Genomic DNA, 72089 nt, shown 5'->3' on the forward strand with positions numbered 1-72089 from the left:
CTTAAAAAGTTAAAGATAGAGCTACCATATGATCCTGCAATCCCACTCCTGGGCATATATCCAGAGAAAAACTTGGCCTGAAAATATACATGCACCTCAATGCTCATTGAAGCACTGTTTACAGTAGCCAGACATGGCAACAAACTACATGTTGTTTAAGGAATGCTTGATAACATTCCTTATATACTGCAACTTCTTTTATATACATACATACAATACAGTATTACTCAGCCATTAAAAATAATGAAATAAAGCCATTTGCAGTGACATGAATGGACTTAGAGGGTGTCATGCTGAGTGAGGTAATAAAGATGATGATGATAACAACATCACCACTAACATTTACTGAGTTCTCACCATGTGCTGGGCACCATGGGAAGACTTTCCAAGGATCATTTCATTTCATCCTCACATCAACCATGTGAAGAAGGCTCTAGTACTTCCCTCATGTTACAAAGAGGGAAAGCGATTACTCAGAGATAGGTCATTAATCAAAGATAACCAAAGAAAGCACCAAGAGCTGAGCCCAAGCATTTTGTCACAGTTGCGATATATAATATTAACAATAGCAGCTATATATAACACTAAGAATAACAGCTATGTATAACATTAACAATAACAGCTATACCTGCATATACATTGTGTGGGTTCTGGACTGGATTCTCTCCTTCCCTGGGTCTTGAGCCTGAGCACAAAGAGAGGAGTGAGACAAGCAATTTCAGAAAAGTAAGTCAGACTGCCAACATTGCCAACAGAACTCACTAAACCCAAGTCACAATTCTCAGCCCTAACCTCTGTGTTCTAAAGATGACTTAGGTAAACTGCAGGCAGACACTGGGGCAGATGATGGAGTTATTGAGATGAAACCTCACCTGTTCTGGAGGTCAGGATATCCAGGGAGGCATTTACCTGTGTCAGGAAGTCCTTCTTATCCCATCTGATGGTGAGTCAACTGAAGGGGACATGTGGGTACCTGGCCCAACTTTTGAAGGTTCAGAACCCTGTCACTGAGATATGAGAAGGACCCTTTGGTTCTGACAACCCTTCTGGAAGATAACCAGTGATATGCCCTTTGCAGTCTTGGGAGTTGTCACCTTGCCCCACAAGAGCAGTGGAAACTCCTTGCAGAATGTTTGAGTCAGAGTCATTTCTGGCACGACATGGAGGGAAATCGAAGGAATGGCAGATTGAAGGTTAGTTTTATATCCAGCTATTAAGATACTAACAGAAGCAGGGCTGCTTTGTGTGGGTGCACTATTTGTAATACATTTCCCTTTCCCTCCTCATTAAAAAGAGACAACTTTTAAACATTATTATAGAAACAGAAACAGTTTAACAAAGAAAATATTCACATTCTGTTTTGGTTCTTTATGATCCTTGCTACTCTTTGCTCATATACTGTCCATTTTTATGTGGCTGCAATCACAGACTAGAAAAGTGAAAGGTGAAAGTGAAAGGGAAGGCTGCTCAGTCATGTCTGAATCTTTGATACCTCATGGACTATACAGTATGGGATTCTCCAGGTCAGAATACTGGAGTGGGTGGCCATTTCCTTCTCCAGGGGATCTTCCCAACCCAGGGATCAAACTAGGGTCCCCTGCATTGCAAGTGGACTCTTTATCAACTGAGCTATCAGGAAAGCCCCAAAGGGGAAACTGGCTGCATCGGCTGGGAATCAAACCAGCGTGATAGGCAAGAATTCTACCACCGAACCACCCGTGTACTGCATAGACTGAGTCAGTGGGAATGGCAAGCCACTCCAGTATCCTTGCCTGGAGAATTCCATGGACATAGGAAACTGGTGGAGCTACAGTCCATGGGGTAGCAGAGAGTCAGACACGACCCAGTGACTAACACATGTGTTACTGGAGTAGCTTGCCATTCCCTTTTTTAGGGAATCTTCCCAACCCAGGAATCAAACCCAGGTCTCCTGCATTGAAGGCAATTTCTTTACTGTCTGAGCCACTCTTTTTTCCATCTTTTTTTCATCGGCCTCTCTGATGTTTGCATCTCCAGGCTTGAGTGTAAGCTTATTCATATCCACCCCAGGGAGTGCAGAGCAAGAAAATCCAAGAAAGAGTAAAATTTTCTATTCTGTCATGTAGTCATGACTCCAGTGGAGAATAAGACAGCTGTTAGTAAGAAGATGGAAGAAGGAAAAGAAGGGGGAAAACTGGTTTTTAAAAGGAGTCTTCATTCTAGTTATTTTCAAGTTAGGAAAACTGATGGTGAGGACACTCACCAACAAGCTGACAAGCAGCTCTGCACTCGGCAGGCTTGGCAGTGCCCAGCAGCTACACCCAGAGGAGGGCATCTCTGTCTGTGACAGCAGCCTTTCCAAGACTGGGTGAGGGGAGGGAAAAATGCTTTACATTCCTCTGTCTGCTCAGTCACTGACTCAGGAAATTGGTCTGTGTTACTCAGCTGGTAGCTTCACTACATTTTTCCTGGGAGGCCAAGGGTTCAAATTCCACCCCAGAAGCTTGGCAGCTCCCCAAAGGCAATGCTTGCCTTGTCATGGAAGGCAGATAGCTGCATGCAGTGGAAAAGAGACTTTTTCTCTTTGGTTCTCCCAGGGAAATGAGGAGCAGAGCAGCAGGAACGGCACCATACGACTCATCTTAATTTGATCCAGAAACTCCAAAGAACCCCAATATGAAACTGGCACAACTGTCACCCAATTGCAGGCACTTCTAAGAAAGGAAAAATTGAGCTCCCTGCTCCCGTGCTCCACCATCTCCTTAAATCAGCACTCAGCTCAGACTTTGCTTCCACCACAAGAATGCAGGCAAGAATGGCACAAAATGGTGGTAGGTCTGCATTGCCAGAGTGAGGAAGCAGAGATCCACAGGGATCCACACTAAACCTGGAACTCAGGGTCACACTTGTGCAGAATATTCTCTTGATGAAATTTTTCTCCAAAATGCTTATACACAACACTTCTTGATTGTCTAATATTACATATAAAAGCAATTTATCACTTGTATACTTATAAGTTTGGAAAGTATGATCATATTAGAAGTTATTTGGAATCATTTGTGTTAAATACACCTGTTAAGTTTGCTTTTGCTTTAATATTGGAAATTGGAGAACTAACAAAATGGTGGCAGAGAGGGGGTTTGGAGAGAGTGAAGATGATGATGAATCTTTCAAATAAAATAAGTCCCCCTGAATAAAAAATAAATCCTTTAGGAATGTGATGTAATTTATTGTTCTGTCTGAACAATTTCTATGGCAGCCTGCCTGGCCTGAAAAAAAAAATTGTGTTGTTTGTGTATTGGGCAATATTTAGGTTTATAAATAGCTTCAAGGGTAGCCCTTGTTTATTTATTTTGTGAACAGCCCTGACTTCAGAGCCCTTTGCCCCAGGATCATGGGGGACTGTGTGTTGGGGGTGAGGGGAATGGTTCTTTTCTGGAGAAACTGTCTTTAGACTGGAGAAGCTAAGGTGACGGGAGAAACACCTCAGCTGATGGACCATCACTCTCCCTCCTCCCCCCTTTGAAAAAGACACGGCTTGTGACAGCGTTCAGGAGGCAGGACCAGCACCGGGACCCCACTGAGAGGCTCAGGTCTGGTGCTTTTGCTCTCAGGACGCCTTTCACCAACTCCCCGTGGGTTTCATCTCTAGTCAGTTATTAGATTCTCTCTTCCCGCTACTCTAAGTCCCTCTCTCCCACGCTCCCAGACCTAAACAAGTCTTACGAGAAAAGATGACTGCTTCAGAGGAAAGGAAAGCCGAAAGCCAGAAGGGAGCTGAGCTGTGTGGATCTCCCTCAGCCCCGTGGAGCCTAAATTTAGTTCTCATGTTTGCACCAGAAAGTATTAACATCTTTTATCTGTTTGCAAGAGCAAGTTTTTTGTGTTTTTTAAAAAAGTTTTATTGAAAATAATTCACATACCATACAATTTGTCCACCTAAAGTGTTCAGTTCAGGGCTTTACTATATATACAGAGCTGTGCAATCCTCACCACAATTAACTTAAGAACATTTTATTACCCTCCCCAGAGAAACTCCACATCCTTTAAGCCAGTCCTTCTCCAGTTACCCCAACCTCTCAGATCTAGAAAACCACTAATCTAATTTTTGTCTCTATGGATTTGCCTATCTTGGATATTTCATAGAAATGGAATGAATGAGCTTCTAAAGCATCCCTCTATTCTCCCAGAGTTTGGCAAAAGACCTTGAATTTAGTAGTGTTTGAGTAAGGTTAAATTAGATTACTTGGTTTTAGAATTAATATAACCCACGAAGTGGGAAACTAGATAGTCTTATATGAAAAGTCTCAAATACCATTACTCAGAGTGGGCTCATGGCCTGGATATTATTAGAATGGAAAGACAACCTATGATCACAGCTTCCCCTAAAGTCAGCTCCCCAGATATGGCATCCTGTTCTGACAGCCCCTTCAACTTTACAACAGGTACACCATAAGCTCAACAATTCAGAAATCTATCAATCCCTTAGAATATGGGTATTCTCTCATGAGCTGGCACACCACTCTGCCTGTTAACAGGTAATAACACTAAAATTCACTAAAAACCATGTAATTCATTCCCAACATGCTGCTATTCTTTCCAAAACATTTGCTAAGTGAACATTTGTAGAATATTTGCTGTATGTTGCCTTTATGTCCAAGGATTGAGGTAAAGATCACATGCAACCAATAGTTGAGAGATAATTGGATAAGGATCCAATTATCTATTTACAGTTTCAACCTCAGATGAACTCCTCTGCCTGAGTAAATTTTCTCGTAAGAATTTCCTTTTAATAAAATGTGAAAGTTTTAAGAAAAATGGAGCTTACAGATCACAGTATGGTCTGTTAGATAAATGACCAGGAGTACTATTTTTTAAAACCACATTTTATAAACAAAGTTATCAGAAAATCCAGAAAGAAAAAAAAAAAACCCACAGTGGTTCAGCATTCATGCTTAAATGAAGATAACACATATGCCTGAAGCCCAAGATGTGCCAGGGCTTGGAAGGAAATTGGGAAGGACTAATACCAAGAGCCTTTCAGGGGCTGTTAGGCACTGTCATCCTAGGTCTGACCTCAAAGCCTTCTCTTTGAGGAGAAAGCAAAATGAGACTGACTGGATTAAGGTTTAGCTCTTAGAGCTGTGACAAAGGATCCAGATATACGCTCTCATGCATCTGGCTTCTTTTCACTGAGATGGCACTGAGTCATAAGTGAAATGATCATTTTGTTTAATAACTGAAGACAAGAGTGACTTTTCAACCTAAAGATGGTCTCTGGCAATGACTCTGACCCCCTGGATGTTGAGAAGTATCTAAGAAGCCTAGGGCGCTCTTGCCTTGGGTTTAAAGTGAGGCCTTTGGATTCTTCCTTTGCATCATCACTTTTCCTAAGGTCTGCCTCATGGTGACCTGGTGACTGTGAATAGTGCTTTTCAGAGTGAAAAGGTGGTTTTACTGCTTTAAATTCAGGTTTCATACACTTGAGCCCCTTGCATTAGACACAGAATCTTCACAATTAAAGGAAACATGAAACTGTCCCAATCATTTCTCTCTTTGGGTAGGGATGTGGTTTATACCTTCTCCCAGGAAGGGCATCTGTCCATAAGAGCTCATCCTAAAGATTAAATCAGTCATTTAGAAAGCACTGGGCTAGGAATTTCTTGAGTCCAGGATGATAGAGTAGAACTAACCATGGAGAAGATCTTCAAGACACTCATGTTTTATTGGTGGTTTGTTGTGGGGGGAAAGGGGGAGAACGTGAATGTGGTGAGCCTTGTGATGTAAGTGGCATGGCATTTGATGCAGCACAGCCTGCTGTAGGTTAGAAAGACTTCCCAGGGGAACTGATTTCTTTATTGGACCTTGAAGCAGGAATAGGAATTGACCAGGCATCTACAAGTTAGCAGTTGAGGAGAAGAGACAGGCAGAGTTATAAGCCTATGAAAAGGCACAGGAGTAGAGATAGATTGATGTGGTCTGGTTGCCTTGCATGGTGGATATGTGTATTTCAGAAAATGAGGCTATACAAGTCAGAAAAAGCCAGGGAAATAGAAGCCTTGCATTGAAATGAGACATAGCTTTTTTTCCTAGCTCTTTCTCATTCTTCCAACATGCAAATGATGCCCTGAGTTTTATCTTACTGATTACTACTGAATGTATGTACCTCTCTTTTGCTCTAAATGGACAAAACTGTACTCCAATTTTGGTTCTGCCACTTACTGTGTAATCTCAGACAAATTAGCCACATAGAGCTTTTGTTTTGTCCTTTGAAAAATAGGACGAAACTAGGAACAAAATCATGAGACTATTGTGAGTGTTATCAGTATCAAACAAGCACAATGATGGGCATTAAGAATGTTTCATAAAATATTTGTGGAATCATACTGGTACATGAGTGAAAAGGAAACTTTGCCATCTGGAAAATAGTTTTAGCTGCCCAGACACCAGTAGCTGCCAAAGTGGTCTAGGAGACCCGGGAAGAGACAGAAATGGGATCTGAACTCTGAAGGAGAGTGACAGGAAGCCAGGGGCCCCAGAGCCAGGGGACAGTGGGCCAGAGGAGTGGATCAAAGTGGAGGGATGCAGCTTGTGCCAGACAACAAGGGCATCACAGGTCAGGAGTGCAGACAGGAGGGAGGGGCGGCGGATGCTGCTCATGGCACTTCAGGGAGTGGATGTACAGCAGTCCATGGCTTCCTCTTTCCTTTCGTAGTCCTGGTGTCCTACCAGACTCTGGAAAGAAATCAAAAAAGGGAATATAGAGAGAGGTAGAGAAAAGGGAAAACAGAACAGCTGTGTTTTTGTATAGTAACAGTATAATTTTGTCATGATAAATACTCTCAGTGGTAAGGAATTAACCTGTGAAAGACCATCCATGAACAGCCAGCAGCTAATCTTATTCTTAATGATGAAGGATTCTTTCTCCTTAAGATCAGAAGCAAGAAAAGATTGTCTGCTCTTCCCATTTCTATTAAAAATTGTGCTAGAGGATGTGACCAGGGCAATTAGTCAAGAAAATGAAAGAAAAGACATTTAGATAGGAAAGAAAGACATAAAACTATCTGTATTTGCAGATGACTTGTAATTAGAAAAAAGCTTGAAAGAAGAAAAAGGTTGAAAGATTCACAGTTTCTGATTTAAAAAGTTAATACAAATCAACAGTAATCAGGACAGTGTTGTATTAGCATGAAGATAAACAAAGATCCACTCCAGTGTTCTTGCCTGGAGAATCCCAGGGACAGGGGAGCCTGGTGGGCTGCCGTCTGTGGGGTCGCACAGAGTTGGACACGACTGAAGTGACTTAGCAGCAAACAAAGATCAATGGGTGAAAATTGAGAGTCAAAAGTAAACCTTCTCAGTTAAAATCAGTTGATTTTCTAGGTGAAGTGAAAGTCACTCAGTCATGTCCAACTCTTTGGACTGTGTAGTCGTGTCAACTATACAGTCCATGGAATTCTCCAGGCCAGAATACTGGAGAGGGTAGCCTTTCCATTCTCCAGAGGATCTTCCAACCCAGTTCTCCTGCATTGCAGGCGGACTCTTTACCACAGTCTCAAGGGAGTGGCAAAAGATTCAGTGAAGAAAAAAGGTCAAACTTTTTCAACAAATAATGCTAGGAAAGCTGGTTAAACACATATGAAAGAATGAACTTGGACTCCTACCTCACACATATACAAAAGTTACCTCAAAATAGATCAAATTCCTAAATACTAGGACTAAAACTATAAAAAGCTTAGAAGAAAACTTGGGGGAAAATCTTCATGACACTGAATTTCACAACGATTTCTTAGATATGGCAGTAAAAGCACAAGGAACAACAACAAAAAAAGTAGGTAAGTTGGATTTCCTCAAAACTGATAAATTTTCTCCTTCAAAATATATCAAAAAAATGAAAACCACCTAAAGAATGAGAGAAAATGCTTTTACATTATATTTATTTATATAACATCATAATATAAGATGAGCCTTGAGAATATCATATCAATTGAAAGAAGTCAACCACAAAGGACCATATATTGGATCATTCCATTTATATGAAATGTCCAGAACAGGCAAATCTACAGAGACAAAGTGTAAGTTAGTGGTCACCCAGGATTGGGAGTTAACAGATATGAAGTTTCTTTTGGGGTGATAAGATGCCTTAAAATTGAATGTGCTAATGATTGCACAACTCTGTGAATATACCCAGTCACTGAAGTATAAACTTTAAGTGCATTAATTGTACAATATATGAATGATATTTAAATAATGCTGTTATTTAAAAAAACCCAATAATGACACACATTAACTGACTGCTATGCTAATGCCAGGCACTGCGGTAAGCTCTAAATTCTAACCCTAGGGTCAGGAGGGTTTTATTGTATTTATTTAGAGCAAAAACCCATCTAAGTTCAGAGACCACGATCTTGCCCATGGTCACAAAATCAGTAAGTACCATAATAGTCAGGAATTAGGACTAACCCATTTTTGTCTCACTTTGAGTGTTAGGGTCTTATTAAAACGTCATAGTTTGGATCTTGTCAGTCTACTTGTGCTCCAAGTCCTGTGTTTACAATATAACTAACCACTAAACTGCAGGAGTTAGTGAAAAGTCTGCTTCCAACTTTCTTAGCAGGGTTCTGTGGTGAGGTGTTGGGTCCCAAGTGCTGCTGGATAAGAGGTGGAGAGGATTCTGTCCCCCCATTAGCTCTGTTCTCTGGCTTTCTAAGGACGTTTGTTCTAGAGACACCCTCAACTCCTTCCTCAGATGTGTCATAGCTATAATTCTAGAAGTGGGACTGTTGACCCTCCCCCTTTGGCATCTGATTTTACAGATTCATTCTTGTGTGTGAAATGGATTCCTGTTACTTTTACCTTTGTCCACTTCTTATTTCCAAGAAATAAGATGTGAGAAGGAAGGTGTTAGGCTCATGAAGAAAAATGTGTCAGATAATTTTATGAAGGAAAAATTGGATGAGTTTTGTAGATATAACTATGAAACACATGGATTCTATGTTCTTTTGGGGCTCAGCAATTAAGAAGAAAATGGGAACCCAAACCAATTGTGCTTAGGATCGTTTCAAATCCCCATTACTGGAAATCTTGGAAAACATTCCAGGATATTTGATCAATACCTTGACTGTGCCTCTTCCAGACAAAGGTGATTGTGAATAGCTTAAAATGATTCAAGTACATCAGAAGCCACAGGCATGATCACTTTTTTGTGGGAGGTGGTACAATGGCACCCACCATCAATGGAAATTTTGTTGCAGGTATTAACTAAAAACATGGTTACAATAAGAGTTTATTAGAGAGTGAAAATCAATTTAAGTAACAGAATGCAAATTCTAAAGGGAAGAAATGTATTCTTCCATTACACTATCTGTGATAAAGAGCAGAGGCTGGAAAGGAAATTGTCTTTCAATGACTGTCCTCTCTGCTTTCTGTGCATTCTAAAATATTCCCGGGAATTTCTGTGGCCTCACTTCATCCTGTGGTCTTTCCATTGGGTTCTTAGGAATCAGAGCAGACCATACTGCAGTGCTCAGGATCAGAGAGCCACCCCCTACCTGTCAGTAAATCCAAACCCTTTTTGATAGATTGGGTAGGTAACAAGAGGGCAAGAATAATGCCAGGGGAGAAGCTGAGTCCTTGTTGAAACAGTGAAATTGTTTGAGGCTGTTCATAAGCAGATATAATGATTTCAAAATGGTTTCTCTCATTATTTCACAGTATTTAGTGAGTGCTAGCTACATTCTATGCATTAGGAAAAACAAAACAAAGTACTGAGTGGCTCAGTCCATTGTAACTCCATGAACTGCAGCTCACCGGGCTTCCCTGTCCAGCACCAACTCCCAGAGCTTGCTCAAACAAATGTCAATCCAGTTGGTAATGCCATCCAACCATCTTATCCTCCGTTGTCCCCTTCTCTTCCTGCCTTCAATCTTTCCCAGAATCAGGGTCTTTTCCAAGGAGTCAGTTCTTCGCATCAGGTGGCCAAAGTATTGGAGTTTCAGGTTCAACATCAGTCCTTCCAATGAATATTCAGGACTGATTTCTTTTAGGATTTACTGGTTGGATCTCCTTGCAGTCCAAGGGGCTCTCAAGAGTCTTCTCCAATATCAAAGTTCAAAAGCATCAATTCTGCAGCAGTCAAGTTTCTTTAGAGTCCAACTCTCACATCCATATATATCTTTGATCAGATGTACCTTTGTCAGCAAAGTAATGCCTCTGCTTTTTAATATGCTGTCTAGGTCGGGCATAGCTTTTCTTCCAAGGAGCCAGCATATTTTAATTGCATGGCTGCAGCCACCATCTACAGTGATTTTGGAGCCCAAGAAAATAAAGTCTCTCACTACGTCCATTGTTTCCCCATCTGTTTGCCATGAAGTGATGGCACCGGATGCCATGATCTTTGTTTTCTGAATGTTGAGTTTTAAGCCAACTTTTACACTCTTCTCTTTCACGTTCATCAAGAGGTTCTTTAGTTCTTTTTCACATTCTGCCATAAGGGTGGTGTCATCTGCATATTTGAGGTTATTGATATTTCTCCCAGCAATCTTGATTCCAGCTTGTGCTTCATCTGGCCCAGCACTTCTCATGATGTACTCTGCATAGAAGTTAAATAAGCAGGGTGACAACATACAGCCTTGATATGCTCCTTTCCCGATTTGGAACCAGTCTGTTTTTCCATGTCTGGTTCTAACTTTGGCTTCTTGGCCTGCATGCTTATTTCTTAGGAGGCAGGTCAGGTGGTCTGGTATTCCCATCTCGAATAATTTTCCACAGTTTGTTGTGGTCCACACAGTCAAAGGCTTTGGTATAATCAGTAAAGCAGAAGTAGATTTTTTTCTGGAATTCTCTTGCTTTTACTATGATCCAACAGATATTGGCAAGTTGGTCTCTGGTTCCTCTGCCGTTTCTAACCCAGGTTGAACATCTGGAAGGTCACAGTTCAAGTACTGTTGAGGCCTGGCTGGGAGAACTTTGAGCATTAATTCAATAGCGTGTAAGATAGGTGCAATTGTGGGGTAGTTTGAACATTCCTTGGCATGTCCTTCTTAGGCGTTGAAATGAAAACTAACCTTTTCCAGTCCTGTGGCCACTGCTGAGTTTTCCAAATTTTCTGGTATATTGAGTGCAGCACTTTAACAGCACCATCTTTTAGGATTTGAAATAGCTCAGCTAGAATTCCATCACCTCCATTAGCTTTGTTCGTAGTGATACTTCCTACGGCTGACTTGACTTCACATTCCAGGATGTCTGGCTTTAGGTGAGTGATCACACCATCATGATTATCTGGGTGATGTAGATCTTTTTTGTATAGCTCTTCTGTGTATTCTTGCCACCTCATCTGTATATCTTCTGCTTCTGTTAGGTCCATACTATTTTTGTCCTTTATTGTGCCCATCTTTCCATGAAATGTTCCCTGGTATCTCTAATTTTCTTGAAGAGATCTCTAGTCTTCCCCATTCTCTTGTTTTCCTCTTTTTATTTGCACTGGTCACTGAGGATGGCTTTCTTATCTCTCCTTGCTGTTCTTTGGAGATGTTCATCAAATGGGTATATCTTTCATTTTCTCCTTTGACTTTAACTTCTCTTCTTTTCTCAGCTATTTGTAAGTCTTCCTCAGACAACCAGTTTTACTTTTCCTATTTGTTTCTCTAGGGAATGGTCTTGATCACTGGCAAGTGGTTAACTGGCAAGATGGTGGAATAGAAGGATGTGTGTTCATCTTCTCCTGCGAGAACTCCAAAATTACAACTTGCTGCTTTAACAACCATCAAAAGGAGAATGTTGGATCCCACCAAAAGAAGATACCCCATGTCCAAGGGCAAAGGGGAAGCCCCAGCAAGATGGTAGGAGGGGTGAAATTGCATTTAGAACCAAAGCCTATACCTGCCAGAAATGCTCAGAGGGCTAAAACAAAACCTTATTTGCACCAGGACCCAGAGACCCCACAGAGACTGAGACAGACCTGTGTTTGAGTGTCCTGTGGAGGCATGGGTCATCAGTGGCCTGCCACAGGGGCAAGGGCTCTGAGTGAAGCTACCTGGGCCACACAGCTTGTGGCATAAGCCATTTTGGGAGGAGTCCACCGTTAACCCCACCACAGAACCACCAAGCAGATGACCCACAAGCCTCAGAACAATTATACCAAAGAAATTCTTGGACTGTTAAGAAAGTTCTAGGGCCCTCAGCAGATTTCCCAACCTGGAGATCTGGCAAAGAGTCTGAGAATCCCTAGAGAATTTGACTTTGGAGGCCAGTGGGATTTGATTACAGAACTTACACAGGACTGGGGAAACAGACTCTTGGAGGACACAAACAAAACTTTGTGCACACCAGGACCCGGGAGAAAGGAGCAGTGACCCCACAGGAGACTGACCCAGACTTGCTTGTGAGTGTCCGGGAGTCTCTGGCAGAGGTGTGGGTCAGGATGGCCTGCTGCAGGGTCAGGGACACTGAGTGTTGGTCTCAGGTCAAACAACAGTGAGAGAACACAGCCCCACCCATCAACAGAAAATTGGATTAAAGATTTACTAGCATGGCTCCCTCTGTCAGAACAAGACCCAGTTTCACCCACAGTCAGTCTCTCCCACCAGGAAGCTTCCATAAGCCTTTTATCCTTATTCATCAGAGGGCAGACAGACTGAAAACCGCAATCACAGAAAACTAATCAAACTGATCACATAGACTACAGCCTTGTCTAACTTAATGAAACTATGAGCCATGCTGTGTAGGGCCACTCAAGACAGACAGGTAATGGTAGAGAGTTCTGGCAAAAAATGGACCACTGGAGAAGGGAATGGCAAACCACTTCAGTATTCTTGCCTTGAGAACCCCATGAACAGTACGAAAAGGCAAAAATGTATGATACTGAAAGATGAACTCCCCAGTTTGGTAGATGCCCAATATTCTACTGGAGGAGAGTGGAGTAATAACTCCAGAAAGAATGAAGAGAGAGAGCCAGAGTGGAAATAATGCCCAGATGTGGATGTGACTGGTGATGGAAGTAGAGTCTGATGCTATAAAGAACAGTATTGCATAGGAACCTGGGATGTTAGGTCCATGAATCATTGTAAATTGGAAATGGTCAAACAGGAGATGGCAAGAGTGAACACTGACATTTTAGGAATCAGTGAACTAAAATGGACTGGAATGGGGGAATTTAACTCAGATGACCACTATATCTACTCCTATGGGCAAGAATCCCTTAGAAGAAATGGAGTAGCCCTCTCTCAAAATCAACAAAAGAGTCCGAAATGCAGTTTGGGTGCAGTATCAAAAATGACAAAATCATCTCTGTTCTTTTCCAAGGCAAACCATTCAATACTGAAGTAATCCAAGTCTATGCCCCAATCAGTAATGCTGAAGAAGCTGAAATTGAATGGTTCTATGAAGACCTATGAGACCTTCTAGAACTAATACCCACAAAAGATGTTCTTTTCATCATATGGGACTGGAATGCCAAAGTAGGAAATCAAGATACCTGGAGTGACAGGCAAATTTGGCCTTGGAGTACAGAATGAAACAGGGCAAAGCCTAACAGAGTTTTGCCAATAGAATGCCCTGGTCATGGCAAACTCCCTCTTCCAACAAGAGAAGACTCTACACATGTACATCACCAGATGGCCAATACTGAAATCAGATTGATTATATGATGGAATAGCTCTATAGAGTCAGCAACAACAAGACTGGGAGCTGACTGTGGCTCCAGTCATGAGCTGCTTATTGGCAAATTCAGTTTTAAATTGAAGAAAGTAGGGAAAAACACTAGACCATTCAGATATGACCTAAATCAAGTCCCTTATGATTATACAGTGGAGGTGAGAAATAGATACAAGGGGTTAGATCTGATAGACAGAGTGCCTGAAGAGCTATGGATGGAAGTTCATGACATTGTACAGGAGGCAGTGATCAAGGCCATCCCCAAGAAAAAGACATGCATTAGAAAGACTACAGTAAATAAAATAGACAAAATCCCTTGCCTTACTGGGGCTCACATTCCAGTGGTTAAAAATAATTATAATTATCATTTGGAAGATATTAAATTGTTGTTGTTTCAGTCACTAAGTCATGTCCAGCTCTTTGGTGAGCCAAGGACTGATGCCCACCAAGCTCCTCTGTCCATGGGATTTCCCAGGCAAGAGTACTGGAGTGGCTTTCCATTTCATTCTCTAGGGGGCCTTCCCAATCCAGGGATTGAACCTGCATTTCCTGCATTTGCAGGTGAATTCTTTACCACTAAACCACTTGGGAAACCCATAATATTAAATAGCTAGTTTTTAAAAGAAAGTTGATGAGTTGGTCAAAGAAGGTTAGAATTCATTTTTGTCTCCCACCTACAACTGTAACCCCCTGTTAGACTTTTTGCCCTAGTACTACAAATATTTATTCTATTTTGCTGAAAAATTTTAACACTGGCCTCCATTGAATAAAATACATTGTCTTTACCATTAACATAGCATCTTATGCACAAAGCTAAATTTTTGAGTGAAAAAGCACGTAGATGCATCCTTTAAAAATTTTTCCCCAAAATAACTAAAAAATGGAGATTGGGAAATGCATGAGAAAGTAAAATTTGAACGTAAAGATATTAAAGAAAATCTTAACAAAAAAGTAACCATCAGCTTTGCATTTTGCTTTAAGGTGACAGGATGGTTCCCAGTCTCCCCTTCCATTTCTGCATATTAATGTCATACAATTCTTGCAGGAAATGTTTTTAGCGGATTCCAGTCTAGGCAATAATCAACAGAGCTCCTGTATGGTACCTGTTGTGAACATGTTAACAGCTACAACTTTTTCAGTGCTGCATGAGCCCCGCCTTGCTTTCACTGCTTCTGAGCCTCCAGCTGGTCATAGCTGCTTTTGCTGATGTTGTCTAGCTAGAGGCTGAGCTCCCTTCCCTGTTCTTGATAGAGATGAATAATGCAACAATACTCCGCCTCCAGGTTTGTATTGTTATTTGAGATCATAGATTCAAGGACCCTGGATAACTGAAGAGTTCCCATACTGCTTGCCCCTAATCAGACCTGAGATGTACTGGCAGGATTGGTTACCAGGAGAGATTGGGTACATTTGGGTTGCAGTTCACTTCTTCTGCCTTCTTCCCCTGCATTTACCAAGTCCACAATTTAGAGCTGCAGCCTTGATGTCCTCTCCTTTAGCTAATCTGTTTACACCTCTTGTTTACTAGTTCAGATTCTAGCTCTGGTGATCTAATTACTGATCTGGATATTCTTGCTTTGAAAAAGACCTTAGAGACTGTCCATCTGGCTTGTTAGATTGGTCAGTTTCCACCAGTCTAATTCTTATTTCCCTGACTGGGTGCAATTTATTGGAAAAGCCTCTTCAAAAAGTGAAGATGAAGACAGGTACAGTCCCAGAGACACTGTGCATAATCTGACTTCTAGCACCTCTGGAACTGTCCTTTGTCTCACCTCAGTATTCATGTTCAAGCTAATTCCTGCTCCCTTGTCAGCTCACCTGATAATACTGTAGGCATCAGTGAAAAAAGCCTAAGGCCCAAATCTCAGGCAAGAATAATTTGTAACTGGAGCTACCTCATGGTAGTGAGGGATACTTTTGGTGTTGACATATGTTAGCTGTTAGACATTCCCCCTGGTCACAGATCTGGGTTTTACATTTATCCCAGTTTCCTGAAGAAGGCCAAGGCTTTTGTAAGCAGAAGTGGCCTTCACTGTGCTAATTCAAGACCCCTTTAAGTCTTCCTTTGGGAACTTCCTGGGATCCACAGCTCGAGAATTTTGGGGGCACCCAGAATGTGGGATGGATTTCATATCATCATCTGTCCCTTTTAATGTTTCCAGCTTTTTCTTTTATCCCTATTAAAAAAAACAACAACAACACAACAATAGCAACTTTTGGTGTACAAATGAATTTGAGCATGGGAGGAAGGAATCTTGGAGAAAAGTGAAAGTGAAATTAAAAAGAGAACCAGATGGCTCTTAACAAGAAAGTGGGCTATATTGCCACTAAGTACATTGATAAGTCCTGCCTTCTACCCTATCTCTTTTTGGATTCCTGCCAATCACCCTGGGCCACACTCTTGCCCTAATCTTTAACACATACTAAGCCTGTGTGTGGCCTTCCTTGCAGGCAGAAGAGCTGTGGCTGTGGAAGAATGGCCTCTGCCAGCAGGTTCTCTGAAGAGGAGTTCCAGGAGGCCTGTGCAGAACTCCAGCGTCCCCGGGTATCAGGCTGGGAGATACCTGTGGTCACCTCAGTCGTTAAGGTCTACCAGCGGCCACTGAAAAAGGTAAGGTAGCAGCATGCAGGGGACCCCTGGGAGGCTGCAGCCTGTCCGGAACCCAGGAGTCTTCCAGAACCAGGAGGAACAAGTGCTCCTGGGGTGGTGCCTCCAGCTAACTTTGCCACTGTGGAAGCAGGAGGTGAAGAAGTAAACTGAAATTATTCTCAGAGACGTCTGAAGTCTACCCAATGGGGAATGTGGTTTGTTAGAAGTTAGTGACAGTGTTATAATGTGGGTCTGCCTGACTATTAGCCCCATGCACTTGCCTGCAAAGGACATGGAGTCTCCCTCCTTGGGTGATGCCAGTGGTATTTGTGTGGCAGGGCGTATCTTAGGTTTAAATATAGGTAAAGAAGAGACTGGAGTTTCCAGAGAGTGGGTGTTCAGGGTAATGTGTGTGAAGAAATCCAATGAGCTCCTAACTAGCTTCTTGGCCTTGAGCCACCCTCTACCCCTTCCATCTTACACACTATAGCTCAGTCAAGTACCTGAGAGGCTGTGATCTATCAGTTCCCTCCAGTGGCACTGTTGATTGCCAAGTTAATAATAATAGCTACAGTAATAGTGAATGCATCACATGTTGTCTTATGGTCTGGGCACTGTTTAAATGCTTTGCAGGCATTGCCTTATTCAGTCCTCATGTCAGCCCTAACATAAGGTTCTAGGATTGCAGACAATTGATTAAGAAACCACAGTGAGCTGTGACTATGATTTAAATGATGCTATAACAAAGCTATTATTATATGTTTGGAAAAGATTTAAATGTAGAAACACTTGAGAGAGTTTACAATGTAACAAATAAATTGTATTTATCTATTTATTTATTTAAAATTTTTATTTTTACTTTATTTTACTTTACAGTTCTGTATTGGTTTTGCCATACATTGACATGAATCAGCCACAGGTGTACATGCGTTCCCAAACATGAACCCCGCTCCCACCACCCTCCCCATAACATCTCTCTGGGTCATCACCGTGCACCAGCCCTAAGCATGCTGTACCCTGCATCAGACATAGACTGGCGATTCGATTCTTACATGATAGTATACATGTTTCAATGCCATTCTCCCAAATCATCCCACCCTCTCCCTCTCCCTCTGAGTCCAAAAGTCCGTCATACACATCTGTGCCTCTTTGCTGTCCTGCATACAGGGTCATCATTGCCATCTTTCTAAATTCCATATATATGTGTTAGTATACTGTATTTTGTTTTTCTTTCTGGCTTACTTCACTTGCACAATCGGCTCTAGTTTCATCCATCTCATCAGAACTGATTCAAATGTATTCTTTTTAATGGCTGAGTAATACTGCATTGTGTATATGTACCACAGCTTTCTTATCCATTCATCTGCTGATGGACATTTAGGTTATTTCCATGTCCTGGCTATTAGAAACAGTTCTGCGATGAACATAGGGGTACATGTGTCTCTTTCAATTCTGGTTTCCTCGGTGTGTATGCCCAGCAGTGGGATTGCTGGGTCATAAGGCAGTACTATTTGCAGTTTTTTAAGGAATCTCCACTGTTCTCCATTGTGGCTGCACTAGTTTGCATCCCCACCAACAGTGTAAGAGGGTTCCCTTTTCTCCACACTCTCTCCAGCATTTATTGCTTGCAGACTTTTGGATCGCAGACATTCTGACTGGTGTGAAGTGGTACCTCATTGGGGTTTTGATTTGCATTTCTCTGATAATGAGTGATGTTGAGCATCTTTTCATGTGTTTGTTAGCCATTCGTATGTCTTCTTTGGAGAAATGTCTATTTAGTTCTTTGGCCCATTTTTTGATTGGGTCGGCCCACTTTCACCACTACTATTCAACATAGTTCTGGAAGTTTTGGCCACAGCAATCAGAGCAGAAAAAGAAATAAAAGGAATCCAAATTGGAAAAGAAGAAGTAAAACTTTCACTGTTTGCAGATGACATGATCCTCTACATAGAAAACCCTAAAGACTCCACCAGAAAATTACTAGAGCTAATCAATGAATATAGTAAAGTTGCAGGATATAAAATCAACACTCAGAAATCCCTTGCATTCCTATACGCTAATAATGAGAAAGTAGAAAAAGAAATTAAGGAAACAATTCCATTCACCATTGCAACGAAAAGAATAAAATACTTAGGAATATATCTACCTAAAGAAACTAAAGACCTATATATAGAAAACTATAAAACACTGATGAAAGAAATCAAAGAGGACACTAATAGATGGAGAAATATACCATGTTCATGGATCAGAAGAATCAATATAGTGAAAATGAGTATACTACCCAAAGCAATTTACAAATTCAATGCAATCCCTATCAGGCTACCAGCGATATTTTTCACAGAACTAGAACAAATAATTGCATAATTTGTATGGAAATACAAAAAAAACTCGAATAGCCAAAGCAATCTTGAGAAAGAAGAATGGAACTGGAGGAATCAATCTGCCTGACTTCAGGCTCTACTACAAAGCCACAGTCATCAAGACAGTATGGTACTGGCACAAAGACAGAAATATAGATCAATGGAACAAAATAGAAAGCCCAGGGATAAATCCACACACCTATGGACACCTTATCTTTGACAAAGGAGGCAAGAATATACAATGGAGCAAAGACAATCTCTTTAACAAGTGGTGCTGGGAAAACTGGTCAACCACTTGTAAAAGAATGAAACTAGATCACTTTCAACACCACACACAAAAATAAACTCAAAATGGATTAAAGATCTAAATGTAAGACCAGAAACTATAAAACTCCTAGAGGAGAACATAGGCAAAAGAGGAGAACATAGGCAAAACACTCTCCGACATAAATCACAGCAGGATCCTCTATGATCCACCTCCCAGAATTCTGGAAATAAAAGCAAAAATAAACAAATGGGATCTAATTAAAATTAAAAGCTTCTGCACAACAAAGGAAAATATAAGCAAGGTGAAAAGACAGCCTTCTGAATGGGAGAAAATAATAGCAAATGAAGCAACTGACAAACAACTAATCTCAAAAATATAAATTGTATTTAAAATAAAACAGATTGTGATTTTAGTAGACACAAATAATTCTGAAACTTGGACAAATTGCTGCTTTTGATAGATTTTAAATTTCTCTTTTCTGATTTAATCACAGAATTTTAAACTTAGAAATTCTCTTCCAAAATCTTTCTGTCCTACACAGTCACATTTTCCTTTCAATTTTTAAAAAAATTTCTTTTCCTTTTATCAGTTTCCCTGTTCTTACCTTCTCTTTTTTTACCCAGGTAATAATGGTAGTAACTTATCTTTACATGGTGCTTTAATATACAAAATGCTTCTACATAATAGTTTTTATTTATACTTCTCAAGAATTAGAAGATAGATACAGGCTTATTTTCTGATTTTACGGGTGGCATAAGACCCAGAGTTGTTAGGTGAGCCATACAAGGCCACATAACTAGTAACCAGATATGAACCTGTTGACTTTGATGAACTCAGTACCAAAATATGCAGCTTGCTTCAATTCAGAAGTAACTTCTCTTTCCCCAAGCTAAGCAAAACTAGTGCAAAGCTGCTGTGTGTTATTCCATGTGCTACTTCAGGAATAACATGGATTTTGGAGGCAGATAGTATTGGGTTAAAATCTCTGCTCCTCCCCACTCTCATTCATTGACTTAGGAGATATCCATCAAATGCCTACCATGTGGTACTGCTTTGCAGGCACTGCAGATATGCAGGGACTGGGAATTTGGAGCTGCTGGTTCAATAAATGAGCTTCTTGAACAATAAACCATATTCACTGATGATAATAAACTCATAGTATATAATGAAATGGCAGCTGATGATCTCTACAAAGAAAGTAAAGTAGGATGAAGGAATACAAAGATGTTATGGTGGAGGGCATCCAGGGGTGATGTGATGTACTTTAGATAAATAGAATATGGAAAGTCTCTCTTCCAGAAGTAACAATCAAGTGGAAATAGAAATAAAATGAGAGATTGTGTCCTGAAAATATCTGGAGGAGAAATGGACCAAAGAGTGTTTCTCAAAGCTCAAGCACATTAAAATTGTTTGGGGAGCTCTAAGGATATTAGCTGCGATTCATGGGGTCATAAAGAGTCGGACACGACTGAGCGACTGAACTGAACTGAAGGACATTAGCAAGATTTAATTAGAGCCCAAATCTAATTGAGTTGTGGTGGAACTTGAAGGGATGGTCCTTTGGAAAAACTCCCCTCTCACATAGAGGTTGATTATTCTGTCCTCCCTACTTTTGTGTATGTTGAAATGCTAGTGCACCAGAATCACCTGCAGGGCCTGTTAAAATTCACATTAAGGACCCAAATCCCAATTTTGATTCAGTGTGTCTGGATTCAAAGTTTGCTTTTAACTTCTTTTTTCTTTCCACTTCCCCCTTTCTCTCTTTCTCCTCCTTCTTCCCTTCCTCCTCTTCCTCCTTCCTCTTTTCCATTTTCTTTTTAACCAGTTCTCTGGTTACATAGAAATTCCTGGTCCAGGGACCAGACTTTGATAACCATTGATGTATGAAGAGCATCTTGCATGGTGCTCAAGGAGGTTCTGACTTTGGAGTCAGGAGAGGGCCCTAGAGATGAGAAATGGTGGGAAGTGAAAGGCAAGAGTGAAAGTAAAAGAGTATCTTAAGATGAAAGCAACATCTACTTTAAGACTCACTTTCCCTGATTTTTAAATTAGTGGCCACTTGGGAGTGAATGTGGTTCCCTGAACAGTGCTGAGAAGTTCTTCTGGCAGGATAGGGTCATAGATCACTTGCAGAAGTTTTCCAGGGAACTACAGTCAGGTCTAGATGAAGCTTTAGGCTGGTTCCTATGTCGGTAGACACAGTGACATGACTGTCGGTTTGCAGAGGCTCACATCATTGACTCTGACCAAGAAAATGTTGGTATAAAAAAAGATCTGGGGGGAAGAAAGATCTGGGAATTCCCTGGAAGTCCAGGGGCTAGGAGTCTGTACTTTCACTGTTGAAGTCATGGATTTGATCCCTGGGCAGGGAACTAAGACCCCACAAGCCACACAACGTGGCAAAATACCAAGATCTGGTTGATGGTTGACTTCTTATGTTTTTTAAGCCCACTGTCTGGCACTGTGAGAGGGGCCTGTGTTTGTCCTTTCATAGGTCTTCTAATCAGTGAGTTTGCTGAGGGGCAGACCATTTTTTCCCAGGGACTGTTTGTTCTTTCCTATCCTATGCTGGCAATCTACTAAACTGTTGAAAGCCTGGTCTCTTAAGTAAAACTCTGTGGCTCGCCAGGCTGGGCTGAGAGAAAGTTTGACCTTTCAGAGGGAAGCAGATATTTAATTGCCATGAGAACACACTTACCTCCATGAAAGAGAAGTTTCCACTCCCGTTCTCAAGGTGGGGTCACAATCTGAGAGCATCATGGGATTTTTTACTTCTGGATGACAGGACTATTCTACTTTCTCCCACCCTTCTATGTACCAGCATGATTGTTGGAACAGTTACTGTACCCAGGACACTTAATAGAGCCTATTTATTCATGGGTAAAATCACCACAGCTTAAAGCTGAGCACCTGGTGTGGCCTCCTTCTATTTCCTGCCACTGATCAAGGCCACCTTTCTCTCTCTCTCTTGCCCCTATTCCTTCATCCTGGAGATCCCTGAACATACAACTGGATAGACAGACATGTCAGAGCCTCAGTTCTCTTTCAGGAGGAGGGTGTGGTATCAGGCAGTATGAAGATGCTGGTTTCAAGACGTAGCTTTGAGGGAATGAGGGGAGAGGGATGAGGAAGATTCCCTACTTCTGTCTGCAGATAAAAGTATAACTTTTGCCTCACTCAGCCTTGCCCATCAGAGGAAAAACAAATAAACAACAACAACAACAACAACAAACTCAGCATAAGTCTCACCCTATACCAAGCTCACACAAACTACTCGACCAACCTTAGGAGGACAGAAATCAAAAGGAAGAAAGAATTCAACCTTCTTCAAGGAAAGAATTCAACCTTCTTTGAAGCCTGGGAAAAGGAAACCTCAAACACAATAACTTAAAAAAATGAAAAGACAGAGAAATACTGCACAAATGAAGGAACAAACAAGACACACAGAAGTCCAAATAAATGAAGAAAAAAATAGGAAAATTACCTGAAAATGAATTCAGAATAATGATAGTAAAGATGATAAAAAACCTTGAAAACAAACTGGAGAAAATGTAGGCATCAATTAACAAAGGCTTAGAAGAATTAAAGAATAAACATACAGAGATGAACAACACAATTACTGAAATTAAGAATACTCTAGAAGGAATCACTAGCAAAATATCTGAAGCAAAAGAAAGAATCAGTGAGCTGGAAGATAAAATGGTGGAAATAACTTCTGAAGAGGAGAATAAAGTAAAAGGAATGAAAAGAGCTGAGGACAGTCTCAGAGGTCTCTGAGACCATTTCAAACATTTATAGGAGTCCCAGAAGAAGAAGAGAAAAAGAAAGGATATGAGAAAATTTTTGAAGAGATTATAGTTGAAAATGTCCTCAGTGTGGAAAAGGAAATAATCAAGTCCAAGAGGCAGAAAGAGTCCCATACAGGATAAACCCAAAGAGAAACATACTAATCAAATTAACAAATATTAAACAGAAACAGAAAATATTAAAAGCAGCAAGGGAGAGGCCACATGTAACATACAATGGAAACCCCATACTCTTAACAACTGAACTTTCAGCAGAAGCTCTGTAGGCCAGAAGGGAATGGCAGGATATATTTAAAGTACTGAAAAGGAAAAATATACAACCAATATTATTGTATTCAGCAAGGATCTCATTCAAAACTGAGGGAGAAATAAAAAGCTTTTCAGACAAGCAGAAGTTAAGAGAATAGAGTACACAAAACCAGCTTTACAAAAAATGTTAAACAGACTTATATGGTCAAGAAATACAATAGAAGAAAAAAGATTACAAAATCAACCCTGAACAATAAGAAAATGGCAAAAGGAGCGTATATATCAATAATTACTTTAAATGTAAATGGATTAAATGGTCCAACCAAAAGACAGACTGGCTGAATGGATACAAAAACAAGACCCATATATATGTTGTCTACAAGAAACCCACTTCAGACCTCAAGACACATATAGATTGAAAGTGAGAGGATGGAAAACTATATTCCATGCAAATGGGAAGCAAAACAAAGCTGAAGTAGCAATCCTTATATCAGACAAAATAGACCTTAAAATAAAGAAGATTACAAGAGATAAGGAAGGACACTACATAATATCAAAGCAGCAATCCAAGAGGAAGACATAAAAATTGTAAATATCTATGCATCCAAGACAGGTGGGTCATGGTGGAGAAGTCTGACAGAATGTGGTCCACTGGAGAAGGGAATGGAAACTACTTCAGTATTCTTGCCTTGAGAACCCCATGAATAGTATGAAAAGGCAAAATGATAGGATACTGAGAGAGGAACTCCTCAGGTCAGTAGGTGCCCAATATGCTACTGGAGATCAGTGGAGAAATAACTCCAGAAAGAATGAAGGGATGGAGCCAAGCAAAAACAAGACCTAGTTGTGGATGTGACTAGTGATAGAAGCAAGGTCTGATGCTGTAAACAGCAATATTGCGTAGGAACCTGGAATGTCAGGTCCATGAATCAAGGCAAATTGGTCAAACAAGAGATGGCAAGAGTGAACGTCGACATTCTAGGAATCAGCGAACTAAAATGGACTGGAATGGGTGAATTTAACTCAGATGACCATTATATCTACTACTGTGGGCAGGAATCCCTCAGAAGAAATGGAGTAGCCATTATGGTCAACAAAAGAGTCTGAGATGCAGTACTTGGATGCAATCTCAAAAATGACGGAATGATCTCTGTTCATTTCCAAGGCAAACCATTCAATATCACCATAATTCAAGTCTATGCCCCAACCAGTAATGCTGAAGAAGCTGAAGTTGAATGGTTCTATGAAGACCTACAAGACCTTTTAGGACTAACACCCAAACAAGATGTCCTTTTCATTATAGGGGACTGGAATGCAAAAGTAGGAAGTCAAGAAACACCTGGAGTAACAGGCAAATTTAGCCTTGGAATACAGAATGAACAGGGCAAAGACTAATAGAGTTTTGCCAAGAAAATGCACTGGTTGTAGCAAACATCCTCTTCCAACAACACAAGAGAAGACTCTACACATGGACATCACCAGATGGTCAACATTGAAATCAGATTGATTATATTCTTTGCAGCCAAAGATGGAGAAGCTCTATACAGTCAACAAAAACAAGACCAGGAGCTGACTGTGGCTCAGATCATGAACTTCTTATAACCAAATTCAGACATAAATTGAAGAAAGTAGGGAAAACCACTAGACCGATCAGTTCAGTTCAGTTCAGTTCAGTCATTCAGTCATGTCCGACTCTTTGCGACCCCATGAATCGCAGCACGCCAGGCCTCCCTGTCCATCACCAACTCCCGGAGTTCACTCAGACTCACGTCCATCGAATCCATGATGCCATACAGCCATCTCATCCTTTGTCGTTCCCTTCTCCTCCTGCCCCCAATCCCTCCCAGCATCAGAGTCTTTTCCAATGAGTCAACTCTTCCCATGAGGTGGCCAAAGTACTGGAGCTTCAGCTTTAGCATCATTCCTTCCAAAGAAATCCCAGGGTTGATCTCCTTCAAAATGGACTGGTTGGATCTCCTTGCAGTCCAAGGGACTCTGAAGAGTCTTCTCCAACACCACAGTTCAAAAGCATCAATTTTTCAGCACTCAGCCTTCTTCACAGTCCAACTCTCACATCCATACTCAGGTATGACCTAAATCAAATCCCTCATGATTATACAGAGGAAGTGAGAAATAGATTTAAGGGCCTAGATCTGATACATAGAGTGCCTGATGAACTATGGACTGAGGATTGTGCCATTGTACAGGAGACAGGAATCAAGACCATCCCCATGAAACAGAAATGCAAAAAAACAAAATGGCTGTCTGGGGAGGCCTTACAAATAACTGTAAAAAGAAGAGAAGTGAAAAGCAAAGGAGAAAAGGAAAGATATAAGCATCTGAATGCAGAGTTCCAAAGAATAGCAAGAAGAGATAAGACAGCTTTCCTAGTGATCAATGCAAAGAAATAGAAGAAAAGAACAGAATGGGAAAGACTAGAGATCTCTTTAAGAAAATTAGAGATACTAAGGGAACATTTCATGCAAAGATGGGCTCGATAAAGGACAGGAATGGTATGGACCTAACAGAAGCAGAAGATGTTAAGAAGAGGTGGCAGGAATACACAGAAGAACTGTACAACAAAGATCTTCAAGACCAAGACAATCACGATGGTGCGATCACTCACCTAGAGCCAGACATCCTGGAATGTGAAGTCAAGTGGGCCTTGGAAAGCATCACTATGAACAAAGCTAGTGGAGGTGATGGAATTCCAGCTGAGCTATTTCAAATCCTGAAAGATGATGCTGTGAAAGTGCTGCACTCAATATGCCAGCAAATTTGGAAAACTCAGCAGTGGCCACTGGAAAGGGTCAGTTTTCATTCCAATCCCAAAGAAAGGCAATACCAAAGAATGTTCAAACTACCAAACAAATGCACTCATCTCACACGCTAGTAAAGTAATGCTCAAAATTCTCTAAGCCAGGCCTTAGCAATATCCGAACTGTGAACTTCCAGAAGTTCAAGCTGGTTTTAGAAAAGACAGAGGAACCAGAGATCAAATTGCCAACATCCGCTGGATCATGGAAAAGCAAGAGAGTTCCAGAAAAAACATTTTATTGACTATGCCAAAGCCTTTGACTGTGCGGATCACAATAAACTGTGGAAAATTCTGAAAGAGATGGGAATACTAGACCACCTGACCTACCTCTTGAGAAACCTATATGCAGGTCAGGAAGCAACAGTTAGAACTGGACATGGAACAACAGACTGGTTCCAGATAGGAAGAGGAGTACATTAAGGCTGTATATTGTCACCCTGCTTATTTAACTTCCATGCAGAGTACATCATGAGAAAAGCTGGACTGGAAGAAGCACAAGCTGGAATCAAGATTTCCGGGAGAAATATCAATAACCTCAGATATGCAGATGACACCATCCTTATGGCAGAAAGTGAAGAGGAGCTAAAAAGCCTCTTGATGAAAGTGAAAGAAGAGAGTGAAAAAGTTGGCTTAAAGCTCGATATTCAGAAAACGAAGATCATGGCATCTGGTCCTATCACTTCATGAGAAATAGATGGGGAAACAGTGGAAACAGTGTCAGACTTTATTTTGGGGGCTCCAAAATCACTGCAGATAGTGACTACAGCCATGAAATTATAAGACACTTACTCCTTGGAAGAAAAGTTATGACCAACATAAATACCCTATTGAAAGCAGAGACATTACTTTGCCAACAAAGGTCTATCTAGTGAAGGCTATGGTTTTTCCAGTGGTCATGTATGGATGTGAGAGTTGGACTGTGAAGAAGGCTGAGCACCGAAAAATTGATGCTTTTGAACTGTGGTGTTGGAGAAGACTCTTGAGAGTCCCTTGGACTGCAAGGAGATCCAATCAGCCCATTCTGAAGGAGATCAGCCCTGGGATTTCTTTGGAAGGAATGATGTTAAAGATGAAGCTCCAGTACTTTGGCCACCTCATGGGAAGAGTTGACTCATTGGCAAAGACTCTGATGCTGGGAGGGATTGGGGGCAGGAGGAGAAGGGGACACTAGAGGATGAGATGGCTGGATGCCATCACTGACTCGATGGACTTGAATCTGAGTGAACTCTGGGAGATGGTGATGGACAGGGAGGCCTGGTGTGCTGCAATTCATGGGATTGCAAAGAGTCGGACACAACTGAAAGACTGAACTGAACTGAACTGATGCATCCAACATATGCCCGCCTGAATACATAAGACAAGGAGTAATAGACATATAAAGATAAACTGACAATAACCCAAAATTAGTAGGGGACTTTAGCACCCCACTCACACCAATGGACAGATCATCAAAACAGAAAATTAATTAGGAAATACAAGTCTTAAATGATACTTTAGATGAGATGGATCTCATTGATATCTTCAGGACATTTCATACAAATGTAGAAGAGTACACCTTCTTCCCAAGTACACGTGGAACATTCTCCAGGATAGACCACGTCTTTGGTCACAAATCAAACCTCAGTAAATTTAAGAAAATTAAAATTATATCAAGCATCTTCTCCAACCACAATGCTATGAGACTAGATATCAATTAGAGGAAAAAAACTGTAAGAAATACAAACACATGGAGATTAAACAACATGTTTCTGAATAACCAACAGGTTACTGAAGAAATGAAAATGGAAATTAAAAAATTTCTTGTAACAAATGACAATGAAAACACAACTCAAAATCTATGGGATGCAGCAAAAGCAGTCCTAAGAGGGAAGTTTATAGCAATACAATCCTACCTCAAGAAACAAGAAAAACATCAAATAGACAACCTAACATTACACCTAAAGCAACTGGAAAAAGAAGAAGGAAAAAAAAATTAGTAGAAGAAAGGAATCATAAAGATCCAAGCAGAAATAAATGAAAAAGAAATTAAAGAAACAACAGTAAAGATTAATAAAATAAACACTGGTTCTTTGAAAAGAAACAAAATTGACAAAACCTTAGCCAGACTCATCAAGAGAAAAAGAGAAGAATCAAATCAACAAAATTAGAAATGAAAAAGGAGAGGTTCAGCAGACAGTGAAGCAATACAAAGGATTATAAGAGACTATCATGAACAACTATATGGCAATAAAATAGATAACCTGGAAGAAATGGACAAATTCTTAGAAAAATTCAATCTTCCAAGACTGAACCAGGAAGAAATAGAAATTATGAACAGCCCAATTACAAGCACTGACATTGAAGATGTGATCAAAAATCTCCCCCAAAACAAAAGCCCAGGACCAGATGGTTTCAAAGGAGAATTCTATCAAACATTTAGAGAAGAGCTAGTGCCTATCTTTCTAAAACTCTTTGACAAAATTGCAGAGAAAGAATGCTTCCAAATTCATTCTACAAGGCCTCCATCACCCTGATATCAAAACCAGACAAAGACAACACAGAAAAAGAGAACTACAAGCCAGTATCACTAATGAACATAGATGCAAAAATCCTCTACAAAATTTTAGCAGAATTCAGCAATACATCAAAAAGTTCATACAGCATGATCAAGTTGGGTTTATTCCAAAAATGCAAGGATTCTTCAATATATGCAAATCAATCAATGTGATACACCATGTTAACAAATTGAAAGATAAAAACCATATGATCATCTCAAGAGATGCAGAAAAAGCCTTTGACAAAATTCAGCACCCATTTATGATTAAAACTCTTCAAAAAATGGGCATAGAAGGAAACTACCTCAACTTAGTAAAGACCCTAAAACAAACATTATTCTCGGTGATGAAAAACAGAAAGCATTCCCCCTAAGATCAGGAACAAAACAAGGGTGTCCACTTTCACCACTGTTATTCAACATAGTTCTGGAAGTCCTAGCTACAGCAATCAGAGGAGAAAAAGAAGTAAAAGGAATCTAGACTGGAAAAGAAGAAGTAAAGGTCTCACTGTTTACAGAAGACATGACACTGTGCATAGAAAACTCTAAAGAGAATATCAGAAAATTACTAGAGCTAATCAATGAATTTCACAATGTGGCAGGATCCAACATCAGTACACAGAAATCACTCGCATTTCTATATACTAACAATGAAATATCAGAAAGAGAAATTAAGGAATCAATCCCATTCACCATTGCAACAAAAATAATTAAATATCTAGGAATAAACTTACCTAAGGAGATAAAAGAACTATACACAGAAAACTATAAGACACTAAAGAAATCAAAGACAAAATAAACATATGGAGTGATATTCCATGTTCCTTGGTAGGAAGAATCAATATTGTGAAAATGGCAATACTATCCAATGCAATCTACAGATTTAATGTGATGTCTATCAAATTACCAAGAGCATCTTTCACAGAACTAGAACAAAAAAATTCACAATTCTTATGGAAACACAAAAGATCCTGAATAGCCAAAGCAGTCTTGAGAAAGAAGAATGGAGCTGGAGCAATCAACTTTCCTGACTTCAGATTATCCTGCAAATGTACAGTCATCAAGATAGTATGGTACTGGCACAAAAACAGAAATATAGACCCATGGAACTAGATAGAAGACCGGAAATAAACCCATGCACCTATGGGTACCTTATTCTTGGCAAAGGAGGCAAGAATATACAATGGGGCAAAGACAGCCTCTTCAATAAATGATATTGAAAAAACTGGACAGCTGCATGTAAAAGAATAAAATTAGAACACTTCCTAACACCATACACAAAGATAAACTCAAAATGGATTAAAGACCTAAATGTAAGATAGAACTGTAAACCCTTAGAGGAAAACAGGCTGAACACTCAATGACATAAATGAAAGCAAGATCCTCTATGACCTACTTCCCACAGTAATGGAAATAAGAACAAAAGTAAACAAGTGGGACTTGATTAAGCTTAAAAGCTTTTGCACAGCAAAGGAAACTATAAGCAAGGTGAAAAGACAGCCCTCAGGATGGGAGAAAATAACAGTAAATGAAACAACTGACAAAAGATTAATTTCCAAAATATATAAGGAGCTCATACAACTCAATGCCTGAAAAAAAAACAATCCAATCAAAAAGTGGGAAAAAGACCTAAACAGACGTTTATCCAAAGAAGACATACAGATGGCTAACAAACACATGAAAAGATGCTCAACATCACTCATTATTAGAGAAATGCAAATCAAAACTACAATGAAATATCATCTCATACCGGTCAGAATGGCCCTCATCAAAATGTCTACAAATAATAAATTCTGGAAAGGGTGTGGAGAAAAGGGAATGCTCTTTCACTGTTGGTGGGAATGTAAATTGATACAGCCACTATGGAAGATGGTATGGAGATTCCTTAAAAAGCTGGGATTAAAACCACCATATGACCCAACAATCCCACTCTTAGGCATATACCCTGAGGAAACCAAAACTGAAAGAGGCACATGTATCCCATTGTTCATTGCAACACTATTTACAATAGCTAGAACATGGAAGCAACCTAGATGCCCATCAACAGATGAATGGATAAAGAAGTTGTGGTACATATACACAATGGAATACTACTCAGCCATAAAAAGGAACACATTTGAATTAGTTCTAATGACGTGGATGAACCTAAAACCTGTTATACAGAGTGAAGTGAGTCAGAAAACAAAAGATAAATACCATATTCTAACACATATATACAGAATCGAGAAAAATGGTTCTGAAAAAATTTATTCACAGGGCAACAATGGAGAAACAGACATAGAGAACAGACTTATGGACCTGGGGAGGGAGGGGATGAGATGTATGGAGAGAGTAACATGGAAACTTACATTACCATATGTAAACTAGACAGCCAATGGGAATTTGCTGTATGGCTCAGGAAACTCAAACAGGGGCTCTGTATCAACCTAGAGGGGTGGGGTGGGGAGGGAGATGGAAAGGAGTTTCAAAAAGGAGGGAATATATGTATAGCTATGGCTGATTCATGTTGAGATTTGACAGAAAACAGCAAAATTCTGTAAAGCAATTATTCTTCAATAAAAAATAAATTAATTAAAAAATATATATGTATCTTTGTGCTGCCACCCTGTCTTTAACCCCATCCTTGCATGAAGATCACACCAGGTGGCTATTAATCAACCAAAGCTTTTATTATCATTGGGCCTTGGAAAACCGTGACAGGTTTTTATTTTTTAATATAAATTACTCTTGCTATAACTTTGTGTATTTCAATGGATTATTATTCAGTTGGCACAAACATAATTGTGGTTTCAGATCATGTATTTTAAATCTTTATAACTAGGTTCAAACACATCTTTATTAATCAAAGTAAGAATCATTACAATCAACGCATTTTTGCCAACAAGAAATGTTTGTTTATTCCTATAGCATAAAAATCCAAGCTTCAGGTTTTAGAGAACTCTAGAAAGCATTTTCTGCCTCTTGCTGGTTGTGAAAGCATTTTCCCTGCAAAAAGTTGTTGAGATGCTTGAAGAAGTGGTAGTTGGTTGGCAAGAGGTCAGATGAATATTGCAGATGAGGAAAAACTTCATAGACGACTTCATTCAACTTTTGAAGCATTGGTTGTGTGACATACAGTCAGGAGTTGTCATGGAGAAGAATTAGACCCTTTCTGTAGACCAATGCCAGCTGCAGGCATTGAAGTTTTGGATGCATCTCATCTATTTGCTGATCATACTTCTCAGATGCAGTGTTTTTCCCAGAATTCAGAAAGCTACAGTGAATCAGATCGGCAGCAGACCTCCAAACAATGACCATGACCTTTTTTTTCATGCAAGTTTGGCTTTGGAAAATGCTTTGGAGCTTGTTCTCATTTCAACCACTGAGCTAGTTGTCACTGGTTGCCCTATAAAGCCCACTTTTCATTGTATGTCACAATCTGATTGAGAAATGGTTCATTGTTGCTGCATAGAATTAGAGAAAATGACTCTAAAATGACAATTTTTCCATGATTAGCTCCTGAAGCACCAAGCTTTCTCCTCTTCCAATTTGTGTCAAATGCTGAATGATCATAAGCTGTCAACACTGAGTTCTTGGGCAACCTCTTGTTCAGTTGTAGGAGGATCAGCTTCATTGATTCTCCCAATTGGTCACTGTCAACTTCTGATGGCCAGTCATTGCACTCCTCATCTTCAAGGCTCTTGTCTCCTGTTCAAAACTTCTTGAAACACCACTGCACTGTACATTCATTAGTAGTTCCTAGGCCAAATTCTTTGTTAATGATGTGAGTTGTCTCCAATGCTTTATGACCCATTTTGAACTTGAATAAGAAAATCACTCTAATTTGTTTGTGGTCTAACATCATTTTGCTAGTCTAAAATAAATATAAAATAAACAGCAAGTAATAAGTCATTATCAAACAACATAAAGCAAGAAATGCACATTAAAATGATGTATAATATAACCACATTTATATAAGAATGTATTCCAATATCAAAGGGAAAATTTCAACAATGCAAAACAGCAGTTACTTTTGTCCCAACCTAATATTTATCTAATAATATTTTGGGAGAAGTCAGTGACTTTTGGAGGCAGGATAATAAACTGAACTCTACTGTCATATCACTGGCTTCAGGTCCAAGATCTGTTGTAACTAATGAACTTCAAGTCAAGTGTGTTATGACTTGGGTAATTTTCATAACATATATATATATATATATATATATATATATAGTTAAAAGCTTTGAAGATTTATTAACTACCATAAAATACATTAAAGTCTGTGATTCAATGTTTTTAGTAAATTTATCGAGTTATGCAACATTCACCACAGTCTAATTTTTGAACATTTGTGTGACCTCCAAATAAATGTCTTGCTCATTTGTAATCTCTTTTTGTTCCCATTCCCAGTCTCAGCAAGCTACTTCCTGTATCTACAGAGTTAACTTTTCTGGGAATTTCTCAGAACTTCCTTAAACCTCAATTTTGTTGTCTTTAAATGGGTTTACTAATGGTCCACATCTCATGTTTTCATTGTGCAGATTAAGTAGGGTAACCCCTGTAAAGCACTCAGCCCAGGCCCTGGTATTTAGTAAGTACTCAATAAGCATTTGCTATTGGTGTTATCTTGGCCAGCTTTCTACAGTCCTTCAGTGTTAAACTTGTTGTGTGTTTTTGAAAAGATATCAAATACTGAATCAGATTTAGTCACCTGTCTCTCTTCTTACGGTCATGGTATACACTTTCCAGTTGCAGCTACAGCTTTGATACCTGCAATTAAGAGTGATTCTCCTTGATGAAAAAATGTTTGCTTTTCATACATTCTGAGTCTGTTACTCTTGCCTCAGAGGGCTAGTGTTGGAAATCTTCGAAAGTAGTGGATTGAGGAGACTTCCTGGGACCTGAGGAATGGAAATGAACTCCTCTATTAAAGGCAAAGAAAATTCAGTGCACACTTGATGTGTACTGACAGGATTAGAAAGATGTGATTCATCAGGGCTGTCTTATAATTAGTGACATAAATGCAGATAAATACCAAAATTGAAGCAAATGAGAGATGACTTTCTCCAGGTCAAGTGGCAGAGTATAGGGGCAGTAGGGGTTACTCCTCTGTAGGAATTACTGTCATGTGGGAATTGCAAATGTCATATGCAAACGCTATGATATTTGGATATTTGTCATATGTAAATTCATTGGCTCTTATAGAGTTTATCTGCTTTAGGACAAGTAACTGTACAATTGTCAGTAGTGTTTCACTAAGTATGTTAATATTTAGAGTATTTATATATAAAGTTTTTAACAGTACTTTAGTGTAATATCAAATAAAAAACAAACCTGGACTTAATAAGGAAAGACTTTCATTCAAAGGATTATTACCAAGGGTTGAGGGGGTTACAATAGTAAGTAAAATTATTGTTGCTGTTCAGTCGCTCAGTCATGTCCGACTCTTTGTGACCCCATGGACTGCAGCATGCCAGGCTTCCCTGTCCTTCACCATCTCCTGGAACTTGCTCAAACTCATGTCCATTGAGGCAAAATACTTTGACCATAAAATCTGTGGGTGTCTCAGGAGTGAGGCAGAAAGGTATTTTTTACAGGACAAGAGTCAACAAAACTGAAGTCATGTGTGGGGAAGTGATATGAAGGCGGCCTGACTGGAGAATATAAAAGATATTTTTGTTGCCTGAAACCAGTTTATTTTTAGAAGCATCTAGATGCTGCTCAAGCTGAGGCTCAATCAAGTTTAGAGACCTGAAGGAAGAAAATATGTTTAACCAGTTTGGTTATCAAGCATTTTGTTCTGATTGATCATTGGAGTAAACTGTTTAAGTAATAATTTATGGGACAATGAAAGGAAATTTAGAGGTGCTGTGTCTGGCCTTGTGATAGGTGAATAAGATGTGTGTGTGTGTGTGTCATCTAAATCATGGGGAGAAAGGTGGCTTTTTTGTGGTAAGCTGTTTTCTGGAACACAAAGAGAGTGAGTGTTTCATACATCTGCTCTTTTCCAGGATCACAGAACTGAAGTAAAATTCATTGTCAGTAAGGACTACTCAAAATAATTAGGATTGCTTTTTAGTTACAAGTAAAATAAAACTGGATTAACAATGACTTTATAAAATGAGGTTTATTTTTCTCACCTAATAAATAGTTAGAGGTCACCAGTTGCTGGCATTGGATCACCTGATCAATATGGCTAGTAAAATGCTGAATCTTTTTAGTCCACATCCTCTTTGCTGTGTCTTGGCCACGGAATAGCTGCTGTAGTTGTTAAGATCCTGTGTGTATTCAAAACAGGAAGGAGGTGTCATATGGGCTTCCCTGGTGGCTCAGCTGGTGAAGAATCCATCTGCAATGCGGGAGACCTGGGATTGATCCCTGGGTTGGAAAGATCCTCTGGAGAAGGGAACAGCTACCCACTCCAGTATTTTGGCCTGGAGAATTCCATGGACTGTATAGTCCATGGGGTCGCAAAGAGTCGAACACGACTGAATAACTCTTGAGAGAATTAGTATGATTCTCTACTATTGAATAATTCATTAACTATTAGAAGTGTAGGGAATTAAATACCCTATAAATGGAGTATTAGAAAACCATGCAATGTGTTTTACTTTTGATAAAGAAATTGAGCCATTCTTAGAACTGGTCTTTTGGAGGAGCCTTAGGAAAAGCCAAGAACCCCTTGAGTAAGCTTGTTTGGAGTCATTGAAATGTTAGTATGCTTGGACAAGTATCTTCAACAGGTTTTGCAGAGCTTACATATCAATACTTTGCAAGAGACTTACACATCAATACTAAAAACATTGACCAAATAAAACTAAGATTTATGTTCTTTTCCTATTAAATGTTTTTGTAGAAACAGTGGTACCCAAAACTGATAAGATGCCCCTGTGCTACTGGTGAGAATACAAAAATGGAAAACAATTTCTGTAAACATTTATAAAAACTATAAACAGACAAAATATTAGTATCATTTACCCTAAAAATATATCTTTACTAAAACTTCCTGCTTTCTGAAGGAAAAATTGTCATTATTGTCCATGTTTATATAGAATAGTTGTTTCAAAAATATTTCACATCTGTAGAAGTGTATGGAAACAGAAATAATTCATGGTAATAAATTAGGTGCTATCTCTCCAAGCTTCAAAGTAATATTCTTTAAAACAGCATAACCTGTTTATATTATATTACTTCTATTTTGTAACATGTAGAACTATCTATTTACTTAAAAGAAATATATCTACTTTCCCCAAAAGCAAAACACTTATTATTTTTCAAGTGCACTTGGAAAATTCTCTATGATTGATGACATACTATGTCACAAGACAAGCCTCAATAAATTTAAGAGTATAGAAATCATAAAAAATTTGCTATGATGAAATGAAAGAATACACTAAAAATACCTTGAGACAAATGATAATGAAACACCAGTGATATGAAATCTATGAGATGCAGGTAAACCAGTTCTTAGAAAAAGTTCATAGTGATACAGGTTTTCTTTAAGAAATAAGAAATCTCAGTTAAACAATCTAACATTAACCTAGAAGAATCAGAAAAGAAAAAGAACAAACAAAACTTAAAGGCAGCAGAAGGAAGGAGATAATAAAGATCAGAAAGGAAACAATAAAATAGAGATTATGAAACAGGAAAAATCAATATAGCCAGGACCTGGTGCTTTGAAAGGGTAAAAAAAATGACAAGCCTCTGGCCATACCCACCAAGAAGGTAAGATGGAAAACGAGACCAAAAACAAAATAAGAACTGAAAGAGGAGAGATAACAATCAATAACATAGATTGCTAGAAATAGCAATCAATACCATAGAAATTTGGATTTCTTGTGCTCCAAAATCACTGTGGACAGTGACTGCAGCCATGAAATTAAAAGACACTTTCTCCTTGGAAGAAAAAGCAATGACAAACCTAGACATCGTATTGAAAATCAGAGACATTACTTTGTCAACAAAGGTCCATCTAGTCAAAGCTGTGGTTTTCCCAGTAGTCATGTACAGATGGGAAAGCTGGACAGTAAAAATGGCTGAGCACCAAAGAATTGATCCCTTCGAACTGTGGTGCTGGAGAAGACCCTTGAGAATCCCTTGGACAGCAAGAGATCAAACCAGTCAATCCTAAAGGTAATCAACCCTGAAAACTCACTGGAAGGACTGATGTGGAAACTGAAGCTCCAATACTTTGGCTACCTGATGCAAAAAGCTGACTCACTGGAAAAGACCCTGATATTGGGAAAGGTTGAAGACAGGGGGAGAAGAAGATGATAGAGGATTAGGTGGTTTAAAGGTATCACTGAATCAATGGGCATGAGTTTAAGCAAGTTCTGGGAGATGGTGAAGGATAGGGAAGCCTGATGTGCTGCAGTCCATGCGGTTGCATGCAGACATAACTGAACAACAACAATAACAACCATTATACATATATATATATATATATATATATATATATATATATATATATATATACTATGAGCCATTATATACCAACAAATTTAACAAGCTAGAAAAAAGAGACAACTTTCTAGAAACATACACCCCATCAAAATTGAATCAAGAAGAAATAGATCGCATGATCAGACCAATCACTAAAAGTGAAATAGGATTTATAATTTGAAAAATCCCTACAAACAAAAGTCCAGAACAAGATGGCTTCACAGTTAAATTGTACCAAACACACAGAGAAGAACTTATACCAATCTCCTCAAACTGTTCCAAAAGTTTGAAGAAGAATGAACATGCCCAAAGACATTCTATTAAGCCATCACTCTGATACCAAAACCAGAAAAAGATATTACAGAAAAAGAAAATTACAGGCAAATATTTTTGGTAAATATAGATACAAAAATTCTCAACAAAATATTAATAAATCAATTACAACAGCAATAAAAATGTCATACACCACAACCAAGTTGAAATTGTCTCAGGCCACTGTGATGTTTCAACATGCAAATCAATCAGTATGGTACATCATATCAGCAAAAGTGACAAAACCCACAAGATCATCTCAATAGATGCAAGAAAACAATTTGGTAAAATTTCATATCCATTTATGTAAAACTCTTGTGAAAGTCAGTATAGAGGGAACATATCTCAGTATAATAAAAGTTATTTATGACAAACTCACAGCCAGTATAATAACCAAGGGTGAGAAGTTGGAAGTTTTTCCATTAAAATCTGGAACAACACAAGGATAACCACTCTCACCATTTCTCTTCAACATAGTACTGGAAGTCTTAGACATACAAACCAGACAATAAAAAGAAATAAAACCTATTCAAAATGATAGGGAGGAGGTAAAATTGTCATTATATATGATATATGTTCATATATAATGATACGATATGATATGATACTGCATGTAGAAAACCATAAAGACTCACTTCACAAACTGTTAGTACTGATAAATGAATTCAGCAAGGTAGCAGAATACAAGATTAACATACATACATCTGTTACATTTCTTTATGCTAACTTGAACTATCAGAAAGAGAATGCAAAAATCGCAGCAAAAAAGCAAAGTCTCTAGGAGGTAAAACCTGACCAAGGAGGTGAAAGACATACACTGTGAACTGTAACACATTAATAAAGAAAATTAAAGACAATTCCAAGAAATAGAAAGATATCCCATGCTCTTGGATTGTAAGAATTAATATTGTTAAAATGGCCATACTATCCAAAGCAATATAAACATTTAATACAATACCCATCAACATATTCATGACATTTTTCACAGAACTATAGAAAATGATCCTTAAATTCATATGTTACCATAAAAGACCCAGAATTGCCAAAACAATCTTGAGGACAAAGAGCAAAGCAGGAAGCATAACCATCCCAGACTTTAGACAATACTACAAAGCCACAGTAGTCAAATCCATATGGTATTGGCACAAAAACAGACATATGAATCAATGGCACAGAATAGAGAGTCCAACAATGCACCAACATACTTATGGACAATTAATCTTTGATAATTGAAGCAATTGGTAAAGAACAAGTGGTGCTGGGAAAGTTGGACAGCCATATGTAAATCAATGAAGTAGGTACATACCCTTGCACCATACAAAAAAATAAACTCAAAATGGCTTAAAAATTTAAATATGAGATAAGATACCGTATGACTCCTAGAAGAGGCAAAAAATTTCTGACATGTCATACCAATGTGTTCTTAGGTCAGTTTCCCAAGGCAATGGAAATATCAGTAAAAATAAACAAATGGGACCTAATTAGACATGAGTTTTGCACAGCAAAGGAAACCATAAACAAAACAAAAAGACAGCCTATGGACTATGAGAAAATATTTGTAAATGATATGACTAACAAGTCTTAATTTAACATGTCCTACAATTCAATAACAAGAAAATACAACCTAATAGAAAAATGAGCAGAAGACCTTCTTCAAAGAAGATACACAGATGGCCAACAGGCATTTGAAAAGATGGTCATCATCACTAATTATTCAGTTCAGTTCAGTTCAGTTGCTCAGTCGTGTCCGACTCTTTGTAACCCCATGAATCGCAGCATGCCAGGCCTCCCTGTGCATCACCAACTCCCGGAGTTCACCCAAACTCGGGTGCCTTGAGTCGGTGATGCCATCCAGCCATCTCATCCTCTGTCGTCCGCTTCTCCTTCTGCCCCTCATCCCTCCTAGCAACAGGGTCTTTTCCAATGAGTCAACTCTTCTCATGAAGTGGCCAAAGTATTGGAGTTTCAGCCTCAGCATCAGTCCTTCCAATGATACTAATTATTAGAGACATGCAAATCCAAACACGGTCCCACCTCACACTAGTCAGAAAGGCTATCATTTAAAATCTACAAATAATGACTGATGGAGAGGGTGTGGATAAGAAGGAACCTCTTACACTGTTGCTGGCAATGAAATAATGCCATTTTCAGCAATTTGAATGGACCTAGAAATTACCCTACTAAGTGAAAATGTCAGAAAGAGAAAGACAAATGCCATATGATATCACTTATATGTTAAATCCATAGTATGAAACAAATGAACGTATTTATGAACAAAAACAGACTAAAAGAAATGTAGAACAGACTTGTGGTTGCCAAGAGGGAGAGGAAGGATTCGGGAGTGAAGGATTGGGATTTTAGGATTAGCAGATGCAGTCTATTGTATACATGATGGATAAACAACAAAGTTCTACTGTAAAGCTCAGGGAACTATATTCAATGTCTTGTGATAAATCACAGTGGAAAAGAATATATGTATATATTATAACTGAGTCACTTTGTTGTACAGCAAATATTAGCACAACACTGTAAATCAACTGTTTCAATAAAATATTTTGAAAAAAGGAGAAATATGTCAAATATTGCAATTAGGTGTTTGTGAACTATAGAGTTGCATGCCATTTTAATTTTGTTATTTTGGGCATTTTATAATTTTTCTTAATGATTATGAATTATTTTATAATTATAAAAATTCACTTTATTTTTTCAATGACAAAATGAAAATATTATTGTGTTTGCTGAATTTCTCTTTTAAAAGAAATGATGGTTTAAAAAAGTGCATTGATTCAAATTTGAGTGAGGCTGCTAAGTGCCTGATAAAAACATTTTGCTGATAGACTAGGAAAGGAGTCATTAAGCATTTGGTTTCTTCAGTGTTCTGGCATTTTTCAGTCCTACCATGAAGGGAATGTTTACAGGAAGTTGTCATAATAGTTCATTCTTGGGTATTGACATAAATCACAACATTCTATTTTTCTCTTATTAGAGGGCTTTCTGTTTCCTTTTCTGTGATATTACAGGACTGAAGTCACTAAGAGCTAAAATTATCAACACATTTAGGAGGAAAGGGAAACACTCCTAAAGGAATCAGTTTGCCTTAATTCACTCAAATAATCAAAGCTAACTCATGTGAAGTTGGGAAGATCATAATCTCTATACATAATTATCCCCTTTGCTCACTGTGTGTAGAAAATGGGGCCACACTATTCCTGAAGAGCAGCTAATTGTCTCTCTCTCAAAGCTGATTAAAGTGTGTGTCAGTGTAGATGTGTGTTGTCTATAAACTCTCACTGTCTTCCCATCCTTGAGAGGGAGGGGAGAGGGAGGAGGAGAAGGAGATATTTTTACCTTGACCTGCCCTTACTGCCAACAAAGGTCTTCTAGTCAAGGCTATGGTTTTTCCTGTGGTCATGTATGGATGTGAGAGTTGGACTATGAAGAATGCTGAGTGCCGAAGAATTGATGCTTTTGAACTGTGGTGTTGGAGAAGACTCTTGAGAGTCCCTTGGACTGCAAGGAGATCCAACCAGTCCATTCTGAAGGAGATCAGTCCTGGGTGTTCTTTGTAAGGACTGATGTTAAAGCTGAAACTCCAGTACTTTGGCCACCTCATGTGAAGAGTTGACTCATTGGAAGAGACTCTGATGCTGGGAGGGATTGGGGGCAGGAGGAGAAGGGGACCCCGGAGGATGAGATGGCTGGATGGCATCACCGACTCAATGGACATGAGTTTGAGTGAACTCCGGGAGTTGGTGATGGACAGGGAGGCCTGGCATTCTGTGATTCACGGGGTCGCAAAAAGTCAGACACTACTGAGCAACTGAACTGAACTGAACTGCCCTTCTTTGGGGCATCCATGGCACAGCATGTAAGGGGGTCAGACCTACCAGATTGTCATTTGATGGTTGGAAATACTTGGTATAAAGCCATTTACTTTTAAAGCTGACACTTCCTTATGAATTCAGTTTCAGGTTTACTTTCCATTTTCTGCCAGGTACTTTCACATACGTCTGAGATTCCTAAACTGGGAATTATTGTTATGCCACCTGAGTCAGGAGACCCTTGAAGCCTCAGAATCTCTAGAGAGATTTCCATGTTTACCCCTTGACTTCACAGAAGTCCCTGGGACAGTGTTTGAGAACATGGGTTCATTCATGTTCGATTAGCCAGTAACATTGCATTAGCAACTGGAAGTATGAGTCCATCTAAAAGGTTCACTTTGTTTGTTTAGTTTATTAGCTTTTGCACTGAAATTAATTAAATCATTGCTGCTGCTGCTGCTAAGTTGCTTCAGTCGTGTCTGACTCTGTGCGACCCCATAGACGGCAGCCACCAGGCTCCCCGTCCCTGGGATTCTCCAGGCAAGAACACTGGAGTGGGTTGCCATTTCCTTCTCCAATGAATGAAAGTGAAAGTGAGGTTGCTCAGTCGTGTCCGACTCTTTGCGACCCCATGAACTGCAGCCCACCATGGGCTCCTCCGCCCAGGGACTTTTCCAGACAGGAGTACTGGAGTGGGTTGCCATTGCCTTCTGCAAATTAAGTCATTAGTTTAACCTTAACAATACAGTCTTTAGTCCAGCTGAAGGTCAGGAATTCTTAGCTGCCATTGTACAGAGACTGGAATGTATCCACTCCAGCCCACATCCTCACAGAACATGGCTTAACATGAAAACAAAGAATATCTTTTGTACTAAGGAATCTAGAAATGGCCCTTTTCTGATTAAAAGGGACTAGTATGGTTTGAAGTTGGTATTTCTTCCCGCCTTTCATTCTTTTCTACAAATGTGTTGCTTATAGAAAAAAGGAAGCAGTTGGTTAAAAATTCTGTGCTGGAATTGGTAAAATATTTTGAATTTCATTATTCTCTGTGGTTATCTAAAGTAGTTTGAAGCCTGGATGCTAGCTGTCTATATGATACCTCCACGTGGATATTTAGTAAGCATTTCAAGCTCAACATTCTCACAGTAAAGGTCTTGGTTACCCCACAGCCATCAGATCACCACCTCCACAAGTTGTAGCTATCTCAGAAAAGGGATCTCCTGTCTACCTGGTTGTTTAAGCAAATGTTATAAGATTTTTTTTAAAAATTCTTGCTCTTTCTGTCCCCACAGCCAGTCTGTCAGCAATTCCTGTTGACATTACTTCAAAATGGATCCCTAAATCACTAACTTCTCCCCATCATTTCTGCTACCTCTTTTTCCAATCACCAACATCTCTTCTCTGGATCATTGCCCTGGTCTTCTAATCCATCTTTTTGCCCCCTTATGATCTATTTTAAGGCAGCAAGAACCATGTTTTAAAAAATTATTTCCTTGTTTTAATTAATTCTTTGTTTTCCATAGCAATTTGAATAATATCTCTTACCTTTTTACCTGGTTCACAAAGCCCTTTGGACCCAGCCCCCACTGCTTCTCTGACTGTCTCCCATCACAGTTCTCGGGACCCCGTGACTTTTTGTTCTTTGAGCAAGACAATCAATCAACCTGAGGGCCCTTTCCTAACCAGGAATGCACTTTCCTAATCTTCCCATAGCTGGTTCCTTCTACTATTTAGAAAAATTCTTCTGATTAGTCCAACATAGAGACATTTCCCGGACACCAGACAGTATAAGATGAACCACCAGCCCACCAAAACTAGACACCATTTATCACATAGCTCTCTTTTATCCTATTTACATTACCCAGGTAGCTGTTACCACCAGTGGCAAAGGCGATGAGAGCAGAATCCTAACATGCTTTTTCAGCATTGCATCACCGAGTCTACAGAGGAGGTGCTCAGGAATGACGTTGCATGAACAACAATTTTTAATGTGCTGTGTAATAGCAACTCGAGAGTCAATAGGCTATTTCTGTCTGCTCTCATTTTATAGCCGACTGGACTTCATGAGTACAAGGTCTCTGGTATTGTGAGATCTCCACCGGATCTACTTGCAGATGTCTATATGGACTTAGACTATAGAAAAGAGTGGGACCAGTATGTCCAAGGTGAGTCACACCTGATCTAAAAAAAACTATTAGAAAGCAGAATCTATTCCTATTTACTCTAGCCAGTAGAATGCAATAGGTTTAGTTATATTATGTTATATATGCAATAAGTTTAGTTATATTATGTTTCATTTAAAATTTTGGCTTAAATATCTGAAGCGCTGGGCTTAAACGTGATATTTTACCCTTACTGCAAGATTGTTGTCATCTCGTACATATACACCTGAATATCCAGGTATACGTACCTGGTAATATATACCTGGATATTCATGAAAGGTATTTTGGAAGAGGTCATGTTTGAACTTTGCTTTAGAAGTGGAATCAAAGTTTTATAAATGGCAAGAATATATGTGTATGGGGAAGAGAGAGGTGAGGGGTGAGTGGAATAAGGACATTTGGCCCAAATAACAGCATTAGTAAAATGAGAAAGACCTGAAACAACATGAAATGTTAAAAAAGGAAGACAACTATGAGCAATTTTGTGTTCTTGCATAGCTGTGGTAGCAGAATTGGAATTAGCCCCAAGGGCCTAGGCTGGCCACCTGGCTACACTTCTTAGATTTTTCCTATAAGTGATGGAGAGTTATAGAGGGAATAGATAAGGTATCTTTCTCCCACTTAGAGTGAGCAATGGCCTCTGCCATCTCAATCACTGTGAAATCGATACACAGCTAGCTGAGGGGCACAGAATCCTGACAGACCCTTGCTGTGGTCAAGAATTTTGTTTGAAAGTAAGAAAAGCTAACAAATGGCAGTGTAAGGAAAGGAAAGAGTTTATTGTTTCATGGCATTGAAAATCCATGAGTATCTGGCCTCCAGGACAGCTGTATTCAGTACTTCATTTCTCCAGTTTGACTATTTTCTTTCGTGTTGACCACAATCTCAGGCAGATTCTTGTGTCTTGGCAGAAATACCACCAGAAGATGTAGGCTTGTATTCTAACCACGTACACAACCACAGGAGGACCGGAACATTCCTGCTTATGGCATCCAGATTCCCAGGATTGGCTTCTATTGCCTCAGCATGGATCATGTACTTATTTCCTGGGGATGTTTGCCATGGTTTGGGGTCATTTAATGTTACCAAATACCCTTACTATTTAGGGTTCATTGTGATGCCCACTAGTTCAAGGGAGAAGTCACACATTCTCTGTTCATCTTCCTAGCAGTTGTGGTTCAGTCATGTGCTGTAGATGCTGGCAGAGCCTCTGATGTGTGGTACTTAGCATTAAGAGTCTGTGCTATGGAGTAGGGTCCAGAGGTTGCAGTAGCTTGACTTCTCTGGAGCAATCCTGAGGTTCCTAACCTAACTCTATTCCTCCTAGATCGTCTCTGAGCTTCCTGAGAGCCTTTACAAAACCACTTTTGGGCCTAAACTTGCTAGAGTGGCAAGCCAAGACTATCCACACATGCCTTCCCTAAACTAATTGCTGTGATCATGTTTGACTCATTTTCCCAGCCCTGAAATTAACACTGAGTCAGTCTTGCTTAAACCACATTGAGGAGAAGGAGGGGAAGGGCAATGATCTGAAGGAGAAAGAGATTCTGGTGCTAGAAGGGGAGAGTCATAGCAGAGCAGGCAAAAGCAATGGATGTCCCCTCCTTCCCTTCCTTTCAAGGGCATTTTCAGCCTCTTGTAGTAATGGACTGATAAGTTCTTTACTCCATAGTCTGCTTATAATAGGTTTTATTTCTTTCAGAAGCTGAATTAAAACACATTTCTGCTGTCAGCACCTCCTCAAGGGGCTCTCTTGGCTCTTTCAGCAGTCTTAGCTTGACTCCTCTATGCCGTTAGTTAGAAGCTTCCCACATAGCTTGAGGGCAGAGGATGTGCACTTCATAGTATCCCTTTGCTATCCTCCTCCTTGAGCTGATGTTATTTGCACACAATAGCATGGTGGACGTTATGCAGATTTGCTTCCTGTCCCTGTAGTATAAAGCAAAACGGGAGCGAGGCAAGTAGTATAGTTAAGCTCCTTCCTGCTTAGGAAGAACACTAACCTCTCCAAAACCTTCATTAAACAACTGTAAACACTAAACTGCACTGCTCAGTCCCAGGATACTTGTAATATGTCAATAAATTTAAGGTGAGGAGTCAGGTCACAACAGCAGAACTATTGGTATTGCAGTGCCGTCCAATGGTTACCATGATTTAATAACTTGAAATTTTATTTTTTGGAAGCCTATTTTTATTATCACATTCTACCTTAGAATGTGTGTAGCTTCCAATGAATGAATTTTGTTGGATTCATTTATTTCAAATGTGTTTTTAAGTCTCATAAACACTATTCCTGGGCAATAAGCTTTCAGTGATAATGACTTTTCCTGGAAGTCAGTGCCTTCTGAGTTAGTGGTTTATCATCCTCTACAAGACTGTCATATCAACACTTTTTGTTAATTGAAGCCAAAGAGACTTCCAGATTGAATAACGTCATTTGATTTTTGTTGTTGTTAGAACTCTGTGAAATAAAAGTCGATGGAGAAGAAGCAGTCTATTGGCAAATGAAGTACCCTTTTCCCATGTCTAACAGAGATGTATCCTTTGCAAAAGTGAAATGTTAGTCCCTCAGTCACGTCCAACTCTTTGCAACCCCATGAACTGTAGCCTGCCATTCTCTTCTGTCTGTGGAATTCTCCAAGCAAGAATAGTGGAGTAAGTAGCCATTCTCTTTTCCAGGGGATCTTCTGGTTCTAGGGATTGGACTACAATTGCAGGCAGATTCTTTATCATCTGCACTACCAGGGAAGCCCATCCTGGTGTAACATTGATCAGCTTTCTTAGTGTTTCTGTGCCTTGTGGCTATCACCCAATGGTGGCATGGCCAGGAGTTGTGGACAACACTGTCTTTTACTCTTGTGCAAGCAGCTACTAGAGCTGTTGCTTCTTGTGTAGCTTTCAGAGACCTCAGGGTGTGACTTCTGGGCCTGACTATATGTAGCATCAGTAATTGTGGGCGGCAGCTCACACTTTCCTGAGAATGTTTCTAGGAAATGTTTTTGTGTCAGAATTGAGGACCTGAAAAAACTTCTCATAAAGAGTATTCAATACACTCCCTCAGGCTACAGAGGAGGAAGTGGGGACCCAGAGAGTTAAGGTGACAGAGGCGCACAGACAGGTGGTGAGCCACTGACTTGGGGCTGCAATCAGTTCAGCTCAGCTCGGTCGCTCAGTCATGTCTGACTCTTTGTGACCCCACGGACTGCAGCACCAGGCCTCCCTGTCCATCACCAACTCCCGGAGTCCAGCCAAACCCATGTCCATCGAGTCGGTGATGCCATCCAACCATCTCATTCTCTGTCGTCCCCTTCTCCTCTTGCCCCCAATCCCTCTCAGCATCAGGGTCTTTTCAAATGAGTCAGCTCTTCGCATCAGGTGGCCAAAGTACTGGAGTTTCAGCTTCAACATCAGTCCTTCCAATGAACACCCAGAACTGATCTCCTTTAAGATGGACTGTCTCCTTGCAGTCCAAGGGACTCTCAAGAGTCTTCTCCAGCACCACAGTTCAAAAGCATCAATTCTTCGGCACTCAGCTTTCATTATACTCCAACTCTCACATCCATACATGACCACTGGAAAAACCATTGCCTTGAATAGATGGACGTTTGTTGGCAAAGTAATGTCTCTGCTTTTTAATACACTGTCTAGGTTGGCCATAACTTTCCTTCCAAGGAGTAAGCGTCTTTTGATTTCATGGCTGCAGTCACCATCTGCAGTGATTTTGGAGCCCCCCCAAAGTAAAGTCAGCCACTGTTTCCACTGTTTCCCCATCTGTTTTCCATGAAGTGATGGGATCAGATGCCATGATCTTCGTTTTCTGAATGTTGAGCTTTAAATCAACTTTTCCACTCTCTTCTTTCACTTTCATCAAGAGGCTGTTTAGTTCCTCTTCACTTTCTGCCATAAGGGTGGTGTCATCTGCATATCTGAGGTTATTGATATTTCTCTTGACAATCTTGATTCCAGCTTGTGCTTCTTCCAGCCCAGCATTTCTCATGATGTACTCTGAAGTGAAGTGAAGTTGCTCAGTCGTGTCCAACTCTTTGTGACCCTGTGGCCTGTAGCCCGCCAGGCTCCTCTGTCATGGGATTCTCCAGGCAAGAATACTGGAGTGGGTTGCCATTTCCTTCTCCAGGGGATTTTCCCAACCCAGGGATCAAACCCAGGTCTCCTGCATTGCAGGCAGACACTATCCTCTGAGCCACCAGGGAAGTTAAATAAGCAGGGTGATAATATACAGCCTTGATGTACTCCTTTTCCTATTTGGAACCAGTCTGTTGTTCCATGTACAGTTCTAACTGTTGCTTCCTGACCTGCATACAGGTTTCTCAAGAGGTAGGTCAGATGGTCTGGTATTCCCACCTCTTTCAGAATTTTCCACAGTTTATTGTGATCCACACAGTCAAAGGCTTTGGCATAGTCAATAAAGCAGAAATAGATGTTTTTCTGGAACTTTCTTGCTTTTTCCATGATCCAGTGGATGTTGGCAATTTGATCTCTGGTTCCTTTGCCTTTTCTAAAACCAGCTTGAACATCTGGAAGTTCACGGTTCACGTACTGCTGATGCCTGGCTTGGAGAATTTTAAGCCTTACTTTATTAGCATGTGAGATGAGTGCAATTGTGTGGTAGTTTGAGCATTCTTTGCAATTGCCTTTCTTTGGGATTGGGATAAAAACTGACCTTTTCCAGTCCTGTGGCCACTGCTGTGTTTTCCAAATTTGCTGGCATATTGAGTACAGCACTTTCACAGCATCATCTTTAAGGATTTGAAATAGCTCAACTGGAATTCCATCACCTCCACTAGCTTTGTTTGTAATGATGCTTCCCTCAATGCATGCTCTGAAATGAGAACACCAGGTAGGAGGAGCCATGGTTTTGCAGTGTAGGTAGGACAGGAAGTGAAGTAACAGTATAAGGGAGCAAACACCAAGTGGAGGAACAGAATCATGTCCCTTTGCTTCTGACTCATATGAGATGCTGGACTTGATGTTGTGCCTTGACTGGTGGTGTAGTGTGTCTATGTGCGGCAGCGGCGAGACCTGAACTTTGAGGGGCAGAAGGTCCACGTGATCCTGGCCCAGAGCATCTCTGTGCCATGGTTTTCAGAGAAGTCGGGCATGATCCGGGTGAAGCAGTACAAGCAGAGCCTGGCAATCCAGAGCTATGACTCTTGGAGGAGTGAAGGTAAATACCGGGCATAAGTTGGTGCACCCGCCTGGGCCACCCATGTGAAGGCCACACTGATTGCAGGCCTATCAAATGCAGGATGCTTTTTCGGTGAGGTCAGCGACTGAGCATGGGTGCAAAAGAATCAAATGAGACTCAGTTCACCCCAGAAGCGTAGCTACAATGCAAGGTGGATGTTTAAATCTGATCAGTCCATTCTTTACTGACTCCATTGTCCAGATGAAATCAAAACATCCAAGTGAACCAGAAGGTTTAGAAACTCACTTCAGGAAGGTCCTGTATATGCACAACCTGGACAGGGGTGGGCAGAAGAGCTGGTGGGACCACCTCTGGGGAAGCAGCTCCTCCTCAGCAAAACCCCAGGGACTCAGAACCTGTCTGCCTTGAGTTCCAGCCTCAGGAAAGAGGCTGTGAGGGGTCAATGCAGCCATCTAATGGACTGGAATGGATGTGACCTTGAGGCAGCAGCAAATTCTGAACTTAGTTCTGACATGTGTTAAATCTGCAACCTTTACATGTCACTTTACACATTTTATCATTTATAAACTGATGTACAATTTTATCAACTTTTTACAATTGAGATAGTTAATGAGAGAAATAATTAAATGGGAGATATATCCCATTTAGATATAGATAATAAGTATCAGTTAATAGCACTAGTCATGCCTTTAATAAAAAGCAGCAGAATGTGCCTGGGCTGTTTTCCTAAATGTATATATATAAGTCTCCCATAAGACAAAGCAGAGGCAAGAGTTCACTTGAATTCAGTGCTACTTCCCTCCTTAATTTCTGGACTGAATATAAGCCTGGATATTTCCAGGGGGTTGGTTCTATTTTTCCTTCTTGTAAATTGTGCTTTCTTTCCCTCTCTAGTTTTCATGTATTACTTCAATAACCCAGGTGGCCAAATTCCGTTCTGGATCCTTAACAATTTCACCAAGGTAAGATCCCAGGAGGCAGCAGGGGAGGTGTGTTTGGCAGATGTTAACTTGGCCTGTGGTGCCGTCGGTCTGGAGAGATGCGCTATCTCGGGCGTCACGAAGCTTGTTTGACTGACTCTGGTTAGGACTACAGTTGCAACACCCAGGACAGCAGCTGGGACAAAAGACATAGAGTCTTTACCTGGAATGCCAGCCCGCCCTGCTTGCCCATCAAGAGCTCATCAGGATCACTCTCTGGAACCTCCAGACAATAGCCTGCTCCTTGTAGGTACAATGGTGCCTGTGGGCCCTGTATTTGCTTATGGAGGAGTTAGGCCAAGCTGACTTGGGAGGCAGTGAGGCATGTCCAAGCCTGGGAAAACTTCCAGCTTTGTTCTTGTTTTCTTTTTCTGTTGAGGAGCGGGAGCCTCAGTTGACCCGGATCACTAGAGACTGCCTAGGACCTGGAATTATGCCTGCCATTCATTCTGCTTTGTAAGGTCCTACTTACTGACTGGAGGGATCACCAGTTCCCTGGGGGAATGAAAAAGCACATAGGCTTTGAATCAAGCACAAGATATTTTGAATCCTGACCTTGTTTCTGACTCTGTAATCTAGGCAAGCCATCAGTTTCTCCCCTCCAAAATATAGAAATCCCCACTCTATAGAGAAGGATTAAATAAAACAATATTTGGGAAGATTGAAATGATCAATGCTAACTGAAGGATCACATATCCTGCTTCATCCCCCTGCCCACCCCCATCCTTACCATTTTCTAATTCTGTAAAGCAAGTCCTTTCTCTCACTTTTTTGGGAGAGTCCCCCAGCCCAAGCAAATCCCACCTCCTATCTTCCTTTTTCTTTCAAAATATGATATCTCAGAAATATCTTAGCTTTTTATTAGCAAAAGTAAAATATACGTGGTCTTACAACAGTGGCCACCTTGCCTTACCAGTGCCTTGTGTCTTAACTTGTGTCATCATCTGTGGCCACATTCTGTGGAAATCTACTTGGGGGCCCTATTGTCACATTTATTATTCCAAAAGCCATCTTCGTTATCTTTGCCATTTCCTGAAGATCCGAGAGTGAGCACTGTGAGGACATAGAAGTGACAGTTTTCTTTCCTTTGCAGAGTGAAATTCCTGGCTTCCTCAGAGACTTGGAGAATGCCTGTCTGAAGTACCACAGAGCCGAAGAGAGAGATTTGTGAGCCTTGTGTCCGTGGAGTGATGTCCATAGAATGATGTCTGCAAGTGCCACAAGCGCTGACACAGCCTCCCTCTCTCTTTTCCATCCTCAGAGGCCCACACACTCTCCATCACCTTGTCCTCAAGTGTGTTTGCCTGAGATCCACTTCCTTTCCCACTCTCCCCACTTGGGACCCACTTCCTTCTTTCACTGTTGAATGTGGGTGATGTTGGGGAAACCTTTGATTGTTTATTTTTAAAAAAGGGGAGTTTTCTAGGGAGCACAGTCATTTTATTATGCCATTCTAGGGTATTGTGGGTGGAGGATTGATACCACCACCTCGTGGTGACTGATCCCAGTGAGCCGGCTCCTCCCCACACCTGGGTCATTGCAACTCAAGAGGGTGATCTCCTGTTGCAGTTGCTTTGCCTTCAGAACTGACTCTCAGTGTGCCAAGACCAGAAGACGCATGTCCATTGGCCTTATGCTTTGCTGATTTGAGATAATAATCCACTAAACCTCTCCCCATTCCTACTTGGGGAAAATCATGAGCTGTTTTGATTTCAAACCATTTTGAAACAGCCCTGACTATGCATATAGTGTGAGACAGTTTTTGTCTCATCATCCATGCCTAGATTTTTCTCTTTCCCACATGCCACTGGGGAAGGCTGCCTGTACCTCTCTAGTTCCATGTTTTGCTGGACAATGAGGCATTAAGATAACTCTGGTGGTTAGCATTAGCCAACTTGCTCTGCACACAGCATTGAGATTAATTTTTTTATGTGTAATTTCCTTCTATAACATTTGGACATGTTGAAAGAATAAGTGTTCACAGCCAGGGAAATATGAATTAGTGGTGTGGTTGACTCTACACATTTTTTTTCAGGAATTCTAAATTATCTGCCTCTCCCACCAACAGAAGACTTCCCTTTTCCTACTTTTCTTTTGAATTTAGGAAGGAAAGCTATTCTGTGGACAAAGGCACAGCCTTATAATCTCAGGGAAAAATTTTAATCACTTTGTGTGATGGTATCAAATCTTGATTACTGGAAATACAAATTCAGGATATAATTCTAGAAGCATGGGATTTATTAAAATGGTATAACTTAGACTGTGTCTTTTCTCTCTGGAAAAGGAGGTGTGTTGACTATCAAATAAATATGCAGTGACTTATACTTGTCTTGTCTACAGTCTCTTTTCTGCCTTATTCCCTATGAATGAGACTGTTAGGTCTCTTTGGTTTGAAAGTGAAATCCAACCTAACTCATGGACTTGAACATAAAAAAGAATTTTAGGCTCACTTACATGCAAAGTCAGGTGTAGAGTGGCTTCAGGTAGTGGTTGATACAGGTACTTGACAGAAATCAGCTCTGTTCTTTGAGGTTTATTTGATTTGGGGCCAGGTTTGGTGGCAGGATCGCTGCTAATAGAAAATGAAAGACCTGCATCTTCCCGGGTTCACAATGAGTCAAAAAAAAAAAAAAAATTCTTTCAGTAGATCCTGAACCATCCCATGATTCCCTTTAAACCATGCACCAATCCCTGTCCTGGTGATTAGTCATGTGAATAGAATTCTGCAAATAAGTGAATACTTCAGAAATGTATCATTAAAATAGCACTATCAGTAATGTAGGCCTTATCTTGTGGCTCAGATGATAAATAATTTGCCTATAATGCAGGAGACGTGGGTTCAATCCCTGGGTTGGGTAGATCTCCTGGAGAAGGGAATGGCTATCCACATCAGTCAGTATTCTTCCCAGGAGGATTCCACGGACAGAGGAGCTGCAATTTAATTTTAGGTAAAGCAAATCTGAATATCTCATGTAATAGAGGTCAAGTTGACTGTTTATATATAAAGTCATTGAAATACAAGCACTAGGATTATAGTCTTTCAGCAGAGAATCTATGTGAAATGGTATCATGCAAACTAACAGTGTTTGATAATCTGCTAAGAACACAAAATACTAAGAATGCTGAGTTTCTACACGTGAAAGTGAAAGTGTATGTGAAAGCATTAGTCGACAACTCTTTGTGACCCCATGGACTGTAGCCTGCCAGTCTCCTCTGTTCATGGAATTCTCAAGGCAAAAATACTAGAGTGGGTAGCCATTCCCTACTCCACGGGATCTTCCCAATGCAGGAAGATTTCATGCACTTGCAGGCAGATTCTTCACCAAGTTTCTAGGTAAGGCAGCTTTAAAAATCACTGTTTGCTATAATTAGCAGAGTTAAAACCCTTTGGCATTCAAGTTTACTAAATTGGAGAAGATAGTAACAAATAGTGGGAAGCATAGAACCCCTGACCAAACAGTAAATGCCAGAGGACCAAAAAACTTGGAACTGGCACTTTGGAGTTTGAGCTAGATTTTTACAATGTGACTCGCTGCAGGGGCTGAATGTATCATTTGGAATTTAATGTTATAATTATGTTCTCATTCTTCTAACTCTTTGTTTCACCTATTTCATCTGTCCCTCTGAGTAGATAATACGATCTTTGTGGGTACAAACTCTTCTTTCTCTTAGATTACTGACCCCTAAGTGAGTATATCCTAGGCACACAAATGGTATCTAATGAGGGACTTTAATGATCTGAAGGAGACTGACCACACACACCCAGAAGGCAAAACATATCTAGATACAGAGGTTAGATTTGATTACATGAAATACCATTTCAATATCTAATAATCTAATTCAAGGCAATTTTTCCCACATCATCATTTTAGGGGTTCTTGATTCCTCAGGATCTCTAGGGTCTTTCTTTGAAAGTGCTCCAGTCCTTTGCTTTTAATGGGGTGACTTTTCTGATGTGGCTATAGGTTATACTTCAATGTTACAAAATTCTTACTGTCTAGACAGTCCAGCTGAGATTAGTCAGGATTTCAGGATTTTGATGACTAAAGTAGCAACTACTCTCAGTGCTAATTTTTCCCCACAGTCTAATTATTCATACTGCATAACAGTTTAAAGTTAATGACCTTGGAACTGAGGAATTCCAGTAGACGATCACTTCATGAAAATGTTGCTATGTCACATTGAGCATGCTGGCCTGGCTCCTGGCTGAGATTCCTCACCAAGGATCTCTACCTCGAGGGCCTGCTCTTCAAAACTCCTTTTTATCAGCTGGGTTTGAAAGAGAGAAAGCAGGAAGAGCCCATTCAATCCTCACGTGTCTGGTGGTACCACCCAGTTGGCTCAGAGAATTATCTTGAAATGCTTTGAGATCTGTATTCACTTCTTAGGTATTTCTCAATGATCTAGCGTCCATCTGTCCAGGGGACAGCACGGTAGCTCCTTGGATAAAAAGGGGCTTGGGGTCCATTCTCAAGGAGCTTATGATCTAGTGAGGAAGACACAGTGGAGAAGCTGTTGAAAGATGACAAATTGTGAGAAAGGGCAAATAAACTGGGTTAGAGTCTAAACCTGGGACCTGGGGCACTAACCAAATCTGAGGGGTTGCAGAGAACATGTTGGACTTGGCTGGATGAAGTTTGGAAAAGAAGACTCTTCCACATGGAAGGAACCATTTCCATAAAATCCCTTAAGCAGAAGAGCCAGTCATGTTGCAGGAATGTCCAAAGGATCTGAACAATGAGAGTGGAGGAAGACATTGCTCACATGTGGCTGAAGAAGGAGGCAGTGAGGCTATAGGAAATCATGAGAGCTATGGCAAGGATTTTGGACTTTCTAGCCAGAATGTGAGTGAAGTTTGAAGAATTTAAGGCTGAGCAGTGACCCAATAAAGCATAGTCATTCCTAACACCAGCTCACTTCCCCCATGGTTCTCCACCATCTCCAGCATCCCTCTAGCACTGTCATGGAGGTGCTCTGCAAGAGGCTGTAAGCCTTGCCACTCTGAATCACTCCCACTGTGAGACAGCACTCTCAGTAGTCCACATCCAAACCTAATTTCTAAGGTAGAGCATCAGGCTCTGAAACTTAATTGGAGAAAAAGGGAACATCCATGCCCATCGCCCTGATGCACCTGGCCCATGCTGCTGTCAACATGCCTTCCAATGTGAGTGCACCATGCACCCCGTGAGAGCAGAGTCAGTGCAGGAGCCAGAAGTGGTGGTGAAAAAAGGAAGTCAGGCAACATGTAAGCAGGGCTACCTTCACCAAAGTTCAATTTTGTACACAACTCTCCAACTACAAGGAAGAATAAATTATTTTTTTCTCTTGAGAATATAAATACACTTTGTCTGTTTAGGTTCCAAGAGTTTAAAACCACAAAAATGGGAGGATTTTAGAAAAGCTGTTTGTACTGCTAATCTATGTGTATGGGGTTTTGTGTGTCTGCTTGGATACATATAATGTATGTTCCATTTCCTCAGATAAAATAATGGAGCAACAACTAGGCAGCATGTTATGTGAGTGAGTTTGCAAGTACTCTACCTGATGCACCAGGTTAAGTGCTAGGCAGTGGAGTTCACAAAGTTTAATTAATTCTTCTGGTAGAGAATTAGCAGACTACAGAGAACATGCACACAGTTTACAGTAATGAGAAACTGTGATCACCACCATACAGAAGGAAAACATGATATTTTGGGATTATGTGTTTCAGTTCAGTTCAGTTCAGTCACTCAGTTGTGTCTGACTCTTTGCGACCCCATGAATCGCAGCACTCCAGGCCTCCCTGTCCATCACCAACTCCCAGAGTTCACTCAGACTCACGTCCATCGAGTCCGTGATGCCATCCAGCCATTTCATCCTCTGTCGTCCCCTTCTCCTCCTGCCCCCAATCCTTTCCAGCATCAAAGTCTTTTCCAGTGAGTCAACTCTTCGCATGAGGTGGCTAAAGTACTGGAGTTTCAGCTTTAGCATCATTCCTTCCAAAGAAATCCCAGGGCTGATCTCCTTCAGAATGGACTGGTTGGATCTCCTTGCAGTCCAAGGGACTCTCAAGAGTCTTCTCCAACACCACAGTTCAAAAGCATCAATTCTTCAGCCTTCTTCACAGTCCAACTCTCACATCCATACATGACCACAGGAAAAACCATAGCCTTGACTAGACGGACCTTAGTCGGCAAAGTAATGTCTCTGCTTTTGAATATGCTATCCAGGTTGCTCATAACTTTTCTTCCAAGGAGTAAGCATCTTTTAATTTCATGGCTGCAATCACCATCTGCAGTGATTTTGGAGCCCCAAAAATAAAGTCTGGCACTGTTTCCACTGTTTCCTCATCTATTTCCCATGAAGTAATGGGACCGGATGCCATGATCTTCGTTTTCTGAATGTTGAGCTTTATGCCAACTTTTTCACTCTCCATTTTCACTTTCATCAAGAGGCTTTTTAGCTCCTCTTCACTTTCTGCCATAAGGGTGGTGTCATCTACATATCTGAGGTTATTGATATTTCTCCCGGCAATCTTGATTTCAGCTTGTGTTTCTTCCAGTCCAGCGTTTCTCATGATGTACTCTGCATTATGTGGTTAATTGATTAAAAAAAATAAAAGATAACAGGCCCCAAATGCAGCCTTATGCAAAGCCCCCAACCCAAACGGGGACTAATTTCAGATTTGGCTCTCCCAGAAATAGAATCTCAACGTGGTCCATAAAGAATTCTTGATCAGCACAAGTTAATCTGCATGATAGACCTCTTGCTGTTGTTCAGTCACCAAGTTGTTTTTGGCTCTTTGTGACCCCAAGAACTGAAGCATGCCAGGCTTCCTTATCCTTCACTGTCTCCCAGAGTTTCATCAAACTCATGTCCATTGAGTCAGTGATGCCATCCAACCATCTCATGCTCTGTAGCCCCTCCTCTCCTCCTGCTCTCAATCTTTTCCAGCATCAGTGTCTTTTCCATCCAGTTGGCTCTTTACAGCAGATGGCCAAAGTATTAGAGCTTCAGCATCAATTCTTCCAATAAATATTCAGGATTGATCTCCTTTAACATGGTCCACTGGAGAAGGGAATGTCAAACCACTCCAGTATTATTGCCTTGAGGATCTCATGAACAGTATGAAAAGGAAAAAAGAGATGACACTGGAAGAAGAGCCCCCCAGGTTGGCAGGTGTCCAGTGTGCTACTGTGGAAGAGTGGAGAAATAGCTCCAGAAAGAGAGCTGGGCCAAAGCAGAAGTGACACTATGTTGCGGTTGTGTCTGTTGGTGAAAGTTAAGTCCGATGTTGCAAAGAACAATATTGCATAGGAGCCTGGAATGTTAAGTGCAGGAATCAAGATGAATTGTACAGAGTCAAGCTGGAGATGGCAAGAATGAACATTGACATTTTCGGAGTCAGTGAACTAGAATGAACAGAAATGGGTGAATTTAATTCAGATGACCATTATATCAATGAATGTGGTCAAGAACCCCTTAGAAGAAATGGAGTAGCCCTCATAGTCAACAAAAGAGTCCGAAATGCAGTACTTGGGTGCAGTCTCAAAAGTGACAAAACGATCTTTGTTTGTTTCCAAGGCAAACCATTTAACATCACAATAATTCAAGTCTATGCCCCAACCACTAACGCCAAAGTAGCTATACTTGAACAGTGCTATGAACACCTCCAATACCTTCTAGAACTAACACCAAAAAAAAAAAAAAAAAAAAAAAAAAGCTGTCCTTTTCATTGTAGGGGATTAGAATATAAAAGTAGGAAGTCAAGAGACACCTGGATTAACAGGCAGGTTTGGCCTTGGAGTATAGAATGAAGCAGGGCAAAAGCTAAAGAGTTTTGTCAAAAGAACACAAGAGGTGATTTTATACATGGATAGACCCCTGTCCTCCTCTAAAGGAAAGTAACCTTGTAATAACCAATGAACTCTTTTCCTAATATAATCTATTTCTGCTCTCTTCTGCTTACAAAAATCTCCCATTTATTCATCCCTTGAAGCTCCTTACTGTCTCCTAAGAGAGATGCTGTCCAATTGAATTGATTTTTTAAAAACAATAATGGCTATCATTTATTGAGCAATTATTATGTGCTAAGAACTAAACTTATTGCATGCTTTATCTCATTAGTTCTTCCCCCTCCCCTGAATGTATTATTTATTTTATTTTAAATTTATTTATTTTAATTGGAGGCTAATTAGTTTACAATATTGTGATGGTTTTTGGTATACACTGACATGCATCAGCCATGGGTGTACATGTGTCCCCCCTTCCTGAACCCCCCTCCCACCTCCCTCCCCATTCCATCCCTCTGGATTGTCCCAGAGCACCAGCTTTGAGTGCCCTGCTTCTTGCATCTAACTTGAACAGGTCATCTATTTTACATATGGTAATATACATGTTTCAATGCTATTCTCTCAGATCATCCTGCCCTCGATTTTTACTTAAAGAAGCTCTTAAAAATTTTAATATGTCTTAGTTTACCTTTGAAACATTCTGGGATAAAAAGAGGGTACCAAAAAAGACCCCCAGAAGGCCCCCAGAGAAAAAGTAGGGGGAATATGATTTTTTTTCCTCTAAAAGTTTAGATGACCATAATGGGATTTGCTGGACCCTACTCACTCCAGAGCCTGCAGAAAGGATCCTCAGAAAACTGCCAGAAGCCAGCAAAGGTAAGAATTCTTACCAAAGTCAGTTCTCTCATCGCTATCTCCATCAGTAGTGTATGGCTAATAGAGGAGGCAAAATTTCACTTCGCCCTTCCTTTCTAAATTCAGACTGGTAGGCAGTAAGCATTCTTAAGAATTAGATCTTTGAACTGTAAATTGGCTTTTGAGTACCTGAGGGTTGTGGATTCCTTCTTTCTCAAGCACAGCCATTGCATTCCTGTTTGTCTGACTTCTGTCCTGATAACTTGGCTTGGCAGCAACATCTTAAAAGATCTAAAAATTTTTCTGGAATTGAGCTGCATAAGTTGCTTGTATATTTTTGAGATTAGTTGTTTGTCAGTTGCTTCATTTGCTATTATTTTCTCCCATTCAGAAGGCTGTCTTTTCACCTTGCTTATATTTTCCTTTGTTGTGTGGAAGCTTTTAATTTTACTTAGAAAAATAAATGACCCAATCAAAAAATGGGCCAAAGAACTAAATAGACATTTCTTCAAAGAAGACATATGGATGGCTAACAAACACATGAAAATATGCTCAACATCACTCATTATTAGAGAAATGCAAATCAAAACCACAATGAGGTACCACCTCACACCAGTCAGAATGTCTGCGATCCAAAAATCTGCAAGCAATAAATGCTGGAGAGGGTGTGGAGAAAAGGGAACCCTCCTACACTGTTGGTGGGAATGCAAACTAGTACAGCCAGTTTGGAGAACAGTGTGGAGATTCCTTAAAAAATTGCAAATAGAACTACCCTATGACCCAGCAATCCCACTGCTGGGCATACACACTGAGGAAACCAGAATTGAAAGAGACACATGTACCCCAATGTTCATCGCAGCACTGTTTATAATAGCCAGGACATGGAAACAACCTAGATGTCCATCAGCAGATGAATGGATAAGAAAGCTGTGGTACATACACACAATGCAGTATTACTCCGCCATTAAAAAGAATACATTGAATCAGTTCTAATGAGATGGATGAAACTGGAGCCCATTATACAGAGTGAAGTAAGCCAGAAAGAAAAACACCAATACAGTATACTAACACATATATATGGAATTTAGAAAGATGGCAATGATGACCCTGTATGCAAGACAGCAAAAAAGACACAGATGAGTATAACAGACTTTTGGACTCAGAGGGAGAGGGAGAGGGTGGGATGATGTGGGAGAATGGCATTGTAACATGTATACTATCATGTAAGAATCAAATTGCCAGTCTATGTCCGACGCAGGATACAGCATGCTTGGGGCTGGTGAACGGTGATGACCCAGAGAGATGTTATGGGGAGGGAGGTGGGAGGGGGGTTCATGTTTGGGAACGCATGTACACCCGTGGAGGATTCATGTCAATGTATGGCAAAACCAATAGAGTATTGTAAAGTAAAATAAAGTAAAAATAAAAATAAAAAAAAAAGATCTAAAAATTTTAGCTGGGGGCAAATGTGGGCTGCACTCCATGTGCAGCCCATGACCTACCACTGTTGTCAGCTTTCAAGGGAGCTATCTGAGCCTTTCTTTCTTTCTTTTTGTTATCTTTGGTATAGCTCTGGAACTTAGAGTGGGGAGGGATAATGTCTTTTGAACCCTTTGGGACACCTGTTGTCTTATGGGCTTGTTCAGTATTTATGACCCAGGAGTATGTACTGTTTGTCTAGCAGAACACGATAAGATAGTCAAAGGATTTTTTTTTTTTTAATTCTATGTTAGGAAATTGGCCAAATTGGAAGTTGACATTCAGAGCTTGTTTGGAAACAATTTCTTAAGGCCTTCTCTTCTAAACTAAAGTGAAACTATTGAGACAGAGGCAAAGAAAAATTCTGAAGCCTTTGTGGAAAAGCTTATTAAAACACTTCACAGACACACAGCTCTAAATCTAGAATATAGGGCTTTTTAAAAAAGCAATATTTTGATTATTCTTTATTCTTGAGTAGAAATTTATTACTATCCCTTCAAATTATATCCTTTTAGTAGGTGTCAATGCATAGCCTTAAAAAATTTTTTTTTGCATTTATCCTTGACTATCACATTTTAAAATTTATTTTTAGTTGGAGGATAATTGCTTTACAATAGTGTGTTGGTTTTAGCCATAAATTAATATGAATCAGCCACAGGCATACATATGCTCCCTCCCTCTTGAACACCCCTCCCACCTCCCACCCCTTCCATCTCTCTAGGTTGTCACCCTTTCCACCTCTCTATCTTGTCAGAGTACCAGGTTTAAGCTCCCTGTGTCATACAGCAAATTCCCACTGGCTATCTATTTTAAATATGGTACTGTATATGTTTCAATGCTATGCTTTCAATTCATCCCTCCTTCTCTTTCCCCCATGTGCCCACAAGTCTGTTCTCTATGTCTGCATCTCCATTGCTGACCTTCAAATAGTTTCATTAGTACCATCTTTCTGGATTCTCCATATATCCATTAATATTCTATATTTGCTTTTCTCTTTCTGATTTACAGGCTTCCCTTGTGGCATATTCAAAAGCAGAGACATTACTTTGCCAACAAATGTCCATCTAGTCAAGGCTATGGTTTTTCCAGTGATCGTGTATGGATGTAAGAGTTGGACTGTGAGGAAAGCTGAGCGCCAAAGAATTGATGCTTTTGAACTGTGGTGTTGGAGAAGACTCTTGAGAGAGTCCCTTGGACTGCAAGGAGATCCAACCAGTCCATCCTAAAGGAGATCTGTCCTGGGTGTTCATTGGAAGGACTGATGTTGAAGCTGAAACTCCAATACTTTAGCCACCTCATGTGAAGAGTTGACTCACTGGAAAAGACTCTGATGCTGGGAAGGATTGGGGGCAGGAGGACAAGCAGACGACAGAGGATGAAATGGCTGGATGGCATCACTGACTCGATGGACATGAGTTTGAATAAGCTCCGGGAGTTGGTGATGGACAGGGAGGCCTGGTGTTCTGTGATTCATGGGGTCACAAAGAGTCGGACACGACTGAGTGACTGAACTGAACTAAACTAAACTGAGCATGTGGCTCAGCTGGTAAAGAATCCACCTGCAATGAGGGATGCTTAGGTTGGGAAGATCCCCTGGAAAAGGGAAAGGCTACCCACACCAGTATTCTGGATTGGAGAATTCCATGGACTGTATAGTCTGTGGGGTTGCAAAGAGTTGGACACGACTGAATGCCTTTCACTTTCATGTTCACTTTCTGACTAACTTCACTCTGTATTATAGGCTCTAGGATCATCCACCTCATTCAAATTGACTCATATATATTCCTTTTTTATGGCTGGGTAGTATTCCATTGTATATACACACCACAACTTCTTTATCCATTCATTAGGTGATGGACATCTAGGTTGTTTTCATGTCCTAGCTTTTGTAAATAGTGTTGCAATGAACATTGGGGAACATGTGTCTCTCTCAGTTATGATTGATTTCCACTTTAGTTAAAGATCTTTTTGTTGGTGTAAAGAAGGGAATTAGGGTAACATAGTTGGATGGGTAGGGCAACCTCCATATCATTCAGATTGCCTCCAAGGATTAAATGGCAACCCACTCCAGTACTCTTGCCTGGAAAATTTCATGGACAGAGGAGCCTGGTAGGCTACAGTCCATGGGATCGCAAAGAATCGGACATGACTGAGCAACTTCACTACTTCACTACTTGTCTTATAAATCAAGCCTTTATAAGAATAGAAATGAGGATCTAGAAATAATTCTAAGCCCTCTTATCCTTTCCACCAATCCCCAAATATACTTTTTTTTAATCTCAGAAGTCTCGCAGATATTGTAAAAGTTCTGGACTTAAAGAACAACTGGTTCAACTTCCCTTCTTTCTTTGTGCCTTTGAGATGTAAATATTCTACATAATCTTCTTAAGGAAGCAAGGGGATTGTTGTCAGAAGGAGAGGAAAAAAAAAGACTACCTTTGAAATAAGGAGTTTAAAAAAAATCTTGTCTATCACTTGAACATCCCTCCCACCTCCCTTCCCATTCCACCCCTCTAGGATTTTACTGAACCCTGATTTGAGTTCCCTGAGTCATACAGCAAAGTCCCATTGACTATTTATTTTACATGTGGTAATGTATGTTTACATGTTACTCTTTCCATACATCCCACCCTCTCCTTCCTCTCCCACAGCGATGTCCATAAATCTTTTCTCTATGTGTCTCTATTGCTGCTCTGTAAATAGACCCATCTGTACCATTGTTCTAGATGCCATGTATATGTGTTCCGTTCAGTGCAGTTCAGTCTCTCAGTCGTGTACAACTCTTTGAGACCCCATGAATTGCAGCACGCCAGGCCTCCCTGTCCATCACCAACTCCCGCAGTTCACTCAAACTCATGTCCATTGAGTCGGTGATGCCATCCAGCCATCTCATCCTCTGTCGTTCCCTTCTCCTCCTGTCCCCAATCCCTCCCAGCATAAGGGTCTTTTCCAATGGGTCAACTCTTCACATAAGGTGGCCAAAGTATTGGAGTTTCAGCTTTAGCATCAGACCTTCCAATGAACACCCAGGACTGGTCTCCTTCAGAATGGACTGGTTGGATCTCCTTGCAGTCCAAGGGACTCTCAAGAGTCTTCTCCAACACCACAGTTCAAAAGCATCAATTCTTCAGCGCTCAGCTTTCTTCACAGTCCAACTCTCACATCCATACATGACTACTGGAAAAACCATAGGCTTGACTAGATGGACCTTAGTCGGCAAGGTAATGTCTCTGCTCTTTAATATGCTATCTAGGTTGGTCATAACTTTCTTTCCAAGGAGAAAGTGTCTTTTAATTTCATGGCAGCAGTAACCGTCTGCATTGATTTAGTGTCACTTCAGTTCAGTTCAGTTGCTCAGTCGTGTCCAACTCTTTGTGACCCCATGAACTGCAGCACGCCAGGCCTCCCTGTCCATCACCATCTCCCGGAGTTCACTCAGACTCACGTCCATCGAGTCTGTGATGCCATCCAGCCATCTCATCCTCGGTCATCCCCTTCTCCTCCTGCCCTCAATCCTTCCCAGCATCAGAGTCTTTTCCAATGGGTCAACTCTTCACATAATGTGGCCAAAGTATTGGAGTTTCAGCTTTAGCATCAGACCTTCCAATGAACACCCAGGACTGGTCTCCTTCAGAATGGACTGGTTGGATCTCCTTGCAGTCCAAGGGACTCTCAAGAGTCTTCTCCAACACCACAGTTCAAAAGCATCAATTCTTCAGCGCTCAGCTTTCTTCACAGTCCAACTCTCACATCCATACATGACTACTGGAAAAACCATAGGCTTGACTAGATGGACCTTAGTCGGCAAGGTAATGTCTCTGCTCTTTAATATGCTATCTAGGTTGGTCATAACTTTCTTTCCAAGGAGAAAGTGTCTTTTAATTTCATGGCAGCAGTAACCGTCTGCATTGATTTAGTGTCACTTCAGTTCAGTTCAGTTGCTCAGTCGTGTCCAACTCTTTGTGACCCCATGAACTGCAGCACACCAGGCCTCCCTGTCCATCACCATCTCCCGGAGTTCACTCAGACTCACGTCCATCGAGTCTGTGATGCCATCCAGCCATCTCATCCTCGGTCATCCCCTTCTCCTCCTGCCCTCAATCCTTCCCAGCATCAGAGTCTTTTCCAATGGGTCAACTCTTCGCATGAGGTGGCCAAAGTACTGGAGCTTCAGCTTCAGCATAATTCCTTCCAAGAAATCCTGGGGTTGATCTCCTTCAGAATGGACTGGTTGGATCTCCTTGCAGTCCAATGGACTCTCAAGAGTCTTCTCCAACACCACAGTTCAAAAGCATCAATTCTGGAGAGCATAAAGATGGTGGAGGAATAGGACGGGAAGACCACTTTCTCCCTCACAAATTCCTCAAAAACATTTCAACGCTGAGCAAACTCCACAAAACAACTTCTGTAGGCTGGCAGAGGACATCAGGCAACCAGAAAAGCAGACCATTGTCTTCAAAAACAGGTAGGAAAAAATATAAAAGACGAAAAAGGAGACAAAGGAGGTGGGGAGGGAGCTCCGTCCTGGGAAGGGAAGCCCGTCCCGGGAAGGGAATTTTAAGAGAGGTTTCCAAACACCAGGAAACACTCTCCCTGCCGAGTCTGTGGCGAGTCTTGGAAACACAGAGGGCAACATAACAGGAAGGAAAAATAAAGAAATAATTAAAACCAAGAGATTACAAGCCCAACAGTAACTCCCCCAGCGGAAAAGCAGCACAGACGCCTGCATCCTCCATTGGGAAGTGGGGGCAGGGCAGGGACGCGCGGGAGGCGCGGGCTGCAGTGCTTTGTAAGAATCGGGCAGGAACGCCCCACGTGCAACCAGAACGATCTAACTTGGGCTAGCAAACCAGACTGTGGGATAGCTACCGCACGAAAAGCTCGAACATAAGACAGCACCAGGACCGAGCACAGAACAAAGGACGGAACAGAAAAAGCCGGCTGCAGACCATCCCCCGCCGGGGACAGGCAGCCAGAGCCATAAGGACTGGAAAGGGGCAATTGCAGACCCGGAGAGACTTTACTTACCTAACTGCAAGCAGGCCTCTTTGCTAAGACTTCTGGGGGTGCTGGACAGTCACAATCTGCCTCACGGGGGATGCCAGCTGTCCACCCAGAAACCTGAGCAGCAGTGGCAGAAAAGGTGACAAGCCGCGGCGGTCGCGCTCACCAAACTCCTGAGCTACTCGGACCTGGGAAGGGCACAAAACGCAGTCCCAGCCGAATCTGTGCCTCTGAGGGCTGCCTGAGCACTGAACCTGAGCGGCTTGGACCGGGGAAGTGCACGCAGCCTAGGGCCGGCCCCAGACGGTTCCTGGCTGAGCATCGTAGAGCCGAAGCAGTTTGTGCACCGCGAGAAGGGACAGGTCAAGTGGGGCTGAGACACTGTGTGCACATGACAGTGCTATTTGTTTGCAGCATCCCCCCTCCCCACAGCGCGACTGAACTAGTGAGCCTAAAAAACCAGCAAACGGAAGATGTTAAACAGAGGGAACCACCTTGGAAGTGATCCCACATGGCCCAAAACATCAGAGAAGGGCCAGATATATTTTTACTATTTTTAAAATCATTCCTTCTTTTTTTCTTTTTTTTCTAACTTTTTTTTTTAAATTGCTAAGTCTTCTATTTCTCCTCTAATTTTTATTACTATAACCTATTATTACTATTTAAAAAAAAAAGACTCTTTTTTTTTTTTTTTAAGGCAAACACCATATATAGCCTTTGGATGGTTGTTGGTGGTTTTTTGTTGTTGTTGTTGTTTTTGTTTGTTTGTTTGTTTTTGTTTGTTTGTTTTAATAATTCTTGTTTTTTCTTTCTTTCTTTCTTTCCTCCTTTTTCCTTCTGCTTCTTTTCTTTAATATTGTATTTTTGAAAATCCAACCTCTACTCTAGATTTTTAATCTTTGCTCTTAGGTTTTTGTTGTCAATTTTGTACATTTAAAAACCCAAACATCACTACCCAAGTTTACCTGAGAGTGAGATTACTGGCTTGACCACTCTCTTCTCTTTTGGACTCTCCTTTTTCTCCACCAGGTGGCCTCTGTCTCTTTTCACCCCCATCTCTTCTCTATCCAACTCTGTGAATCTCTGTGTGTTCCAGACGGTGGAGAACACCTAAGGAACTGGTTACTGGCAGGATTTGTCTCTCTCCTTCTCATTCCTCTCTCTTATCCTCCTGGCCACTTCTGTCTACTTCCTCCCTCTCCTCTTCCCTGTATAACTCCATAAATACCTCTGAGCGGCCCAGACTATAGAGCACACATAAGGAAGTGACTACTGGCTAGCTTGCTCTCTCCTCTTTTGATGTCACCGCATCTCATTCCAGTTACCTCTAACTACCCCCTCCATCTTCTCTTCTCCTTGTAACTCAGTGAACCTCTCTGAGTGTCCCTCAATGTGGAGAAACTTTTCATCTTTAACCTAGATGTTTTATCATCGGTGCTGTAGAGATTGAGAAGTCTAGAGGCTACTGTAAAAATAAAACTGAAGACCAGAAGCAGGAGGCTTAAGTCCAAAGCCTGAAAACATTAGAGAACTCCTGAATTTAGGGAACATTAAGCAATAGGAGCTCATCAAATGCCTTCATACCTACACTGAAACCAAGCTCCACCCAAGGGCCAACAAGTTCCAAAACAAGACATACCACTCAAATTCTCCAGCAACACAGGAACACTCCCCTGAGCTTCAATATACAGGCAGCTCAAAATTACTCCAAAACCTTTGATGTCTCATAACCCATTACTGGTCACTCCACTGCACTCCAGAGAGAAGAAACCCAGCTCCACCCACCAGAACTCCAACACAAGCCTCCCTAACCAGGAAACCTTGACAAGCCACTGATAGAACCCCACCCACAGTGAGGAAGCTCCATAATAAAGAGAACTCCACGAATTACCAGAATATAAAAAGACCACCCCAAATGCAGCAATATAACCAAGATGAAGAGACAGAGGAATACTCAGCAGGTAAAGGAACAGGAGAGGTGCCCACCAAACCAAACAAAAGAGGAACAAGTAGGGAATCTACCTGAGAAGGAATTCCGAATATTGATAGTGAAAATGATCCAAAATCTTGAAATCAAAATGGAATCACAGATTAATAGCCTAGAGACAAGAATTGAGAAGATGCAAGAAAGGTTTAACAAGGACCTAGAAGAAATAAAGAAGAGTCAAAATATAATGAATAACGCAATAAATGAGATCAGAAACACTCTGGAGGCAACAAATAGTAGAATAACGGAGGCAGAAGATAGGATTAGTGAAATAGAAGATAGAATGGTAGAAATAAATGAATCAGAGAGGAAACAAGAAAAACGAATTAAAAGAAACGAGGACAATCTCAGAGACCTCCAGGACAATATGAAACCCTCCAACATTCGAATTATAGGAGTCCCAGAAGAAGAAGACAGAAAGAAAGATCATGAGAAAATCCTTGAGGAGATAATAGTTGAAAACTTCCCTAAAATGGGGAAGGAAATAATCACCCAAGTCCAAGAAACACAGAGAGTTCCTAATAGGATAAACCCAAGGCGAAACACCCCAAGACACATATTAATTAAATTAACAAAGATCAAACACAAAGAACAAATATTAAAAGCAGCAAGGGAAAAACAACAAATAACACACAAGGGGATTCCCATAAGCATAAGAGCTGATCTTTCAATAGAAACTCTTCAGGCCAGGAGGGAATGGCAAGACATACTTAAAGTGATGAAAGACAATAAACTACAGCCCAGATTACTGTACCCAGCAAGGATCTCATTCAAATACGAAGGAGAAATCAAAAGCTTTACAGACAAGCAAAAGCTGAGAGAATTCAGCACCACCAAACCATCTCTCCAACAAATGCTAAAGGATATTCTCTAGACAGGAAACACGAAAAGGGTGTATAAACCCAAACCCAAAACAATAAAGTAAATGGTAACTGGATCATACTTATCAATAATTACCTTAAACGTAAATGGGTTGAACACTCCAACCAAAAGGCAAAGACTGGCCGAATGGATACAAAAACAAGACCCCTCTATATGCTGCTTACAAGAGACCCACCTCAAAACAAGAGACACATACAGACTGAAAGTGAAGGGCTGGAAAAAGATATACCACGCAAATAGAGACCAAAAGAAAGCAGGAGTGGCAATACTCACATCCGATAAAATAGACTTTAAAACAAAGGCTGTGAAAAGAGACAAAGAAGGCCACTACATAATGATCAAAGGATCAATCCAAGAAGAAGATATAACAATTATAAATATATATGCACCCAACATAGGAGCACCGCAATATGTAAGACAAATGCTAACAAGTATGAAAGGGGAAATCAACAATAACACAATAATAGTGGGAGACTTTAATACCCCACTCACACCTATGGACAGATCAACTAAACAGAAAATTAACAAAGAAACACAAACTTTAAATGATACATTAGATCAATTAGACCTAATTGATATCTATAGGACATTTCACCCCAAAACAATGAATTTCACCTTTTTTTCAAGTGCTCATGGAACCTTCTCCAGGATAGATCACATCCTGGGCCATAAATCTAAACTTGATAAATTCAAAAAAATCGAAATCATTCCAAGCATCTTTTCTGACGATAATGCATTAAGATTAGATCTCAATTACAGGAGAAAAACTACTAAAAATTCCAACATATGGAGGTTGAACAACACACTTCTGAATAACCAACAAATCACAGAAGAAATCAAAAAAGAAATCAAAATATGCATAGAAACTAATGAAAATGAAAACACAACAACCCAAAACCTGTGGGACACTATAAAAGCAGTGCTAAGAGGAAAGTTCATAGCAATACAGGCATACCTCAAGAAACAAGAAAAAAGTCAAATAAATAACCTAACTCTACAACTAAAGCAACTAGAAAAGGAAGAATTGGAGAAGCCCAGAGTTAGTAGAAGGAAAGAAATCTTAAAAATTAGGGCAGAAATAAATGCAAAAGAAACAAAAGAGACCATAGCAAAAATCAACAAAGCCAAAAGCTGGTTCTTTGAAAGGATAAATAAAATTGACAAACCACTAGCCAGACTCGTCAAGAAGCAAAGAGAGAAAAATCAAATCAATAAAATTAGAAATGAAAATGGAGAGATCACAACAGACAACACAGAAATAAAAAGGATCATAAGAGACTACTATCAGCAGTTGTATGCCAATAAAATGGACAACGTGGAAGACATGGACATATTCTTAGAAAAGTACAATTTTCCAAAACTGAACCAGGAAGAAATAGAAAATCTTAACAGACCCATCACAAGCACGGAAATTGAAACTGTAATCAGAAATCTTCCAGCAAACAAAAGCCCAGGTCCAGACGGCTTCACAGCTGAATTCTACCAAAAATTTAGAGAAGAGCTAACACCTATCCTACTCAAACTCTTCCAGAAAATTGCAGAGGAAGGTAAACTTCCAAACTCATTCTATGAGGCCACCATCACCCTAATACCAAAACCTGACAAAGATGTTACAAAAAAAGAAAACTACAGGCCAATATCACTGATGAACATAGATGCAAAAATCCTCAACAAAATTCTAGCAATCAGAATCCAACAACACATTAAAAAGATCATACACCATGACCAAGTGGGCTTTATCCCAGAGATGCAAGGATTCTTCAATATCCACAAATCAATCAATGTAATTCACCACATTAACAAATTGAAAAATAAAAACCATATGATTATCTCAATAGATGCAGAGAAGGCCTTTGACAAAATTCAACATCCATTTATGATAAAAACTCTCCAGAAAGCAGGAATAGAAGGAACATACCTCAACATAATAAAAGCTATATATGACAAACCCACAGCAAACATTATCCTCAATGGTGAAAAATTGAAAGCATTTCCCCTAAAGTCAGGAACAAGACAAGGGTGTCCACTTTCACCGCTACTATTCAACATAGTTCTGGAAGTTTTGGCCACAGCAATCAGAGCAGAAAAAGAAATAAAAGGAATCCAAATTGGAAAAGAAGAAATAAAACTCTCACTGTTTGCAGATGACATGATCCTCTACATGGAAAACCCTAAAGACTCCACCAGAAAATTACTAGAGCTCATCAATGAATATAGTAAAGTTGCAGGATATAAAATCAACACACAGAAATCCCTTGCATTCCTATACACTAATAATGAGAAAGTAGAAAAAGAAATTAAGGAAACAATTCCATTCACCATTGCAACGAAGAGAATAAAATACTTAGGAATATATCTACCTAAAGAAACTAAAGACCTATATATAGAAAACTATAAAACACTGATGAAAGAAATCAAAGAGGACACTAATAGATGGAGAAATATACCATGTTCATGGATCGGAAGAATCAATATAGTGAAAATTAGTATACTACCCAAAGCAATTTACAAATTCAATGCAATCCCTAGCAAGCTACCAGCCATATTTTTCACAGAACTAGAACAAATAATTTCAAGTTTGGATGGAAATACAAAAAACCTCGAATTGCCAAAGCAATCTTGAGAAAGAAGAATGGAACTGGAGGAATCAATTTGCCTGACTTCAGGCTGTACTACAAAGCCACAGTCATCAATAACAGTATGGTACTGGCACAAAGACAGAAATATAGATCAATGGAACAAAATAGAAAGCCCAGAGATAAATTCACACACCTATGGACACCTTATCTTTGACAAAGGAGGCAAGAATATACAATGGAGTAAAGACAATCTCTTTAACAAGTGGTGCTGGGAAAACAGGTCAACCACTTGTAAAAGAATGAAACTAGATCACTTTCTAACACCGCACACAAAAATAAACTCAAAATGGATTAAAGATCTAAATGTAAGACCAGAAACTATAAAACTCCTAGAGGAGAACATAGGCAAAACACTCTCCAACATAAATCACAGCAGGATCCTCTATGATCCACCTCCCAGAATTCTGGAAATAAAAGCAAAAATAAACAGATGGGATCTAATTAAAATTAAAAGCTTCTGCACAACAAAGGAAAATATCAGCAAGGTGAAAAGACAGCCTTCTGAATGGGAGAAAATAAGCAAATGAAGCAACTGACAAACAACTAATCTCAAAAATATACAAGCAACTTATGCAGCTCAATTCCAGAAAAATAAACGACCCAATCAAAAAATGGGCCAAAGAACTAAATAGACATTTCTCCAAAGAAGACATATGGATGGCTAACAAACACATGAAAAGATGCTCAACATCACTCATTATTAGAGAAATGCAAATCAAAACCACAATGAGGTACCACTTCACACCAGTCAGAATGGCTGCGATCCAAAAATCTGCAAGCAATAATTGCTGGAGAGGGTGTGGAGAAAAGGGAACCCTCCTACACTGTTGGTGGGAATGCAAACTAGTACAGCCACTATGGAGAACAGTGTGGAGATTCCTTAAAAAATTGCAAATAGAACTCCCTTATGACCCAGCAATCCCACTGCTGGGCATACACACCGAGGAAACCAGAATTGAAAGAGACACATGTATCCCAATGTTCATCGCAGCACTGTTTATAATAGCCAGGACATGGAAACAACCTAGATGTCCATCAGCAGATGAATGGATAAGAAAGCTGTGGTACATACACACAATGCAGTATTACTCCGCCATTAAAAAGAATACATTGAATCAGTTCTAATGAGATGGATGAAACTGGAGCCGATTATACAGAGTGAAGAAAGCCAGAAAGAAAAACACCAATACAGTATACTAACACATATATATGGAATTTAGAAAGATGGCAATGACGACCCTGTATGCAAGACAGGAAAAAAGACACAGCTGTGTATAACGGACTTTTGGACTCAGAGGGAGAGGGAGAGGGTGGTATGATTTGGGAGAATGGCATTCTGTCATGTATACTATCATGTAAGAATTGAATTGCCAGTCTATGTCTGACGCAGGATACAGCATGCTTGGGGCTGGTGCATGGGGATGACCCAGAGAGATGTTATGGGGAGGTAGGTGGGAGGGGGGTTCATGTTTGGGAACACATGTAAGAATTAAAGATTTTAAAATTAAAAAAAATAAAATAAAATAAATAAATAAAATAGCATAAAATTTAAAAAAAATAAAAGGATATGCCAAAAGGATTTAAAAAAAAAAAAAAGCATCAATTCTTCAGTGCTCAGCCTTCTTCACAATCCAACTCTCACATCTATACATGACCACAGGTAAAACCATAGCCTTGACAAGACGGACCTTAGTGGGCAAAGTAATGTCTCTGCTTTTCAATATACCATCTACGTTGGTCATAACTTTTCTTCCAAGGAGTAAGCATCTTTTAATTTCATGGCTGCAATCACCATCTGCAGTGATTTTGGAGCCCAAAATAATAAAGTCTGACACTGTTTCCACTGTTTCCCCATCTATTTCCCATGAAGTGATGGGACCAGATGCCATGATCTTTGTTTCCTGAATGTTGAGCTTTAAGCCAACTTTTTCGCTCTCCTCTTTCACTTTCATCAAGAGGCTTTTTAGCTCCTCTTCATTTTCTGCCATAAGGGTGGTGTCATCTGCCTATCTGAGGTTATTGATATATCTCCCAGTAATCTTGATTCCAGCTTGTGTTTCTTCAAGTCCAGCGTTTCTCATGATGTACTCTGCATAGAAGTTAAATAAGCAGGATGACAATATACAGCCTTGATGTACTCCTTTTTCTATTTGGAACCAGTCTGTTGTTCCATGTCCAGTTCTAACTGTTGCTTCCTGACCTGCATACAGATTTTGCAAGAGGCAGGTTAGGTGGTCTGGTATTCCCATCTCTTTCAGAATTTTCCACAGTTAATTGTGATCCACACAGTCAAAGGCTTTGGCATAGTCAAGAAAGCAGAAATAGATGTTTTTCTGGAACTCTCTTGCTTTT

At 40.3% G+C, this 72089-nt stretch overlaps 1 protein-coding gene across 1 annotated transcript; it reads left to right on the forward strand.

The window, feature by feature from the left end:
* Window positions 1-5673: 5673 nt before the first annotated feature.
* Window positions 5674-50290, forward strand: LOC128064756 (phosphatidylcholine transfer protein-like). The gene is made up of 7 exons (XM_052657688.1): window positions 5674-5762; window positions 16084-16243; window positions 42861-42975; window positions 45430-45509; window positions 47986-48157; window positions 49034-49101; window positions 50213-50290. The coding sequence occupies exons 1-7, from the start codon at window positions 5674-5676 to the stop codon at window positions 50288-50290; spliced, it is 762 nt and encodes a 253-aa protein (XP_052513648.1).
* The last annotated feature ends 21799 nt before the right edge of the window (window positions 50291-72089 follow it).

This window comes from Budorcas taxicolor, chromosome 19 (assembly GCF_023091745.1).
Source record: "Budorcas taxicolor isolate Tak-1 chromosome 19, Takin1.1, whole genome shotgun sequence".
Lineage (NCBI taxonomy): Eukaryota > Metazoa > Chordata > Mammalia > Artiodactyla > Bovidae > Budorcas > Budorcas taxicolor.

Bases quoted from the DNA above. Each gene is read 5' to 3' on its own strand.
- LOC128064756 (XM_052657688.1), top strand. From the start codon at position 5,674: ATGGAGAAGATCTTCAAGACACTCATGTTTTATTGGTGGTTTGTTGTG. The intron at 5,763-16,083 runs GTAAGTGGCATG...CCTTCCTTGCAG, and splicing joins AATGTGGTGAGCCTTGTGAT to GCAGAAGAGCTGTGGCTGTG. The intron at 48,158-49,033 runs GTAAATACCGGG...TTCCCTCTCTAG, and splicing joins TGACTCTTGGAGGAGTGAAG to TTTTCATGTATTACTTCAAT.